Below are 72,089 nucleotides of genomic sequence, written 5' to 3'. Positions count from 1 at the left end.
TGGTGGCAATTTATCTATAAAGGGGCAGGTGTAATTCTCTTGGGATGCGCATCACGTGCCGGCAACACCCAAAGTGTTCAAGGATTTCGAAGGGTTATCGAGGCTAAGAGCCAATTGTATCAACAGTTCACATCGTCTCGGTATTTTTCGCGCGTCAGGCAAGGACATTACTTTTTGGATGGTTGACTTTTCTGATTCTGGAATAACAATATTTGAAAACAACGAAATATTTTTACTATCGCCTAACATTTGAAGTAGTACTTTCCCACGGGCAGCAATTTCGTGATTATCATCTTTGAAAGGAAATCGAACTAGCATTCTAGGAATAAATTATACTAATGTACAAATAAGATTAACTGAAGAAGTGTGATTTGCCAACGTTGTTTACTCGTTATAAAGACCGAGGTTTGAGTACAATATTCAGGGGTGCATTATATAAGACCTTTTTGCCAAATTTGTTGAAATTAAACTTGTTCGAAGTGCAGGAACTCCTAAATTTTACAGTTTTACTTCAACTGTCTTTAAATCACATTATTTGCTAAATCCGGAAAGCTCAATGATTTGAACACTAGATTGTTATACTGAAGGTCACGGTTCAAATCTCACTGGTGTGATTTGTACCATTACTGGACGTCGGATACCAGTCGACTCTGCAGTGAATGAATACCTGAGACAAATCAGGGTAATAATCACCGCCGAAGGCCATATTACCTGCTACAGGGTACTGATGTCCTAAATTGTACGGTTATGGCCTTGAATAAAGTGATTTAACACACTTTAAGGTCTGATCCAATTGGATTGTCGCGCCAACGATTATTATTTTTATGATCCTTTGAATCCCGCTTGAGGGCATTAATAGCAGTGATGATTTCCCTTCTGTTTGGAGCTCAAATAATATGCTACCAATGACGAGGCAGTGTAAACTGCAAGAATCCATCAACTTTCTACCATTATCATTACGGTCCAAGAAATCGTACTTCTCCATGATTTGTCCGAGCAAATCACAATGCCACCTTTGGAAAGCCATCTTGTAATACATTCAATTGTTCACAGAAAGTCTTTTTCTCTTCTGAATCAGAAGTCTCCGATTGCCCGTAACACAGTAGTATTGAAATTTTCCTAATTCTGGACGTGTGCTTTGCACTTAGTATTCCCCTCTACGTAAGAAGGTTGTGCCGCGCGGTTGTCGTAAGGGAAAAGTTCTCTTCATCTTCTCAAGCGCAATACACAGTACTGAGCAATTAGTGCTCGGAGCCAACCTAGTTCTGGCACCTGCAAGCAACAAACAGTACCTTAAACAAGGACTTTCTTAAAAAAAACTCCATGCTGCAAAGCGAAAAAAGTGTGATCGACAGATTATCTCCAGGTTGAAGTCAGACGAACGTGAAGACTAATGGTAACCAGGATTAAAGGACACATAATGAAAGCAAGGATAGTATTGAAACATGCTAGGAAACCGGAAGTTGATCGCTTTGGTCATGAAAGGTTTTATGCATTTGTCCCACTTGCACCTAGTTGGTAAAGTATACGTATATATTAAATCAGACCCAGTGGCGTGGTATGGACTGAAAGTAAACAAAAGTAGTGCTTCAATTTATAGAGTTGAGCTCCCGTGTTTTCATACCAAAGAAATAAAAAATATATCTTACATGCAAATAAATATTCATATATACATTCATAATTTGAAAAATAAATAACTTCTTGAATAAATAAGCCAAATAGTTTTAGTTCTTCTAACATTTTGGAAAAACTAACAACACAGCTAATCACATGAAATGCATGAACACTTTATAACAAAACCAACAAAAAATTTATTTAGAGAATGATGATCCAATTGTGTATTTTTAAATTATAGGCCACAAGTAATATGTCCATCGATTAGCAACTCCCCAGAAGTAAAACAAGTCGGAGTACCGTAAGCTGGCGCTTCATGTATAAAGCTTTTGTGTTCATCGTATGTGAGAAAGTTCCTGCGCACATTTTTCTATTCGTATATCAATATTTTGGATTTTTACCCAAAATTTTTTCAAACTACAAGAAATATGTACATATTACAGCCATGGTAAATATACATAAACATACATACATACATCTGTCTGGAGTAATTGATATGAATATATAAATGATTAAAAAGCTAAAACGAAATGTTTCTCTGCAACCTCTCATTCACGTGAACTCACTTTGTTGTAGTTTTGAAGATTTGATATGTTATGATGACGTCATACACGTTTTAGAATGCACGAAATTCACACAAACTGTGAAAGTTCCACTTTCTATAACTTTGTTAATAATAATTCGATTTTCTTCAAAAGTTATGCCCTATGCTATCCCTTATGCAGGTGCCAAACTTTGTAGTTCTAGCATGAGCTTAAGGGGGTTTCCGGCTAAATTTCCAAAATATGCTGATATACTATCATTAACTTTATTTGTGCAGATATGGGAACGGTATGTATTTTGGCGCCTAGATTACGGTTATATACACCACTGTGAATTTTTTTAGATTTTTCTGTTGGATAAGTTCTGAGAACGAGACCTGCTACACTTTTTGGGGGTCATATTTTGAGCCATCACTCTTCTACTTTTCACCCGGTATCAAATATTGGACTAATTTCGAAAAGTTCTAATTTTATTTCATTTGTTATTCCACATGGCCACATTGTGTGAAAAAAAAATGGCACCTTCCATTTACATTTATGGGGAACAGACTACATCCTCTCACCAATATTTTCCTGGTAGCCAGTTCGGCCGTTTCCGCATAAATCGGGTGTGACAAACAAACAGACAAACGGACAGACAGACATCGAATCGATTCTAATAAGGTTTCGTTTCACACAAAACTTTAAAAAGAACTTATGGTTGACATTTTTTTTAAAAATGGTGTCTGCAGGGTCGTACAAACAAAGCAAGATTTTGGATTACCATCTAGGCGCATAATAAAAGTTTTTCATGAGCTATATATAAGTACAGCTAATTTAAATACTTTTAGAACTTTCGTTTGCAGAATGTTGGGGCTTAGAAAAAAAATTGTTTTTTCGACAAAAAAACGAAACGAGTGAAATGAAAAATGAAATTATTAAAACAAATGTTCTTCATCAATTGCTAAAATCGTACGCACTTCACTAGATAATCAAATGAAGGAGTTAAAATTAAATTTTTAAGTCCATCGGATGAAAATTCTTCGAGTTCTACTGCTGGCCCATGTCGAGAACGTGGTTTCCAGAAAAATGCGTCCCAAATTAAAAATGCTATAACTTTTTTTTAAAATTCATTTTGCTATTCCATAATAATATGATTGCTCTTCCAAAACCATATTTTGCTCTTATAGTACGCGCAAGTTTTACCAACAAGTCAGCAAGATACACCTCGATGCTCATCCTGTCTAGACAAAAAGGGAAATTAGATTTCCAACTGAATGGGCATATTGGAGCGATAGGTTGGGTATTTTGATAAACTGCTCAACATCCAAAATATCGGCGCGTTGGAGGTCCCGTCAACTGAAGACGACGGACAAATGCTGCCACCACCAAGCATAGAAGAAACAGTTCGTGCAATCCACCGGCTTAAAAGCCACAAGTCGCCAGGAGCCAATAGAATTACATCCAAACTGTCTAAATATGGGGGCGACCAACTACACCAAGAGGTTCATCAACTAATACTCATGGTGTGGGACAGCAAATCAATGCCTGACGGCTGGCAAAGAGGCATTATCTGTTCCATACATAAAAAGGGGGATATTACGCAGTGCAGCAATTATAGAGGGATCACGTTGCTGAGTACCATCTATAAGTTATTCTCCGCTATCTTACCAGGTCGGATAGCCCCATGAGCCCAGAACATCATTGGCCTATACTAAAGAGGCTTCACCCCAGGCAAATCATCAACAGATCAGATTTTCTATATGCGACAAGCGATAGAAAAACTGTTGGAATATGGACATCAGTTTTACAGCTCAGCCAGGGTAAAACTGTTCGAAGTTAATAAGATTGCGGGGACAGATAAAAGCAGCAGGATTCCTCTTGAGACCATTGAACATCAACAACGGTCTAAGACAAATGGTTGCCCTATCATAAGTCCTCTTCAACCTGGCCCTGGAGAAAGTGATTCGCGATGCAGACGTAAATGCGAAGGGCACCATCCTCTTCAAGTCCACCCAACTACTGACCTACGTTGACGATATTGACATTATGGGAAGAACAACCCGAGATGTATATTCTACCTTCATACGGATCGAACAGGCGGTGTGAGATCTCGGGCTACACATAAATAAAGGCAAGACGAAGTACATGATGGCAACGTCGGCGGCAAAACCGAAAGGATGGCCGTTTTTTAAGTCAATAAAAAAAGGTGAAGAGAAAAACCCTCCAAGCAGTGACGCGATGGTTCTAAGCTGCAGTGATATATAGTTGTTAAACCGAAGACAAAGCGAATCTGGAGTGAAACCAACTAGCCCAGACTGCTACCGGACAGGACTTTTCAGACTATTTTACAGGTTGTAAAGATGACCTCATTTTGCATCTCCATGTGTAGTCCAGCCCTATGATCGAGCATTTTAGGCGCTTTATGTAAATTTTGTGGGGCTAATCCTGTCGCTGAAAGTTGGACAGGGGCTGCTTCGATCTTTTGTAATGTCCAAGTCTGCTTCATATGGTCCGTAAAGAGGCGTAGTTCGGGCGTTTTTAAGGTTTTGTTTGCAAAACAAAGGTGCAACTGGAATACTCCACCCATAAGGCAGTCCATGAAGCCAGTAGTCAGTACAAGCTTAGCAGCTGGGAATGTCCACCCAATTGATAACGAGGCTTTGACCGCATTCCAGATCGCATTCACAGAATATGCTGAGATTCTCACAGACCCAAGGCCAAAAATCCTAAAACTAAAGTTTACTTCGGAAATTACTAACATAATTGCAGCGGTTGACAGAACTTTGACTCATCGTTTGACTAGAGGGAGTACTGCGATAGAGGTTCATAGCTCGGTCTACGTTGCGGCTGCCACGATTATTCGTCTCGACAATCAACATTTTGGAACAAGTAATAGAAACAGAGGTTCATAGCCCGCTCTACGTTGCGGCTGCCATGGTTATTCTCCATACTCTTCATTTTGAAAGAAATAACAGAGACATGTAGAGGAGAAATTTATGGTTCTGGGTGTTTCGACTCAAGAAAAGAGTTGAAAAGTTGGGAAACAAGATTCCGGTGTCCCGCAAGCACTTCTCAGAAATCCATGATCATCAGTGCACAGATATCATTGGATCATCGCAGAAACTTGCGGTATGCTCCATTCGCATCCGTAAGTATTAAAACAGTAAAGGACAGACAGCACTATGTTCTTCCAGAACCAAAGGGAATTTTATAAAATTGTCAACAACTCAGGTCGGGAAAGTTACCTCGATTTGGAACAGGCAGAAGACTTCTGAAGAAGTGTTTGGAGTGAACCTAGTCGCTTTAACTTTGCAGCGAAGTGGCCCCCACATTTAATGCGCTCCTGATATAACTACTCTCTTAGATCGAAGCAATCTTGCGTTGAAGTATAACTTAGTGGCAACTTACCATCGTAAGGATGGTATAAGTATATTCTGTAGAGATTCTTGGAAAGTGATCGAGACAAATTACTATGCTATTGCCACCGACCATATTGTTAATCACAATAGACCCGATCTAGTTCGATTTCTGAAGGAAGAACGAACTTGCTTCATAAGCGTTGCAGCCGCACCGCTAGATGCGCCCACTGTTGACAAACAGCAACCGCACAATTTGCGTTGAAACCCATGCTACTACGCCTGGCAGGAATTTTGCGGGTGTTACCGAAGAGAAAGTTCGACGAGTCATAAACAGCTCGAAGAACTGGAGGCGCCTTGGTCTGGATCGAGTGCAGAACTTGTGATACAAAAAGTTCACCAGTATACATGGTCGGTTGGCACACAGCATAAATCAAGTCATTAGCCGGCCAGAGGAATTTCCACCCTTCCTCATACCTACCTTATACCTAAAATGGACACGGTGCAGGACCCCGCGGACATAAGACCGATTACCAACCCTCTACAAATTCATAATTTCAATCACTTGTGGAAGGCTCAATGCGCACCTCAAGACCAACAACATTCTGTTCGAGGAGCAGAAGGGCTGCAAGTTGGGTGAAGGGGTTGCAAAGAGCAACTCATTATCGACTCGGTAGTTGTAAGGCAAACAACTAGAGGCCAAAAACATCTTTTTAGTCAATATTGTTGTCCTACATATGTGTAGCATTGATCCGATAATAAAATTTTTGCCGACAGTCATGGAAAGGTGGCATACCATCTCATCAGTGCGTACATCTGAACCAATACCTCAGAGCCCATCCATATACGGAAGGGCATCTCCTAGGGGGATTCTTTGAGTTGCCTTGGGTTTTGCATGGCACTGAACCCCCTTTCATTGATGCTAAAGGGCATGGTTTTACAATAAAATATGGTCTTCGTGCTAAGTGCGAACTGACACACTTGATGTACTTCGATGAGATCAAGCTGTTTCTTGGTATTCCCGGCTACTTTAGAAGTCTGTTCCGAATAGTAAACATGTTCAGCCGTAATATTCGGATGGAGTTTGGATTAGAAAAGTGTCGAATCAGATTCAACGGACACCCCAAATTCAAAATTCACGACCATGTCGTTCTCCCGTCGCCCACTATGGTTTTAAACTTTCACCGAATTTTAAAGTAATAATTGGTACCTCGCGGTAATGGGCACAATGTGTTGCATTCGACACGCCACGGTTACATCAGAAATAAGGATATTCACCATTGATATGAGATTACATCAATCATAGAAGATGAGATTACATAATTCATCTAAGCGCTTTCGATAGTGTGGTTATGTAATGCGCGCTGATGGGAACTCTACTACTAATAGACAAGAAGTAGCTTTCCCTTAAACCTATGTATATATATAGCTAAAAAAGCCCACAGACCCTCTTCCCGATGGGCTGAAGGCAACATCCAAAGGCTCGCATCACAGCGATGATGCGTTTTAACGCAAAGTGTGTGCGACCATGCGAAAATGTATTACTACATCCCGATTGTCGCAAACACTTCAGCCAATGACGCGAAGGTCCTACACTACAGAGACATGGATCTTATATTGAAGACAGTGCGGATCCAGACTGAAACCCATTAGGTCAGATTGTTACCGGACAGGACTCTTCGGACTATAGCACAGGCTGCAAGGATAACCGCTTTTTGCATCTCCATGTATAGTCCAGCCCTAAGACCGAGCGTTTTCAGCGCTTTATGTAAGTTTTGCGGGACTAATCCCGTCGCTAAAATTATCACTGGGACTACTTCGATCTTTTGTAGTCTCCAAGTCTGCTTCATATCGTCTGCCAAGGGGCCGTAGTTCCGGATTTTTTCGTGCTGTTTTTCAACAGTGTTCCGGTCCAACGGTACGGCTACATCGATTATAAAGCACGCTCGTTCTTCCTTCAGAAGCAGAACTAGATCGGGTCTGTTATGATTAACACTGTGGTCGGTGGCAATAGTGTGATCCCACAGTAGTTTGACCCGATCATTCTCCAAGATTCTCTGCGGAGTATACTTATAGTAAGAATGGTAGGTTGCCACTAAGTTATACTTCAACGCAAGGTTTTGATGGAGAATCTTGCAGACGGAGTTGTGACGATTGGTGTACTCGGTACTGCTCAACATCCTGCACGCAGATGTTATGTGCTGGATAGTCTCCTCTTCGCAGTTGCATAATCTACTACTGGAGTTGGTGATTGAGGAGTCGTGAAGAATGTACCGTTTATAATTTTTTGTTGGAAGCGAAGCATCCTGAATTGAAGTTAGGAATATTTCGGTCTCATAGAAAAGTACACCATTTGTCAACCATTTGTTGGAGGCTTTGATGTCAATGCCTGACAACAACAAATTTTTGATATGACCTCCGTGAATGGGTTTCTCTTTCCACATGTCGATCTTCTGTTGGACTGAAGTAACATTCGACATGGGATCCCATTCTCTGCTTCTCAAGTTCAAAGGAGATAATTTATTATCTGCCATGACGGTAGCCTGACGTATCTGGCTAGAGGATTGTTTCTCATAGAAAAACTCACGAAGAGAATGCACTTGATTGTAGTGCAACGTTTTTAAATCAAGTACCCCCCTTCCTCCCTGATGACGTGGGATAGTGATCCTCAATTTTTCAGCAGCTCTATTGTGCATGTTGTCGTTTGCAAGAACTACCCCTACCCGTCTATTGACTGATTCTAAATCCGTATTACTTCACTGTATCACACCGAAAGTGTATAGAAGGACGGGAATGGCAAAGGTGTTGATTGCCATGATTTTGTTTTTCCCGTACAGCTCAGTTTTAAGGACAAGATCCAGATGCCGTTCAAATTCCCCCAGCAACTTAGATTTGATTATTGCCACAGCAGGTGTTGTTGCTTGCAATATGCCGAGGTATTTGTAGACGTCGTCCGAATCCATACCCTCAATTCGGATGTTATTTTGGCGGTATCCTTCACTGTCGGTGTGTTTTTTGCCCGAACAATTGTTTTTATGCGACATTTTTCCAAACCCAGCTGCATGCCGATATCCCTGCTGAACTGGATGATGATGTCCAGCAAGGAGCGAAGTTGGTTCTCGTCTTTGGCATACAATTTGATGTCGTCAATGTACATTAAATGACTTAATGTACATTTCGACAATATGCCATGCTTGACTTGGAACTGCTTTCATGCAAAAGATGGGATAGCGAATTCAAAGCCAAACAAAACTACAGTGGACTTAGAGAGTCGCCTTGGAAAATGCCACGCCTGATTGGTATCTCTCCTGATGTTTGTGAGGATACCGATAGCTTCGTGCTCCAATTCTACATTACTGTTCTCAGAAGAAGAACGACATTCGGGTTGATTTTATACAAGCGTAACACTTGTAGTAACGACGAATGTGATATGGAGTCAAAGGCTGATTTATAATCGATGTAGGCTGTTGAGATATTTCGTTTCTGATGGACAGCCTGCTTTACAGCTACCGTATCGATTATAAGCTGCTCTTTGCAGCCTCGGGAGCCTTTTGCACATCCTTTTTGCTCCTCAGCTATCAATTTATGAACATCAAGATGTTCGCGCACAGAACTGAAGTGAAGACCTTGTAGATGGTAGGAAGACAAGTAATTGGTTGACATTTTGAAGAGCAAGAGACACCCTGTTCCTTGGGGATGAGGAAAGTTATCCCCTTGGTGAAAAATGTTGGAACTAAATCAGGATCGGGAATTATTTGATTAAATTGATTTGCCAATATCCTGTGAGTGCTCTTGAACCGCTTCAGCCAGAAGCTGTGAATCTTGTCAACTCATGGCGCCTTCCAGTTACCTGCCTTGTCAAAGGCTGCTTCAACGTCGACTTGAGTTACGTCTGGCATGGTCATTTCGGGGAGGGCCTCGCATGAACGCATAAGGTGTGGGAGCCACGCTGTTTCTAAATTGCAACGGCTGGATTCGCTCCAAACACTTCTCCAGAAGTCTTCTGCCTGATCCAGATCGAGGTTACTTTCCCTATCCGAGTTTGTGACATTTTTGTAGAATCCCCGTTGATTCTGCAAGAACAAGCTGTTGTCTGTCCTTCGCTGAAAGCTTTTCTGATATCTACGGATGCGATTGGAGCAAACCGCAAGTTTCTGCTTCAGCACCTCGAGGATTTTTTCGATTGGCATATCATTGAACAGATGGTAGTTTCCAATGATGTTCGCAACACATCTGTGCATTCTTGGTGATGGATTTCCAAGGAGTGTTTGCGTGACACGACCAATCTCCTTTCTCAACTTTTCGACTCTTCTGTTGAGTCAGAACGGTAAAATCCTTCTGCGTATACCACTGTTATTCGCTCTAAGATTTTGATTATGGAGACGAATAACCGTGGCAGCTGCAACGTAGATCAGGCTGTGAACCTCTGTAGCAGTAATCACGCTAGTCAAACGATCAGCCAAAATTCTGTCAACGGCAGCAATGATATTAGTAGTTGCCGAAGTAAACTTCAGTTTTTGGATCTTTCATCTAGCGTCTGGGAGAATCTCAGCATGCTCGGTGAATGCGACCTGCAATGCGGTCAAAGCCTCATTATAAATTGGGTCGACATTCCCAATTACTAAGCTTCTCCTGACTACTGGATTCATGGAGTGCCTTACAGGTCGAGTACTTGTGTTACTCCTTTGATTAGTCCGGTAATTTGATGACTCCAGCCCGAGCTCAAGTGAAACCTCTTGGAAGATTTGTTGCCTAGTTGGTAAGGCAACTCGGTTGTTATTCACTATTACTCGGTACTGGTTGACGACGTTCTGTTCCGGAACATGACTTAGCTCCGGAAATCGGGTTATGAACGCGTCATGTAGTCGATGTCTGTACCCCGACGGATTCCGTTCAAAATCCGTGACACGGTAATAGGCGCGGACGATAAATTCGTTAAGTTGGTTCGTCCAAACCATACGACGCCTAGGTCTCCCGTCCCTGGTGGTTGACGACATAACCGCCAAAACATCCAAGGGCGAAGAGCCGCTCTGATGTTGTTGAACGACCCTTAACCGTGTTGGGTACTGTCTTCGTGTCCCTGGGGTCCCATTAAAAGAATTTGAAATATTTTCCCCAATTCTGTTCCCACGAGTGTTGGGGAGGCAGTCAACCCTGCAAAAGAGCCCCAATGTTGCAATGTCCCATGGTTACCTCCAAAGGTAGGGAAGGTATTTGGAAGGGAGCCGCTGAAATACAGTGTAACGTTACTGCAATTCATCCGATAGACGCGTCGATCCCTTCACCCCGGATTACGGATTTGTTAAGGAGGTTTACTCCGCCGAATTGTGGTTTTGTTTGGCTTTGAATCCGCTATCCCATCTTTTGCATGAAAGCAGTTCCAAGTCAAGCATGGCATATTGTCGAAATGTACATTAAGCCATTTAATGTACATTGACGACATCAAATTGTATGCCAAAGACGAGAACCAACTTCGCTCCTTGCTGGACATCATCATCCAGTTCAGCAGGGATATCGGCATGCAGCTGGGTTTGGAAAAATGTCGCATAAAAACAATTGTTCGGGCAAAAAACACACCGACAGTGAAGGATACAGCCAAAATAACATCCGAATTGAGGGTATGGATTCGGACGACGTCTACAAATACCTCGGCATATTGCAAGCAACAACACCTGCTGTGGCAATAATCAAATCTAAGTTGCTGGGGGAATTTGAACGGCATCTGGATCTTGTCCTTAAAACTGAGCTGTACGGGAAAAACAAAATCATGGCAATCAACACCTTTGCCATTCCCGTCCTTCTATACACTTTCGGTGTGATACAGTGAAGTAATACGGATTTAGAATCAGTCAATAGACGGGTAAGGGTAGTTCTTGCAAACGACAACATGCACAATAGAGCTGCTGAAAAATTGAGGATCACTATCCCACGTCATCAGGGAGGAAGGGGGGTACTTGATTTAAAAACGTTGCACTACAATCAAGTGCATTCTCTTCGTGAGTTTTTCTATGAGAAACAATCCTCTAGCCAGATACGTCAGGCTACCGTCATGGCAGATAATAAATTATCTCCTTTGAACTTGAGAAGCAGAGAATGGGATCCCATGTCGAATGTTACTTCAGTCCAACAGAAGATCGACATGTGGAAAGAGAAACCCATTCACGGAGGTCATATCAAAAATTTGTTGTTGTCAGGCATTGACATCGAAGCCTCCAACAAATGGTTGACAAATGGTGTACTTTTCTATGAGACCGAAATATTCCTAACTTCAATTCAGGATGCTTCGCTCCCAACAAAAAATTATAAACGGTACATTCTTCACGACTCCTCAATCACCAACTCCAGTAGTAGATTATGCAACTGCGAAGAGGAGACCATCCAGCACATAACATTTGCGTGCAGGATGTTGAGCAATACCGAGTATACCAATCCTGTGCAACCTATGCTATAGTACGAAGGGTCCTGTCCGGTAGCAATCTCACTTAGTGAATTTCAGTCTTGATCCGCACTGTCTTCGATTCAAAATCCATGTCTCTGTAGTTTAGAACCACCGCGTCATTGGCTGAAGTGTTTGCGACAATCGGGATGTAGCAATACATTTTCGCATGGTCACACACACTTTGCGTTAAAACGCATCATCATTGTGATGCGGGCCTTTGGATGTTCCCTTCAGCCCATCCTTAGGTTGGTTGCCCCTCGGCCCGGTTGGGCGGGAAGTGGGTCTGTGGGCTTTTCTAACTATATATATATATATACATACACATATTTAATGAGCAGCATAAACCCTTCTTTAGTATAAAGCTACTAGGTAGATAGTTGTACTGTTTGTTCTGTATACGTTCAAAACACAAAAATTGTAGTTTAAGGAAAGCTACTACTTGTCTATCAATTTATTAATTTTAGGCTGGACTACAAGTAGCGGACGAAAATCTTATCACTTTCTAAGTTTAGTAGTGTGCATGGGATTTCATAGTTCGAAAAATTTCGACAATAAATAAATGTTGATAATGTTTTGATTCGCACCCTTAATAATACTTCATTGAAGAATTTGCCAAAGCTCGATAGGAAGAAGGTGATAGCTCTGTGGGTTGACGGGTTACCAAAAGACCGGCCGGAATGAACAAGATCAGTCGGAAGAGCTTAACCATCCCAAAACCTGAAGATAATGGCGAAATTCGCCTTTCAGTTCCACCCTCGCACTTTATATTGTTGTTTGAGTATGCCGGAACTCCATGGAGTCATAGGAGTGAAGCCAGACAATTGTTTGGTTCCGATTAATTACATCAGAGTCTCATCTTTGTTCCAGGCTAGGCGTTTTATCAACTTTTGGTTGCATAGAAAGCAAATGTTCCTGAACCTCATTCCCATCCCATCTTATACATTTTCCTATCCTTACCTTAGGAGTCTTTCACTTTTTATATTCGTCTTAGGACTTCAGTTCGTACGTAATTAGTTTACCGTGATTACGTTACCGTGATTGCCTCCTCTACAGGCCTTTGAGGCTATATGCTGAAAGGTATTGTCATCTGAACTTTTAGGGAATTCATTTCATTTCATTTCATTTATTTACTCATAGTGACTTACAACTAGACAATGATTACTTAATGCTAGCTTAATAGCGGCTAATAGATCTTAACGCTATCAAACGGGTGACTATTACATAGTTTGGCCAACCCGACCTTCTCTGTAATCTACTTTACTGTGTATATTTTTATTTATACATCGATCTTGACAATTTATAATAGTACTTGGTATTTTCAAACTGCGCCCGCACTAAAGGCGCGAGAAGGTGAAATTTTACTTACTTAACCTAGTTACATATAACTTATCCTAACTTATTTTAACTTAACCTAATTTAATCTATGATAACTTAATCTAACATAATTAATCCTTAACTAATATTTACAATAAGCACATTACTATTTTCTGTGCTTATCCTCTATCCACCCCTACCAGGCAAGGAGTTTCAAAAAGGGTTAGGATTTTGGGTCTTAGAGATGAACTCACGATTTGGGAGGGCCTTAAGAATGTGGCCAATGGGGAGGTTTTACCCTGTTGGTAGAGTTGCCGAATTAATGGGTTGGGGTGGTCCTCCGTTCTTTCGAAGAACCTTTCCATTATTGTGAGAACGTGTTCTCGAAGTGGTTTGACTTTGGCTCGCCTATACACTTCGGCGTTTTTGCCGATCTTTTTTGTTTTCCAGTTGTAAGACAAGCCTGTGCAATGTCTAAGGATTCGGCGTTCGAATGACTCGCATTTTGCCATTGCTTGGTTGGAGCAAGAGATCCAAGTTGGTGCTCCGTAACAGATAACGGGTCTTATAAGGGCCTTATACAGGGTCAGTTTGGTTTTGGTGCTGAGACCTACTGTCTTGCGAAGAAGATAGTAGATGCTACTGACTGCACCGCGTGCCTTGCTGATAGCGAGCTGGAGGTGGGGTTTGAACTTGAGGAGTTCATGCAGGGTTACTCCCAAGTATTTGATCGAAGTAAATCTGCTCACTGTGGTGTTCCCGATTCTCATTTTCAAGCGTTTAGCTTTCCTATGGATGCCTCTAGAACCTAAGTATCTAGATTTTCTCCTAAAGGTGCAGATTTGCGTTTTTCCCTCATTAATCTTGATTCCCCAACTACGGTAGTACCTGCAGAGATTTACAATGTATTTCTCAACCGCTTTGGCTGCCCTGTTGGGGTGGAGGTTCGAAGCGAAGATAAGCGTGTCATCGGCGAATTGGATGAGTTCAACGCCGTCATCGGGGATCGGAACGTTAGCCGTGAAGATGTTGTAGAAAGTTGGCCCAGAAATGGATCCTTGCGGTACACCCGACGTTACCGGCAAGAGATCGGAGAATTCATTCCCCACGCTGACATAAAAGTGCCTATCTTCGAAGAAACTTAACGCTAGTCTTATTATCGGGACAGGGAAGTCATTATCTATCAATTTGTATATAAGTCCGTTTACCCACACGGAGTCGAAGGCCTTTTCCAAATCTAACGCACATGCTACTGTGGGTTTATTGTTGACGTTAAGTCTTGAGACGACAGTGTCGTGTAGGTAGCTCAGCGCGTGCTGGGTTCCGTGTTTAGAGCGGAATCCGAACTGGTGGTCAGGGATAACTTTGTTGAGATTACAATGCTGGACTAGCCCAATTGTCCATGCTTTCTCAAACAGTTTGCCAAGGTTGGATAATAGGAAAATGGGCCTGAAATTGCTTGGCTCGTTGGAGGTTCCTTTCTTTCGGATCGCAATAATTTTTGCAACTTTCCATGTGGATGGAAAGTAGCCGTTATTAATACAGTTGTTGAAAACTGCTAATAAAAACTTCAGTAAGGCTCTGGGGAGGTTCCTTATGACGAAGTTCGGAATTTCATCAGGCCCGGCTGACCTTTTACCGTTGAGGTTCCTGGTTAAGTCGGTGAGTTGAGGTAAACTTAGAAAATGTTGCGATTCCGATGGCTTGACTGAGGTGTTGGTTGTAGTGAATTTTGTTAGCTTCTTGGAGCTCTCAGAGAAGAAGGCCTTGATTGTTGAATCAACAATCGACGATATACCCGGGTTGTTTTGAGGCGGAGGGGAATTGAGCTGAGTCTCAAAAGATTCCGCGAGAACTTGCGCTTTCCTAGCGTCACTGCAGATGTGCTCCCCGTTCTTGGAAAGAGCGATATTGCGGGACTTATGTTTGCCGGTTAGCCTGTTGATATGCTGAAACATATCTGGGCCGGGCTTAATATCTGCTAGTTTCCTTGTCAGTTCTTTGTTGCGGAAATTCGCCACTCTTTGCCGAATTATTGTACTCAGACAATTAATCCGGGAAAGCAATGCTTTATACTCAGCATTAACTTTATTTCCGAGTTTGTGGAAAATCCGTTTGAGTTTCCTACGCCATATTTGCCTGACTTTCATATGGAGCATGATATCGTGAGGGACTGAGTTATATTGTAACTCGTCGACTTTAATAAGCCTTGTGTTTCTGCGTGTAGCAGTATTAATGGCATCTGTGGCCAAGGTGATGGCTTCGTCGATCTCCATGTCTGATAGATTGCGGTAAGTTGCGAGTTTTTTCAAGTTCAGCCTTGGTGCAAGGTCTGCCTTGAATTTGTCCCAATCAGTGTGGGCGAAGGACCTTACGGTGGTCATTACTCGCTTTCGCAGTTGGCAGGACGAGGACAGTTTAAGTTGTACTGCGAAATGGTCAGACATGCCTGGTAGAGTAGTGCACGATATCACTTGAAAGTTCAGGGAAGTTTCCTCGGATAGGAGGAAGTAGTCAATGGTTGATTGGCTACTGGGTCTTGTTGGAGTATCTGGCAAGACCAAATCGACATAGGCTGGCGAGTAAGGGTCTTGGATCCATTTAAGCAGGGTTTCCCCATTTCTATTGACTGCCTTATCGCCCCAGGAGGTGTGCCTAGAATTGAAGTCGCCACCGAAAATGAGGTACTTGTACTTTAACTGGAGATTGCCCAAGATCTTAAGATCTTGTCCCAGTTGCTCAGTTAGACAGTTGCATTTGATGTAGACGGAAACTACTAAAATCCGTCTACCATCAGTGGTTTTTACTATTGCCGCCGCAGCGGAAGAGGTAAGCAGGTTTCGTATAACGACTTCCTCAAATTCGTAGTCTTTTCTGACTAAAAGGGCAGCGCCAGTGTTGTTGTCGTTCCGGATAATATTATACGCGGTGAATTGCACGTTATGCTTGCTATTGAGATGAGTTTCTGAAACGCAGTATAAGTCTGCTTTCAGACTGTCGATCAACACTTGGGCAGTGGCACGTTGGGCGTGTGAGATCAGGGACGCGGAGTTAAAGGTAACGATATTTAACTCCATAGATTCATCAAAAGTTTTATTGCAGCGAATTGCCGCTGCTCGTTGGTGGAGGTCGTCGCGAGAGATTGCACCAATTCGCGGAAGGCGTTTGGTGCGGGGGTGGGAGCAGGTTGTGCTGCCACTCTTGGTAAAGAGTTCCTGGCAGCTTGCGCGTACAATACGCTGGGTCTGGCCAAGCTTTGTGACAGTTGTGTCACTGCATGCTTGGCTTGGGAGCTTTCATTCGCTCTTCTTTGCTTGGCAGCTTCCTTCCTGGCTACCATTTCTTTATAAGCTGGGCACCCACGATAACTCGCTGGGTGGTCTGCTTGACCGTAGTTACAACAGGGCACTCCCTCTGTTGCTGTCCTCGTGCATTCCCCACGAGGGTGTGTTTTCGTGCACCTGACACATCTGTGTACAATAGTACAGTTTTGCGCAATGTGTCCAAAGTTTTGGCAGTTGTAACACTGCACTTCTTCAAAGCTCATGACTTTCTGCCAGGAGATCTTTTGATGAAGGATGTATTTAACCTTCATCACTTCTGTGAGCTCTTGAGAGGGCTCGAACGTGGCGATAAATAGTCCCGATTGAGATTTAATCGGGAGGGTAGGGACTTCTCTATGCAGAGCTTTGTCTCTGCGGGTAACTAAGTTCGCCACTGTGTTGAGTTCGAACTCGGGGTGGTCGACCTGTAGTTCCTGCAGGATGTCCGTGGGGTCCGTTTCCCTGTGGAGCCCTCGGATAATTAGGGACTTATTTCGCAAAGAAGGGGGGGTCTTAGTTGTGGCGTTAAGCCCTTGCTCTTTCATGAGCGCGAAGACCTGGGCGTGTTCTTCCGCCGTCTCGGTAAAGATGAGGGTTCTATCCGCCCTCGTGTTTTTTAGGGATGCTTTCAATCCCTTGGCTTTGATTAATCGGAGGAAATGGGGCACGTTCAAATTGTAGCCGGTAATGGCCGGAATTTTAACCTTTTTGGTTTTCAAGGACGGGGAAGGGTTTGTGGATGGCTGTGGTGGTTGTGGTGGGGCGGTCACAATTTTTGCACTAACCTTACTTTTCTTATAATTTTTCCGGCTCCGGGCAAAGTTGAAGGGGTCTCCTTCGTCAATGATGACTTCTGGGTAGGCTGCAGGGGATCCCACGCTGTCCATTTCAATATTTTCCTGGTGCTCCTGCTGTTGTTGTTGATGTGGTTGCTGGTGATTTTGTTGATGTTGTTGCTGCTGTCGATGTTGCGGTTCCTGTTGTTGCTGCACTGCTGCAGGCCCAGAGCGGACCATCTCTTTCAATGATGCCAACTGCTGTTGCAGTTGCTTGATGAGCGGCTGCTGGCACTCTAGCTGCTGTGCCATGGCCGCTCTTTCGCTCTTCAGGTCTGCAATCTCCTTTTGCAGACCCAAAATTCCCTCGTTGTCTTCGGGGCCCGTGCTCCCCTCCTCCTCGGATGACATCTCCCCTGGGAGTATTATCTTACTCCTCTTGGCGGACATTCTGTCCCCAAGCCCGTCCTACGTGGCTGATGGTCGTCTTCTGGTAATGTCTGAAATAACAAAATTTTTATAGTTTTCTTTACAATTTACTATACAGTGTCTCAATAATTTTGAGACGCACTGTATATTATTCACTGGACGATACTTCCTTTAGGGTATCTTATTCCACTCTGGGTATTCCACTTTCACTTTCTTCTTTTCTACCACTCGGAACTAGTGATTTTAACAAATCACCACGCACTGTAATTTGCAATCCTCTGCGTCACATCTGTTCGCTTCCAAGTCTCGGAGCGAACTCGACTTTTAGGGAATGACTATCCCCATCTTTATATGAAACTAGCTGAACCCAGCAGACGCTGTTCTGCCTGTGTATATTTGCAAAACTGCGGATTTTCTTCAGAAACTGGAAGGAGTGAACCAGTCCTGTGGTACACTCGTCCTTGTATTTTAAGGGTGTTACATTTTACAATATACCTTTCCCTGGCGGTTTATTAACGGTCGGACATTGACTTTGCCACTGTCACATAACATACCAGATATTTATTTCCGAAATGCGACAATGTCAGCATAATATAGCCATTCGACCAATGAAAACATCTGGATGCACCTTTTAATCGTAGTTTGCTTTATTGAGATCAATTTTCATTCTTGTGTACGGTGAGCGTTGAATTTCCCGTCGTGTGTCAGCTCTCAAAGCAGCGCATCATGTCATTGTGAAATTCTAACAAACCCTGAAGTAGAAGTTCGCACTTGCAAATCATCCGTCTCGCCCTTTTGTTTCTTGAAACATAAGCTATGATCCGGTCATATTCCCGCTGTTAGTCTCGCACTCCTGATGTTTCAGCAATTCTTAGCGTGGAGCTCGAATTCGTTCTATTTCTTGTCGCGAGCCTAACTCTACAGATATTCCAGCAGCATTTTAAACAAGTCGGGAGACCGGAAGCTGGGCGCTTCAGGTATGAAAGGTTTTGTTTGCTTCTTGTGTGAGTATATTTGAGTGTAGAACTATCCCATTGGTACGTAGCCCTTTAAGAATATGCATTTAGCATGTCAGATTTAGTACTTCGGGTTGTAAATTTACACGGTAAAGACAATTTTGGGCTGCTGTAAATTTGTTACTACTAGCATGATTTTTATCAAACTTGGAGATAATATGCTTCATATTATATTTTATACTACCAGCTTTTATAACTCAGAGGTAAACTTGGGGGGACTTTTACTCAATTTTCCCAAAAATATGGTAATATACTATTATTAACTTAATTTGAATAGATAGCGATATAGAGAGTATTTTGAGGCCTGGGCACCATATAGAGGCAGCTTCATGATTTTTTGAGATTTTTCGGTTGGCTGGTTTCTGAGAATGGGTCCGTTAAAGAAATCATCACTTTCCACCCCTCCCACTCCCCGCCTTTATAACAAATCTCAAAACTAAGACCGGCTTCGTAAAGTACTAATTAAGACCTTTGATTTGATACTCCCTTTTACATGTATAGGGACCCCCCTTAAATCTCAACGTAGAAGTATATCACTCACTGGATGTCTGGGGTCTATAAGTCCCACCTTCACCCGCCCCACCCACCATCAAATTTCGTGTCAATTGGTGTAGCTGTTTCTGAGAAAAGTGCTTGTGGCAGACAGACAGACAGACAGTGAGACACGCTGCCTGTACGAGACAAGGAAAATGAATCCCCGTGAAAAGGATGCACAATACCGAAAGGCGGCAAGGCGAGAGTCGCTGGAGTAGTGGCAGAAACGGTGGGTCGACTCGCAGAGGGGTCGCTGGACCCACATTTTGATTCCCCGTATTGAGGAGTGGATCCAGCGACGACACGGTGAGATTAACTACCATCTGGCGCAATTTCTGTCAGGGCATGGTGGTTACAGGAAGTATCTGCACTAATTCAGGCTGGATGATTCTTCCTTGTGTCCTGAATGTGGTTGCACACCTGTGGACCCGGAACATGTTGTGTTCCACTATCCACGATTTTTCTCAGAAAGGAGAAGTCTGGAAGACTCCCTGAAAACCAACCTAAGCCCGCAGAACATCGTCGGGGAAATGTCGTCAGAGGGAAACGGGTGTGTGATGAACTCTGCAATCAAAAGAATACAAAAGGAACTTGGAAGAGCGGAGCGCGCAAGGACGACTCGAAGAACGGAAGGCTTGGTCGCGTAAAGCGCAGTACACCCCGGGAAGTAATGCTTGCGGCGGTCCCGGGGAAAGGAAAAAGGAGAAAGTAAGGGTGCTTTTAGTGGGTGAGAACCCCACACGCTGCTGCAATCTGGCGCGCAGTGTCTTTGTACGATTTCTACCTCCATCCATAAAAAAATAGACAGACAGACAGACAGACATTGAACCGATTTTAATAAGGTTTTGATTTGCAAACAAAACCTAAAAAATTGTCAGAATTTAAGGTCTGGAAACAGTTTAATTTATCTATATTTATATTTATACAACGGAAATAGACAAACTTGGAAAAGAAATGATATTATGTCTAAAACTTTAAGTGATTGCCAATAAAACCAATAAATAGCCCCAATCGCAGTCATTAGTTATCGTGACGACCGGTCAAAATGCGAATCGATTGCAGTGCCAGCTATTGTCTAGCTAAGTGTGTGGATAAGAGCAAAATATTGTACACGAAAAAATATACATAAAATATATACACTAATTTTCATTTCCATCGTTTAAACGGTTTCTGAGGCTATAAATATCAGGCATCCCCCAAGGCTCAGTTCTGTCAGCAACCCTCTTCTCCCTATACACCGCCGATATCCCACTCCAGCACCCTACCAACTCCCCCCAAGCAGTCAAAACCATCCAATACGCTGACGACTTGATCCTCTACACCTCTTCCCGGAGAATAAAATCCGCCCAAAACCGCATCAATACTTCAATCCAAATCCTCAACAAATTCCTCCAATCCTGGAAACTCCTACTCAACCCCTGCAAATGCGAAGCCATCGTCTTCCGCGGTAGAGCCACCTTTACCCGCAAGATGCTGGCCGACACCCGCAACCTCACTATCAAGATCGGATCTTCTACCATTCCCTCCGTCAAATCCACTAAATACCTGGGAATAACCCTCAATACCCGCCTATCACCCATACCCCAGGTAAATTCCATCATTTCAAAGACCCTAACAGGACTAAAAACCCTATGGCCCATCCTTAAGAAAGACTCCGCCATCCTCCCTAAAGTGAAACTCTACTGCTATAAGCAGCTAATCCGTCCCTTAATTACATATGGATTCGTCGCATGGTGTGACGTCTCCTCAGCTCAAATGGAGCGCCTTCGGGTACGCGAAAGGAGGTTCTTCCGCCTCTCCCTTTCCCAGTCCAATATCCACTCCAACCAAGCTGTCTACGACGAGGTAAAGTGCTCCCGCATAGACCAGATCCTCCTTACCTCACTAACCAAATTCCTCATCAAATGTCAAGCCCATGAAAACAACCTCATCCAGTTTTACTCCCACATACGAAACCATAACACTAACCCCACATACCGCCACCATCCCCTCCCTTCAGACCTCCTAACCCTTTCCTCCCAAAACAGCAGTTATCGCGGCGGGAAGATGATCATATTCAACCGCCCATACGATCGACATCGCCCTGGCCTCGTCTACTCCACCGCCCAATAACACCACCTTCCCCTATATGTATCCTTCCTCCATCCATTCATGCAACACAATTATCCAACGAACAAACAACAACATAAGAGGGGTTTTTCCTGACTTTCCCCTCTATAACATTAGCCATAGGATAAATTAATACCACCATAAATTAAGTCTAGTATTAAGCAAAATGTTAATTTCTAGGTAAAGTTAAGCTGTTAGAGATAAGTCTAGTATTAATTTTAGTCATAAACTACCTGTAACAAAATCAAACAAAATAAATTGAATGTGTTAAGAAAAAAAAAGGCTATAAATATCAAACGGATATACAGTGCCCGACAAAAAAATGTTCGCACTGCGAGCGTGAAAGAAAATTCAAGTTCGAAAGGGATTTTTCGGGTTTATCATGACGCTGGAGAATAAAGTTGTGCTCATGTGATTGCATGTGAAGTTCTTAGCATTTACACCAGCAGAAGTTCTATTCAAAGAATATGGTGAGAAGGAAAGTTGTTTTAAGGGAAAGGTACGTCCGTGGAAGATTTGTGTGTTAATAGTAAGAGTACGAAAAACGTCGAAAGTTAACATATACACAAACAATTGAATAAACGAATTTTTCTAATGAAAGTGGATAAATGAAGGTATCTATAAATGTTAAATTAGAAGAAATTACTTTTCGCTTTTCTTTTGTTTTCGATCTTTAATATTTCATCCTAATCACCTCTGCAACTCGTGCGGGCATCGATTGGTATAAAGTTTCAATAAAATCGTCCGGGATTTCATTAAGCCATATCTTTTCTCAGGTTTTTTTTCTAGATTTGCTTTGTTCCCTATCGATCTTTGTTGCAGTCACCATTTCATGAACGCCTATAAGTTCTCCATGGGATTCAAATCTGGACGGTTTCTTGGCCTTGGTAGCGACTGTATGTCAAACTCCGCTTTCCAAGATGCTACCTGTGAATAACAATCGTATTGAAGAAAAACAGATAAAACAATTGACAAGGGAAAATTTCGTTTACTTATTGTAACGAGCTCTATGACACGGAGCCGAATCATCCTGAAACGTTACTTCATGAAGGTGCTCATACAGTGCTTCTACCGTCTGAACAAGCAATCTTCGATAACTTTTTTGTACTTTTCTGCGTTGACAGCACCGCTTAAAAACAAAAAACTGGCAATTCCTTTGGATGTTATGCATCCCCACATTATTACTTCGGGAGAATGGCGTGCAGTTCGTACAACACACTGGAGGTCAAATCTCTCTCCTTTTCTTTTTCGCACTGGGGACGGACTGTCAGATCCGAGCGAATTGAATTTCGACTCATCAGAGAACACAACTCACCTTCAATCGTCGACAGTCCAGTCACGTCGTTTCAATGCCCAATTCAGCCTTTTTTCGAGCATAGCCTTCGGTAAAATCGACTTTTTTTTCGTAGTCTTCGAGCTCTCAGCAATTCAGTACATAATTGAGGACCAGTTGCAAATCTACCTCGCAAGGATCCTCGCTCTAATGCCCGCCTGGCCCGGGGAGTAATCACCTGCTCCCTTGCTTTCGTTCCAGACTGCCGTCTCTGACATAATAATAATCGTTGGCGTAACAATCCATGTTGGATCATGGCCTTGAAGTGTGCTAGAGCACTTCATTTAAGACCGTAACGGTACACTAGGAGGCAATGTGGTCAACATTGCGCTCGCCCGAGATTATTACCCTGATTTGACTCAGGTACTCATTCACAGCTGAGTCGATTGGTATCCGATGTTAAATCCCGATACAAATTCCACTGCCACCAGTGAGATTTGAACCGCGACCTTCCGTACGACAGCCTTGCGCTCTAACCACTCAGTTATCCTGACATACTTTTAAAAAAAAAATTTAATACTTGCCTCAGAACAACTGATGTTTTTCCCTATTTCTCTATTACTATCACCTCGTTCCCGCAAAACCAGAATACGGGCCTTTTTCTCAACACTTAACTTTTTCTTTCGTGACATTTTTTCACACAAAATTAGGGGTCTCACTCTCTCTCCTTCCAAGCGAACTGTTACTGAACTAAATCTGAATATAACAATCCTTTTATAACATCATTATTTAACTTTAAATCCCAAAACAGACATCATTAGGCGAGACATGTTGTCTAGATGCAATTAAAAGGTTGGAATCATAAAAGTGTTTAGTGCCAAAATTTTTTTGTCGGGCCCTGTATATCCATTTTTACATAATGCCAGCTGAACCCGATAGACATTGTTCTGCCTGTGTAAATTTGAAAAACTCCAAATTTTGTTCAGGTACTTTAAAAGGTGAACCAATATGAAGATACCCTTTTTAAGGTTCTGTGTGAAACAAAACCTTATTAGAATCGATTCGATGTCTGTCTGTCTGTCTGTCTGTCACACCCGATTTATTCGGAAACGGCTACACCAATTGTCACGAAAATTGGTAGGAGTATGTGATCTGCCGTTCCCTTTACATGCAGCAACTGACGTCATTTTGTGTTAAGTTTAAGGGGGGGCACCCCATACATGTGAAAGGAGGGTGCGATTTTTTTTTTCACAGAATGTAGCTATGTGGGATATCAAATGAAAGGTCTCAATTAGTACTTTTCGAAACTGGTTCAATATTTGATATTGGGTGAAACATAGGGGAGTGAGGGCTCAAAATATAATAATGATAATAATAATCGTTGGCACAACAATCTATATTGGATCAGGGCCTTGAAGTGTGTTAGAGCACTTTATTCAAGACCGTAACGGTACACTACAGAGCACTGTAGGAGGCAATGTGGTCAGCATTACGCTCGCCCGAGATTATTACCCTGATTTGACTCAGGTACTCATTCACAGCTGAATCGACTGGTATCCGACGTCAAATCACGATACAAATCCCACTGCCGCCAGTGAGATTTGAACCACGACCTTCCGTACGACAGGCTCAAAATATGACCATCAAAAAGTGTAACAGGTCTCGTTAACAGAACCTATTCAACCGAAAAATCTGAAAAAAAACGCAGTAGTGCATCTCTACGAAATCTAGGCCTCAAAATATATGCGGTTCCGATATCTGCACAAATAAAGTTAATAATAGTATATTGCCACATTTTAGAAATTTACCCGGCACCCCCCTTATGTTCATGCGTATAAAGAAGAACATAATGCATAATTTGGGGAAGTTTGAAGAAAATCAAACTATTACTAACAAAGTTATAGGGGGTAAAACTTTACAATTTCTTGTGAATTTCGTGCACTCTACAACCTGCATGACGTCATCATCACATGTCAATTCGTCAATACCACAACGAAATGAGTTCTTATGAATGGGGTCGCAAAGAATTATTTTGTTTTAGCTTTTTAGTCATTTGTATATGAATATCAATTACTCCAACCAGACATGTGTGTACGTAGGTAGATAGTATATGCGTGCTAATGAACTGTGGGTGTAGTGTCTAATTGTGATAGATATAAGGAGTAAATCGGAAATATGGGTACGATCAATCTATATACGTGCCTATATGTGTACAGTATTCGAAAATAGGCAGTTTGTTTGTTTAAGGTGAACGTAACATCTACGGCTGTAATATGTACGTATGTCTCGTTGTTTTATAGCTGTATACGGATAGAAAAATGTTAGCTGAAATTTCTTAGATACGACGAACACAAAACCTTTATACCCGTAGCGCGAGCTTCCGGTATTCCGACTTGTTTTTTTTACCTTGAATGCGAGTGTGGAATTATCATATTATACAATATTCGTCGCTCCAAATAATGGTATTTGAAAGCATGCACTATGTTTCCGAACATGCTGTGGAAAGTGTTTGGATTGTGGAGCTGATCCAGCAGTATGAGGTAAAAATGGCTCACTCAGTCAGTAGTGGCAAATTGACCTTGACAGTGGAACAACATATCCCAAAAATTTGCTACTGAAAGGAAAATCAGTCTTCATTATGACCGAACCCTGTTTAATTGGGATCGATTCTCAATCTTGATCGAGCCTGTCGTGAGTTTGTAATTCGCACATCTTGTTATTGAGATATTTCCACAGCTCTTCAGATGAAAGGTCAAACTCGCGGGATATCAAATCGTGCACGTCGCTTCTCTGGTATTTCAGCCGCTCTTGAGGCAGATGCTGTGAGCCGGCCGTATTTTTCGCATAGGTCACATTTTTCTTATGTAGCTCTTGTAATAGGGGATCTGATTTCGATATTTCAACAGCTCTACTGGCTGACGGTTGCCTCGTATGCCTCGTTGATCTTCATATTGTCAATTTTTTTGGGTGACATTTTCAATATTTTTCAGAATTTAATGTCTCACTAACGACAGTCATAATTTGCCATGACGACTGGTTGAAAAATGAATAAGTTGCTCCATTGTAGCGTCGCCTATGGATTACAACAACGTGGATAGGTTCAAAATATTTAAGAATTAAAATTTAACACAGGCGCTAGGAGAAATATCGATATTTGCTGAATAAACAATTCTGACTGGAAATACCACGAAGACATATTGATTCCAAATATTTTCCAATCAATATCGCCAATGTATGCCAATTTTCTTGAAACCAATACATCTAAATGACGAGCGTACATTTTTTTCACTCAATATAGCCATGTGGTATATCAAATGAAAAGTCTTGAAAAGTACTTTCCAAAGCAGATATTAGTTTCGTCATTGGTTGCAAAGAGGATGAGGGGGTCTGGAAGTTATGGTGGTTCATATACATAATATCTCGCCATTACGATATCTATTCAAATAAAGTTAATAATAGTATATTATTATATTTGGAAAATTTACTTCCTTAAGTTCGTCCCAGGTCCGTTTAGGTTTTAATATGAAGAATCATAGTGGGAAGTTTGGAGGAAATCCTAGTATTATTAACAAAGTTAATCGTTGGCGCAACAATCCATATTGGATCAGAGCCTTGAAGTGTGTTAAAGCACTTCATTCAAGACAGTAACGGTACACTGCAGGATTGCAGTGCCCTGAAGGAGGCAATATGGTCAGCATTGGGCTCGACCGAGATTATTACCCTGATTTGACTCAGGTACTCATTCCCAGCTGAGTCGACTGGTATTCGACGTCAAATGACGATACAAACCCCACTGCCACCAGTGAGATTTGAACCGCGGCTTTCAGTACGACAGCCTTGTGCTCTAACCACTCAGCTATCCTAAAACACAAAGTTATAGCAGGTCGAAATTGCTTCTTTTGCGCGAAATAACTAGTCTACAAGCGATAAAATGTTAGTACCATATCGACTTGAATATGGAGAATATTCATCGTATATACACTACGAACTATATATAAATGGAACCATCGTGTACCCAAATATCCTTGCAAAACAATTCAACAAAACCTTCTATTCCTGAAGCGCCAGACTCCCGGTTTCCGACTTGTTATGTATTAGATTAGATAACAATCTCTATGCTTGATTGAAAACTGTAACATTCTTTCTCCTGCGTCGGGATCAGGTGGCAAGTGAAATCGAGCTTTGATGGAACACGGAGTCAGTTGGTCTGCGCCTTTAGGTTGCATTTGCGATACACATAATGATATACCCACCCAGTGTAATAACTGAAAAAAACTTGAATTTGTGTCAGCGAAGCAATATTTCGATTGGAGTTTGCCGCACCCGATAGCCACCTTCTTGAATATTTAACTTATATTTTGTAATGACCGGAAATGGGGTCACCACACTAGCGCGAGGAATATGCGGAGACGTGACGTAATATTTTATCTATATCCTTTCCGATCGTCGCAACAGAATATCGTGTATCTTTGCAGTTGTCCAAAGAAAACAAGACCAAACTGGAAACCTTTGAATTCCAGTGCATGGTAGATCAAATAAGCAGTGTCCACACTTAATGGACCGGACTTGCGACTATTTTTGGAAAGTTTATCCATACACATCATAGGCACTTTCCAATACATTCGCAAGTTCGAGGCATTTAGCATGCGTTCCTGCTCATTAGATACACTATGGGCCAGGTGATGCTATTCCGTATACGCACGCATCCATATATATCCATGCTTATTGCCACCTTGCGGTTGGTTCCTAAAATCGTGTCATGTAAGAGCAAAGTGTCACTTAGTATAAAAACAAGTCCGAATAACGGAAGCTGGCGTTTTGGATATAAAGGTTTTGTGTTCATCTTATGTGAGAAACTTTCTACGCATATTCTTCCATTCGTATGTGGCTAAAAACAAAAATAAAAAAATATTTTTCATATTTTTTCCAAACTACAAGAAATACGTTCATATTACTGACGCGGATATTATGTTCACGCTAAACAAACAACCATTGCCTATTACCGGATATTGTATTCTATATGCATGTATATAAATTGATCGTACACCTGCTTTCGATGCATTTCGTCCATAAAAGTATACATATGTACACATAAAGTAGTATTTGAATACGACTTGTTCAATGTACAAATATATCTACCAAAGCTTCATTTACATATACAGGGTGCGGCAGCATAAGATCCTTTTTTCAAAACTCAATAAAAACAATTGTATGCATCGGAAAATATTTATTTATTTTTTATAATGTAGGTACATGTCTAAAGTTTTTATTTACATTGTTTTGAAGATCAAATCTGCTAGGTGACGTCCCCCATTCTCCATACATTGCGTAAACCGATTTCTGGCGTTTGTCATGACTCTTGTTAGCATAGCAGGTGTTATGTTGGCAATTTCTTCTTGGATGTTGGTCTTCAAATCTTGTAGGCTTCATAAACACGGGATTTCAAAAAATCCCATAGAAAAAATCACAAGGGGACAGATCAGGAGAGCGTGCCGGCCAAATCGCCTCTAATTGAGATAAGGCGGTCTGGAAAGTGTTCCCTCAAAACAACCATCGATGCTCTTGAAGTGTGTGCTGTTGCACCGTCTTGTTGGAACCAAGTGTCCCCCAAATCCAAATTTTCTAGCCGTGGGAAAAAAAATTTTGTAGCATGTTTACATTCCGGTCCGAATTCACTGTCACTGTAACCTCATTTTCCTTAAAAAACCAGGGACCAATAATTCCAGCTGAGGAAATTGCACACCACACTGTGACTTTGGGTGAATGCAAAGCCTTTTGATGCAATTCCCGAGGGTTGGTGTCAGTCCAGTAGCGCATGTTTTGTTTGTTAACCGACCCACACAAATGAAAATGGGCTTCATCGCTAAAAAAAACAATAGCACCCTCGTGAACGACATCAAGAAGAAGCTCACACGCGTTCATCCGAGAATTGAAGTCACGTTCTGAAAGTTCCTGCACTATCGCCATCTTATAGAGATGAAAATGAAGATCATCACGAAGAATTCTTCTCACAGAACGAACGGATAGTCCAAGGGCAGATGCGTGTTTGCGCGCAGAACGCCGTGGCGATCGCAACATTGACGCTCTCACTGCTTCAATGTTCTCAGGTGATCTAACGGGCCGAGGGACTCCAGTTCTTCCTTTTGTCGCACTTGCAGTTTGTCTGAATGTAGTGACCCATGTAATAATTGATTTGCAGTCTGGGACGGGAGCCAACGGGGCTAAATTAAAGCGATTCCGAAATGCAGGCTGTGTTGCAATAACCCAACATCCGCTTGAAAAGTAAACCTCAACGGCAAAGGAACGCTCCTCACTATTCCAACGCATGATGGTGATTGTTATCGTGACGTCATTCACGTTTCAGAATGTACATAATTCACTCAAAATGAAAAAGTTTCCGCTCTATAACTTTGTTAATAATAATTGCATTTCCTTCAAACTTCCTAAAGTTATGCCTTTTACAAGTGTCATTCACTTTGTACTTCTAGCATGAACGTAAGGTCGGTTTCCGTCTAAATTTCTAAAATATGGTAATATACTATTATTAACTTTATTTATGTAAATATCGGAACGGGATAAATTTTGAGACCTAGATTTCGTGATTTTTTTCAGATTTTCAGGGTGGATAGGTTCTGAGAACGAGACCTGTTACACTTTTTGTGGGTCATATTTTGTGCCCTCACTCCCCTACATTCCAATATTGGCGGACCCAAATACGACAATACAGTGTTGCTATCTCGAATCATCAGTTCAGTTTTGCTCTATGCCACTCCTGTATGGGCTGAAGCATTAACCACCAAAAGAAATCAGGAGAATCCTAATGCGCTCGTAAAGATTATGTTCCCTGAGTGTGATTTGTGGTTTTCGAATGATATCAGATAACGCGGTGTTAGGTATAGTCGGTTGCCGATAGGCATCTCGCTGAAAAGATCCCACGACCCAGTAGAACGACAAGGCGCTATACAATTTGATCAAGAGCAAGGAAAGGAAAGGACATCATCAATGGTCGAATCACGAACCCGATTGGATAGCTCAACGAAAAGCGCATGGACGCAAAAGTTGTTTCCGATCGTCCGTATCTGGGTCAATCGCCACCACCGAGCCTATAGTTGCCAGCTAACACAGATTCTGTTTGTTCAGTGTGGATACTGTAAATATCCAAATAGGTTCGGACATGACGGCTAGCCAGCATGCCTAACTTCCCAGACCAGGAAGAAGGCGCAGACAATGCAATATTCTATTGTAGCCGCTTCATGGGATGGAGGAGCAATATTCCGAGCCTCGGAAAGCAAATGGTACTAAAATGCCTGACGATTGGAGGTTTTAAGGGGGAATAGGGGAATAGAAATTTTAATGAAAAAAATTAATAATAAGTGGGCCCACATGATTTTTCCCCCAGAAGCATACAATTTTTACCCCAGGCACGCCCTTCGGTTTCTGAATAATTTTCACCCCGGGCCCGATTTTTTTCACTACGGCCCTGGGTAAGAATCTATGACATTCGTAACTAATGTGCAAAAATAGCTCCGTATAGCGGAAAGCGAACGGCGAGCGACAGCCATACATGATAGCATGATAGCATAATTGCTAACCGGCCCCGTGAAGTAATATTTAACGACAGTTTCGCGGAGTGAGCGGTTGAAGGATGCACGGGTGTGTTTTAGTACGTAGGCATAAATTTACGTCCACGAATCGTGCACTTCAGCGGTTCCTGCTGGTGGTTTTGTAAAATTCCACAACGTGGCTTAACCGAAATGAAACCCTTTGATTTGTGCTAAAAAAACCGACACTGCTTCGAATCAGTGCAAGCGCTAACTACCAAGCAAAACACCCACACGTTTGCATTATGACGGGTTTTACAAGTTTGGCAAGGGTGTGGATGGCCAAGACCGCCTACAAGCGCTAGCAACCTTTACTAGAGGCTTGACAAATATGTGGACTCGGCTTGAAGGTTTAGCGTTCGCGGCAAGTCTCTGGATCCATGAATCAGATAACTATACTTCTGTATATTTGTTTCAAAGTCAATTAAACATGGGTTAATCAGCGCAATTGCATTGCGTGTTATATGTACATATATGGAGCTCCATTCATAAGAAAACCACACAAGATCAGTTCGCTCCGAGACGTCGAAGCGAACAGACGTGTCACGGAGATTGTAGAGAAAGTGTACAGTGCGAGGTGATCTTTTTAAATCACCAGCTGAACGTAGTGATCAAATTGAACCCATAGTGAACTGGAAAAGGTATTTACGGACAAAGGATAATTACAAAGTGAATACCAAATTAGACAATACAGTGCGAAAAATAATTAGACAATACAGTGCGAAAAATAAAAAAAAAAACCAGAGAGACATATAGTGAAAGTGAAAAATGAGTGGGCCGGAAACTCACGGGTTCACCAAGGTGACCGGGAAGAAGCGGCGCAAGGCGACAGACAGCCCGACGGGCGAACCGAAGACGGGAAACTCAGACGACGGAATGGAGACCGCGTCTGAGGTAACGCTCTCCAGCGACTGCGAGCCCGACTCCCAGACGAGCTCGGATGGGACGGTCAAGAGCTCAGTATCCGTCGGCGCGATCCGCGATTCCGTTGCTCTGCGCAAGCAGAACAAGCGGCTCTTCAGAGAACTCCGCGAAGCACGCACGAATAACCGACATCTCCTGTCCGTCATCAAGTCGCCCGAAGCGGGACGTCAACCCCTCCTCCAGCACCAACCACAGCAACGACAACAGCCGAGATGATGGTCACCACTGCCCACACCAAGCAAACATCGCCGGCGCCACTCCCCCTACCATCCGGGACGCAACCTGAGGCCTTCCCTTCCCTCAACGAAGCGAGAAAACGCCAGCCCGCTGGTGCAGCTAAACAGCCAACACTGAGACAACAGCAGCCGAGACCATCTGCTGCAGTGCCGTCCAAAAAGAAGGTAAGTCGAAAGATTCCTCCACTAGTAGTTGTTGAGCCATTAACCACCTTCAAAACCATAAAAGATTCCATTGCGCGTGCCCTACCCAACAGTTACCTGATTAAAAAATCAGATCAGATTACTCTGTAGCAAAAAAAATCCTGGTGGAGAACAAGAACAAGATCTTCACCTACACCCTTCCCCCAGAGAAAACCACAAGCCTCACGCTCAGAGGCCTGGACGCTTCTTTCTCGCCTGCCGAGATTTTAGAAGAGCTGAAGGCGCAAGGAGCCTCCAGCGCGATGAGTGTCAAGCCTTTCGTCACAACTTGGGCGAAAACCATGAATGTACAGCTAGATCTGTGGCTGGTCACCTTCGACTCCTCGTTCTCAGAGCAACAGATCTCTAGCATAAGGGCGATCCAACATACCCTGGTGCCCTTCGAGCAGATCAACAACAAGCAGGTCTTGCAAGGCAAGAACTGCCAACGAGTGGGTCACGCAGCAACAAACTGCCATCTCACGTACCGCTGCGTGAAGTGTGACACAGTTCATGGTCCGGGCGAGTGCTCAAAAACACCTGAGCAGGCGCCAAAGTGTGTGAACTGCGGGGACAATGACCACCCCGCAAACTACAGAAACTGCCAATGTTCGTCCGAGTTGTGGCGAGGAGGAATGCTCAAAAACGAGCACCACACACCCGTCCTATTCTTACTCCTAGGAAAATTGGAAACCCAGCTTTCACGCGGCCATCTGTGTCCTTCGCAGACACCGTGCGGAGCAGAAACCCGTCCACCCCAGCATCCCAACACCCAAAGCTCTCGAACATCTCCAACCCCGATTTCCTCGAGTTCGCCAGGAAATCGCAGGAATTCCTGCAGATGTTCAACGCGATGGTCGGTATTTTAACGTCCAATAATGGATGTTAAGATCATCGAGTTGAACATTAACTCGATCATCGGCCGTGCCCGCAGGCACGAACTCGAGCTATTTCTTGGCGAGCATAAACCCCACATAGTGCTCCTGTGTGAAACCAGGCTGCACTATAGGCATAGACCCATTTTCCAAATTTCAACCTGTTCAGAACCGACCGTCCTCAATCCAATCCACTAGGCCGAGACACCTGTGGTGGAACGGCCATCCTTATTTCCGACAAATTCCTTACCAAACAACTGTTCCTGCCGCCCAATAGCTTCAAATCGATTAAGGTTACCCTTATTTCCTTCGAAACCCAATCCTCCCTGGTCTTCGTAGCTGCTGTCTACTGTCCCAACCAATCCTTTGATACCCATGACATCCGTTCCATCCTATCCTACTGTGCCGCTCAACCGAGAACAAACAAGTCGTGGTTCATAATAATAGGGGGAGACCTCAACGCCAGGCACCCGTCATGGTTCGATGTACGGTCGAACCAGAACGGGGAAACTCTCCATCGTTTCCTAACCACCTCTAATCCCAATATTAACCTCTGCCACTTCAGCCCTGCCCTCCCTTCATTTAATAAAGGGTAGTACCATTCCTACCTTGACCACTTCCTAATCAGCAACAACCTCACCATCAAACCCAATCCGAATACTTATTCCTTCCTAGAAACAGCCCCCGGTATCAGTGACCATGATGCCGTGGTCTTAAAGGTTTCACTCCCCGACAGAGCCACCAGGCCCTCACCCACTTTAGTCCCTGACTTCCAGAAGGCGAACTGGAAACTCATCAACCGCATCCTTAAATCCAGATTTGAACCTCTCCTCCTCCCTACCAACGAAACAGTTTCCAACGACACTATAGATTGGACAGTTCGTCAGTACACCGAAGCAATTCAGCAAGTATGTGACGAACTGATACCTTCTCGGTCCCTTAACTATCGCAACCTTATTTCTCTCCCAGACGATATCCTCGTGGATATCAAATACAAGCGTACCCTAAGGCGGAGGCTATTTAGGAATAGATACTCTCCGCAATCCTCTCCTTTCCATAACGAAATCCTTTCCCTTGACAGGTCAATCCGTAATAGAATTTTAACACTCATACCAACCACCTCCACAAACGCCTCTCCAACATCGAGCTGAACCCTGATACCTTGAGGGAGCTCAGAAAAACTTGTTCCCGTCTAGGCAAGTCCTCCCAGAAAACCGCCATCCTTCCACAGAATATCTGAACTCCCGAAAAGGTGAACATCCTAGCCGACCACTTCCTTCAAGCCTACCATTGCAGCCTCCACATTCGCGATCAACACTTCGAAAGTATTGTGAGCGAATCCATAGAAAAACTTCAATCCACACCAACTTTTTACCAACCCAGTCCCAACCTAAACCTATTCACTCAACCCCTTATCCATCCCGATGAACATGATAATGTTTCTCCCATCCACTTTGTCAGTCCAAGTTCAGTGGAAGCTGCAATTGCAGCCTCCAAGAACAAAAAATCAGTGGGCCTCGACAAAATCCCTTCCATAGTTTTAAAAAAGTGCGCCCCAAATGCTCGCAAAGTTCCCGTCCCAAAAAAGAACCTTAATCCACTCAATCCCGATAGCTACAGGCCTATCTCTATCCTTTCTTCCTCAACCAAAATCTTCGAGCGGATTATCAAACCCCTCATAGACGAACATTGCACTTCCTACAACACACTACCAGAGTTCCAATTCGCCAACCGAACTAAACACTCGGTTGAGCACGCGCTACTTGTCCTCAAGACTGATATCCTCCTGGGTATCAATCTGAGGACACCCACCATAGCCTGTCTCCTTGACCTAAAGACAGCTTTCGACTCCGTATGGCAATACGGACTCACGTACAAGCTTTCCGAAATCCTCAATTTCCATCCGCACCTCTGTAAGCTAATACTTAGCTTTCTAGATGGGCGGAAATCTTTAGTGAGCATCCAGCAGCACCCTTCCTCGTCCTATACTTGCCCAGCCGGCATTCCCCAGGGTTCAGTCCTGTCTGCAACCCTTTTCTCGCTGTTCACCGCAGACATCCCCAAACCACCTCCACATCCGTGTCCCATCCAGATCCTCCAATACGCGGATGACCTAATCACCTACGCGGCCACCAAAGACATCTCCCGTGGTGAAGCGCGTCTGAATGCTTATTTGGACGAACTTTACCACTATTTCACCCGTTGGAAACTTTCCCTACATCCCGACAAGTGTAAGACCATCGTCTTCCATGGAGGTATGAGAATGACACCGAAGATGTGGAGTGACACCAGATCATTGTCACTCACAATCCACGACGAGCCCATTCCCACTGTTAAAGAAGTCACCTACCACGGGGTGGCAATGAACTCCCGCCTCTCCCACGTACCTCACATAACGAAGGCACTAGGCCGTGCAACTGGTGCCTTCCGGTCCCTGTATCCTATCCTTAAATACAACATCCCGACTCCAAAAAAGGTTAAGCTGTTTTGCTATAAACAGCTTATCCGTCCACTCCTCATCTTCGGCTTCATTTTCTGGTCCGATTGCTCCCCATCCCAAATGGAGCGACTCCGCCTCAGAGAGCGCAGGATCTTTCGCCACTGCGCCAACATCTTTAAGAACGAGGACCGCTCCAAGTACATTTCCAACCAGATCCTCTATGAACCCTGCCAAACCCCACGCATCGACGCCTTCCTTGCTCGTCTTGCCCTCAACTTCCTGACCAAGTGCCAAGCCCATCCCAATCCTCTTGGCGCCAACGTCATGCAGATCGAGACCGTTGAAGATAACCTTCTCCGGACTCATCTGTTCCCCCAAATCCTTTTATCCCTCCAGTCCCAGAACCGTCTGTTCGATTCCTTAGGTAGAGTAGTCTTCTACTTCTACTTCCAGACCTACTGGCTGTCACCATGCAATCCCAACATATGACACATTTAAAAGTAACCAAGTAACTGCTTTTATCTAATTTTTCTAATTACTGAGCGTATAGGTCTATACATTCACGTATCCACACATGATATATATATGTTTGTATTTGATCGCCTCTAGGTTAGGGAAGTTCAACATCTAGTGCCAACAAGCTACACACTTATGCGATTCAATCTTTTTCGTCTCCAGAAATCACTCATGAATTTCATAAATTTTTCAATATAAATGGAAATTCAATAACTCGAAACTAAAGCTGGTTCCTCTACTTCTTACGAGAGAAAATGCGCGTGTAGTCGGAAAGATAACGCTTTTCTCGCTAAGATATTGAAGGGCGGACTCACTGCGATAAATTATTATTTAACGATGAACTATTTATATGGACTTAGAGGTACACCCGTTGATGTATCATATATCATAAAATCGCATTTATTCAACGGAAGGGATAGGAAGAAAAATTGCTTGCTCTCTCGTGAAGTTTATTGAAAACGACATGGAGTTGATGTAGGGTACAACCATTTGAATTATTTACTAACTTTCATTTCAAAGGAGCAATTATTTAATAAATATTTATCGATATTATGCGGGTATACTTCTCTGTACGAGCTCGATTTCGAAGCAGCTTCAAGGCTGTGTTCTATGAGGCCACACTGAAAAGACTTCGATTAAAATCCACTCCTTGTACAGTAGTGCACAATTACTAACATGGAATTCACAGGATTTTTCTGGTAGTCTTCATAAAGCTGGAACAAGTTATTATTATTATAAGTTAAATGAGAAAATGGTCAAAGTTTATTGTTTCCTTAGAAAGGCCTTTCCCCGCGTTATCAAATTGTAACTTTCGGATTAACGAAATTTATAACATTCATGCTTTATCTAATAAATGTCTAGTTCATAGCAAATTATCAACAGACAATAAATCATTGCATTGATCTCGAAATCGTCCGTTGGATGAGTTAATTTATAATATTTCAGCCTAGGGTTCGAATCCCGGCTATGGATGTTTCCACTTGCATGGCCACTATACTAAACTAAGAAATATGGATAGCAAAGAAGAGGCTACGAGAATGCTCTACGTTCCAGTAAGGAAAAGAGATAAGGAAAGTAAAAGGTAAAAATTGAAAAACAAAACTGAAAAAAATAAAACAAATCGGAATACTTGAAAAAGTTCTTATATTTCCAGACTCCAAGATACACATCTGTATGTTAGACGTACAGAAGTATGTATGTTATGCTTATCCTAAACAAACATACTTTGCCTTTTACCAAATACTGTATAAGTTAATAAATCGAAAAGTCAAACGATTAAAAAAATACAATTTTTATTACAATCTGCCTTCGTAATTGATACAAAACTGAACTACATTCCTATTGCAATCACTGTTTAAATATATTTTAAATTGCCTAATATGCATTTAGTATTTCACCTATTCGATAGTATGCAATTGTGCATTTTAATGTTAATTGATGGCGATGACCCAGATACCTGCTGACACAGGTGCGGTTGCGCGTGTAGCTTATTCCGGCTGATGTTTGACCTGAGGTCAATAACTTCGATCGCTCGTGTATGAAATGATATCGTGTGCGTGTAAGAAATGATATCGTATGCGATAACTCCTCCCTCCTTAGACGCTGACGTCCTCGTCAGTTAAAAATGGTTGTTGTAGGGATGTTGGACCATTGGAGGTTGGTTTTGCAGGTATTGAAGTATACTTGGAAATGAGATGTTGATCATATCTGGAGATGGTAAGTTTATCTGTGGTTGTTGTTCCTTTGGTTGAATTTCGATTTTTAAATGTGCTTTATCTCTGATTACTGTTTTGGAATAGATTTTAAGAGATATTATGATAAATATAAAAAAAATTGTGGCCATGAGTCCGTAATTAGTCCATTTGTCACGTTTGTTTTCAGCTTCTAATAGTCTTATTTCATCTGTATTCTGAATACTCAGCTCCTTCATTATTTTGAGAGATAGTATTTCCCGATATTGCTGTTCTCGTGGCGTTGGTTGTAAGATGGCCGGGAGAGCTTCAATGCTTGTTACTTCTTGAGATGAAAAGGGTCGATTATTAATTGTTATAGTAACGTTGCTAAATTTTATAACAAATGTCCCATTAAGTTCCCGGTTGGTTTGATCAATATTTAAGGTTCGTTTGAAATCATTTACCAAAATCATATCTGGTGCGATTTGCTCGATGGTCGGTATGTGCTGATTACTAATCTTGTTACAATGTGAATTTAAACTTTGCAAAATTTTAGAGATGCAAGATGAATTACTTATGTCATTTACATATATTTGATTGCAAATTGCCAAATTATTAAAAGTTTTACATTTTTCTGAAATGCTATAAATTTGGTTTTGATTCTTTAATACAAAATCTTGCGGTAAAAAATGGTTAAAAATGTAATTGTTGAGATTACATTTTTATTCTTGACAGGCTTTATTCTAATTTTTTCATATGTTTGTTCCGTCGTTATTGGAATGTTAACAATATACAAAAGTGAGGAGTGATTAGTTATAATTTTAACATTTGAAAATTCTAATGCTTCTTCTGGTGAAGCATATGGAAGTTTTTCTTTATCCAGGATTTGAGTAGCTAGTTTAATTTCTTTTTGCGAAAGCATTAACGTATTTATAGTTCCAATTTTTGCAAAACTAATGGCGTATTTAATATTTATAAGTTCTTCTTGATTAGCTTCAATTTATATTGTAAACTACTCAAGTGTTTATTTCTAAAGTTTTCGTTTGTTTGTAAAAATTTTTCTATCTTGTTTGATATTAAACTAAGGTTGTTCAATCGATCAGTTAAAGATTTATTTATGATTACCTGCTGGTGGTTGTTTTTTAAGACACTGTTCATTTGAATAGTTAGGAAGTCTTCGTGGTCGGGGTTACCAGCTACCCATTTCCAAGCCGTACCAATAAAATTTAAGGATCTTTTTTCTATTTTCGGTTTTAAATTGCTTAAAAGTTCCTGAGTTTGGTGTAGTTCATGGGAAAGGTAAGGATATAATGGATCGTTCTTAAATGCGTCAGTATTGAGAGTAGTTGCTATGTCCGAAGTCCCTTTTCATACTGGTCCAAGTCGACGTCATGAATGATTTTAAAATTTCCTGTTGTTATTTTTGCTAGTCCTTCCTTTATTGCTATTATTTGTGAGTTCGTATAGTCTAGTATTTGTACTTTGCCAAAAGCTAAGCCAAAGGTCAGTCTGGAAAGAGAATTAATTTTTTATATGACTTTTGTGAACAACCTTGCCAGATTCTGTTAATACAATTGTGTGTCTATCTTCTTTCACTATCTCTTGTCGACATCGAGGAGTTAGCTTGGAACCTAATCATTTGTTCCTCTTAACATAAATACTTTCCCCAATTTCATAAGTTTTCATTGGTAGCCTCTTCTTATTATGTTGTTCTATGTCTTTTTCCTGTTTATTTTTCAATTTCTCTATATTATTGGTACGAATTTTTTCTAAATCTTCAGGATTGGCTCGATTTATTTTGCCAAGAAATAACTGCGGGCTTCTTCCCCGTTGTGGAATGTATGGTCAGATTGGATTCATACACTGCTTTTTCTAAAAGTTCTTGAAAGGATCGTGTAGGCTGCTCTTCTCTTAAGCATCTCATGATTTCATTTAAGGTGGAATGTGGACGTTCAATTTGTCCATTAACTTCGCTTTTATATGGAGGTGTTTTATAAACGTTTATTTGTAACTCATCTTCCATCATGGTTGTTAAGGAAATAGATCTCAATGCGCCTTCGTTGTCAATGACAACATTTTCAGGAATACAAAATGAAAATAGAATGTCTCGAAGAGGTTGCCTGATTTCCTCCGCTGATCTCGATTGTAAGATTTGAGTTTTAAACTTTGTAAATTTATCTATAGCCGCTAAAACCAAGTGTTTTTCGGTAGAGAAAATGTGGACGGTATGTCCGGGATAGTTCGGAATGGGAGTTGCATTTATGTATGGTTTGTTAGGATGCCGATCATATTTATTTGCCTTGCATATCGAGCATTGACTTACCAGTCTTTTGATTTTTGCGGACATTCTAGGGAAGGCGGTTCTCCTCAGCATTCCGGTGAGCTCTTCGATGAGTGAGAATAATCTTTTCTTCTTGCTCAACCTCATTTGGAATGTCTTCAACAAATTTTTGTGTGTACCTAATTTTATAGCTATTAAAATGGTGCGGGTATATTTCTTGTATACGTCCCATAGTCCGTTCGTTACAGAGAAGTCCGTTAATGGTATTTGGATTGAGATATCTTTTAAAAATATTTATCAAATCCTGTTCAGTGTAATGTTGTTGTATAAATGTATGTCTTGTATAATTGTCAAACGGGTTATTAATTTGATAGCTCTGTTCATCACCAATTTTCAGGATAAGCTGCTAGCATTTCTTTCTCATTAGTAGCGTAGCTTTCCTCAGTCTTATTAAGAGTTCTGGATAAAAATGAAACAGGTTTGCCGTTTTGCGAGAGGACAGCTCCAATCGCGTAGTCAGATGCATCCGTTGTGAGTTCGAACCCTTTTTCGAAGTTCGGATGCGAGAGAATAACATCTTCTGATATAAGAGAGTTTTTAAGTTTATTAAAGGCTTCCATTGCGTTTCTATTAAGGGAAATTAATGTTTTTCTTCAAGAATTCTTAGATACGCGTCCATCCTCCCCTCTTAAGAGTGACGTTAGAGGTTTTGCCAACTTCGCATAATCTCTTATAAACGGTCGATAATATCCTGACATTCCCAGGAATGAACGGAGGTCTTTAAGAGTTTTGGGTGGTGAGAAATTTGCAATGGCTTCAACCTTCTTAGGATTGATTTTAATACCCTCGGCGTTTACTACAAACCCTAAAAGCTCAACTCCAGTTTTAAGGAACTCGCATTTATCAAGTTGCATTTTTACATTTGCCTTTTCAATTGTCTCGAATACCAATTGGAGATTCTTGAAATGTTCCTCTTCAGTTCTGCCGAAAATTATAATATCGTCTAGGTAAATAAGACAACGTACGCCGATTTGTTCCCTGAGTATGTCATCTAAGGCTCTCTGAAAGTTTTTTACTCCCATAGGAAGTCGGAGAAATTCATATTTCCCACTTGTTAACCGAAAATGCGGTTTTTTCTATGTCTTGTCCTCTTAACAGTATTTGAAAAAAACCACTATTTAAATCACGTACAGTAAAGAAGTTATTTTCACCTAAGTTTGCAAGAACCTCATTGGTTTCTGGTAAGGAGTACGTGTCTGGTATTGTGATTGCGTTCAATTTCTTGTAATCAATTACTATACGACGACGACCTTGACCCAATCGACGCCGCCAACGAGCTGTTGGAGAAAATGACGATCGACGGTCCGACGGGGGCTGACAAACCCCCCACGCAAGCAGATCATGCTGAGGGTAACGCAGATAAATCTGCAGCACTCGAAGTGCGCCTCGGCTAATCTGCTCGTCTTCCTCTTAGAGGAAGACATCGACATCGCATTAATACAGGAGCCCTGGGTCGGAAGCGACCGAACCATGAAAGGGCTCCAAAGCAAATATTTTAATTTATTCCACAGCACAGGAGACGCTGATCAGGCTAAACCTTGAGCATGTATTCTTGCGAGGAAGAGTCTGCACGCTTTCCTGTGCCCGGACCTGAGTTCCATTGGCCTAGTTGTGGTCAAGCTGGAGCAGGTGGGGGCAGAGAACGTGTATATTTCCTCGCCGTACATGGCTCACGACCGATCAGCTCCGCCAGAAGAACTACAACATCTGACGAACACCATAACAGCAAAGAAAGCCAATCTGCTGATAGGCTGCGACGCAAATGCAAGGCATACGCTTTTGGGCACCTCCGAAATCAACGAAAGAGGAGAGCCATTCTTTGATTTTATTATTACCTCAAATCTATCGCTGTGTAACAGGGGCTCGGACAACTGTGACGGTTGGGAGGAGGTCCTTGATATCACCCTAATAACCGACAACGGTATTCTTGGGGTGGAGGACTGGAGAGTGTCTGACCAGAGATCCTTCTCTGACCACAGTTGGATACTCTGCAGTTTAGATCTCGCCGCAGAGGTCTCCAAGCCCTTTAGAGACGCCAGGAGGATCGACTGGAGAAAGTTTGGTCAGATAATTAAGAACAAACTCTCCGGTGCGCAAATTGGTAGGATTGGCACGACAGACGAACTGGAGTCAAAGGTCGGGGCTCTGGAGAAGGTATTTGATACCGCCTTCAAAGTCTCGTGCCCTGCTAAGTACAGCAAAAAGACCCTGCCACCGTGGTGGAACGAAGATCTCTCTAGTCTCAGGAAGCTGACCAGAGAAATCTTCAACATATGCTACAGACAAAAATACTGGCAGCCATACAAGGACTGCCTAAAGAAGTACAAGTCGGCCATCAGGACCGCCAAGAGGCGGTACTGGCTAGACTATTGTCAGGACATTGAAAGCACTAGTGAATCCGCGAGGCTCAGTAAGATTCTGTCCAATGCCAGTCATGCCACAGAAGCAGCAAGAAAGGGTTGTGCCGTGGCTTGTTGAGATTTACCGGAGCTGCATCACTTTAAGATACGTACTGCAGTCCTGGAGGCGCGCACGGGTGGTTTTCATACCGAAAGCGGGCAGGCGCGTTCATGAGTCCGCGAAGGACTTTCGGCCAATCAGCCTGATCTCTTTCGTGCTGAATACCCTAGAACGCGTCCTGGACATTCACTTAAGGACGATTATGGAGAGAACGCATTTCTCTAAGTCTCAGCATGCCTACCTCAAAGGAAAATCCACAGAAACCGCCCTCCACGAGGTAATTGGCACGGTTGAGCGGTCGCTGCAGTACAAGCAGTATACCCTTGCTGCCTTCTTGGATATAGAAGAAGCTTTCAACAACGTCAGTACCAACGCCATCAAGGAAGCCTTGACCGGTATTGGATTGGAGGGGTATCTCACGCATTGGATTATATCCATGCTGAGTACCAGGATAATCCAGTCCGATCTGGGAGGCAACCACTTGACCAAAGCTGCGAACAGAGGCACGCCCCAGGGTGGTGCCATCTCACCGGTGCTCTGGTTAATAGTAATGGACAAAATTTTACGTACATTAGACAGCAGCGGGGTGAAGGTGGTGGCGTATGCCGACGACTTGGTGATATTAGTATCAGGGACGTTTCTGTCCATTATGAGCGACATCATGGAAGGAGCGTTGCGAAAGTTGTGCCTGTGGGCCGCAAGATGCGGACTCAGCATAAACCCAACCAAAATGCAACTGATGCTATTCACCACCAAGACAAGGATACCTGAGTTCCATCTACCACGGCTGAATGAACAAATATTGGTTCTTTCCTCTAATGTAAAGTATCTGGGTGTCATCCTGGATCCTAAGCTAAATTGGAGGTTGAACATAGAACTGAGGGTTAAGAAGGCCTGTATAGTCTTCTATGCCTGTAAGAGAACCTTCGCAAAGAAATGGGATCTCCGGCCGAGGATGGTTCTCTGGATGTACACCGCTGTAGTGCGTCCGATCCTGACGTACGGCTGTATTGTATGGTGGTTGGCTTTGAAGAAGAAATACAATAGAACGAAGCATAATAGGATTCAAAGAACCGCGTGTGCAGGTGCTACGGGGGCTCTGCAGTCCTGCCCGGCAGATACTCTCAATGTACTCCTGCATCTCCTCCCCCTAGACCTCCACATCAAATATGTTGCAGCGTGCAGTGCCGTCAGACTACGTGAGTCCGGATGCTGGGCAGCGAAGTCCTACGGCCACAGCAACATCCTAGATGAAATACCTCGAGAAATCTGGGCATCCCCCACGGACTATGTCACACGCAAGCTGAACTTCACGAGAAACTTTGCTGTGGACCTTCCAACCAGGGCAAAGTGGAAGACCGGCGGCGTGTTGCAAGACTATGACACGGTATTCTTTACGGATGGATCAAAGATGGCCTATGGAGTCGGCGCGGATGTTTTCTCGAATACAGTATCCAAGTCGTATGGTCTCCCAGGTTTCACCAGTGTATTCCAGGCGGAAATACTGGCGATATTGGAAGTCTGTCGATGGCTGGAGCGTGATTCGAGCCCCAAGCGTAACATACTCATTCTGACCGACAGCCAAGCGGCCATCAAGGCCTTGTACTCAACGACGACATCTTCCCGATTGGTGGGGCAGTGCAGAGTCCAGTGCGCTCAACCATCTGGGCGGCACGTTCAAGATCACTCTCCTCTGGGTTCCCGGGATTAGGAATATACAGGGAAATGAGCGGGCTGACGGATTGGCCAGGCAAGGCTCTGCTCTTGGCAGTCCCTCGGGGAATACAGTCGGTGTTCCGCTGGCGGCTTTCGGGGGCCGAGTCTACTCGCACTACCTAGCAGCCGCGGGTCTGAGATGGCGAAGGCTTACAAGCTGTGCCAAATCAAGGAGAATTTGGCCCACTTATAACATAGCCCGATCACGAGAGCTCCTGTGCCATACGCGTGCAAATGCATTCAATATTACGGCGGTCTGCACGGGGCACTGGCCCATAGGGGACCATGCCGCTAGGTTCGGCTTACCCTACAACTCGCATTGCCGAAGCTGCGGAGAAGGAAGGGAAACCCTCATGTACTTTCTCTGCGATTGCCCGGCTCTGGCTCGAGTCAGGCTGCGGACACTGGGTAAACCATTCTTTGGGGACCTCAGTGCGATTTCTAGCTGCAGGGTCGGAGAGCTGCTTTCCTTCGTGAATGCTACGGGCTGACTCTGAAGATCCGAGCCAGCTGGACTCCGCTTCCCTGATCCTATAACAACAGTCACGGTCTTAGGAGTTTGTGGCATCAAAACGGCGCACCAAAGCGCTAATTGCGCTCCTCGGAGCGGCCACTGATACCTACCTACCTACCATACGAAATTTCCTTTTACCAGATGCGTCTGCTTTTTTTGGAACAATCCACACTGGTGAATTGTACGGCGATTTTGATGATCTAATAATTCCATCGACTAGAAGTTTATTTATCTCTTTTTCAACTTCCTTTTTTAGGGCCTTGGGGTAAGGAAATTGTTTACTGTAGACAGGGTCGTTCGAGGTATTGCGGATTTCTCCCTTAACACCTGTTACGAATGTCAATTTATCATCTGGTCCTGAAAGGAGACCGTGATGTTTTCTCAAAATAGATTCTAGTCTAGTTTTCTGTCTTTCATTCAGATGGGATGTTCTTATGTTATTCACTGATTCGGATACATATTGTTGAAGAGGAATTTTTACATTATTTTTTATGGTCATATACTTCTCATTCGTGTGAATGACTGCTCCTAATGATTTTAGGCAGTCGTTTCCTATTATTCCTGCAAAGGTTTCAAGTGTAGGTAAAATAAAGAATTTTAACTTTTCCATGTCATGACCAAATATATCGATAAATGCATGGTGTGCAATTCTCACTTTTCCTCCTATAGAGTTAGCAATGAACGCAATTTTGTTTTTAATGGGAGCTCTAATAAATTGAGGGTGAATGTAGTTCTTATTAGATCCCGTATCAACAAGAAATTTAAGTTTTTCCCCGCTCTTCGTCACATGTTCAATGTATGGGAGCGAAGAGTTGCTTAATTTAAAAGAAGATGTTGTACTATTTCTCTTTCCTCTAATTCGTCTTCATGGGGAACTTCAAGGGGTGCCGTGCCTTGGAAAGCTTCTGGAGGCGGGAAGGGTACGGTTTCTTCTAATGAGAGGTATTCGCGTAAAGCCTCATCTGAGCTCACACTATTATGGCACATGGTCTCCTCGAGCACTTCGGGCATTATATTAAAAGCTTGTGTATGATAGTTTCTTTGCTGTTTGTTCTTGAAATCTGGCTGCTGGCCTGATTCCCGTTTAACTGGAAATTGGCGACCAACGTTTGGTCTGTTCTGATAGTTTACAGCTCGACTTCTTATGGACTGGTCTACGTCCATAGGCTCATATCTACGTGGCTTTGGTGGTAGTTGCCAATAGTTCGGATATTGTGGTACATTTGGTCTTACTACCTGAGGACCTTGAGGCTGCTGTCGTGCAGTAAATTGGGGTATCTGGGAGGGTTGAGGGTCATGTAGGCAGGGTAGAATTCCCGTTTGGGATATCTATTGACCTGATGCTGGGGTAATGGATGATTATTTCTCTTAGGAGGAAGAGGTGGAGTTTGGAAGAAGTTTTTACGCATGGTACTTTGTGATCCATGAGCGTGTTGGGTACGATAGTTAACATTCTGCAACTTCTGGCAGAGCTGCAAGTCCTGTGGGAGGTCGGTTGGTCCGCTAATACTCAGAAGTGTTGGTAAATCACCATTCAATCCCCTTACAAATGTATCTAACGCCTTACTGCGATAAGATTGCGTCATATTTTGCAAAGATTCTGGACCCATATCCATGCAGGATAATTTATTTAAAATAAGGGATAGGTGATGATAAACATTTTGGTAAAATTCGTGAATAGAGCTGTTCCCCTGGACAGGAGTTGTCATTTGGTACTCCAGCGTGCCTACGTCTCGTCTATCAGCATAGTGTAACGTCAAACACTTTGCAATTTTATCCCAGTTGAGGGGGTGTTGTATGATTCAAGGGCTGTATCTGCCTCTCCTACAATTTTATTCCTTATTACCGAAAGGATCCCGTAATACTTAGGGGTACCCTTCAGATGTTCATAAATTGCCAGAATACGTTCTACGCTCTTCTTCCAGGAACTGAATTCCCCTGGTTTCCCGGAGAAATCCCTCAGGCTTTTAACTATATCTGGGACCTTATCCATATCGGATAAATTGCCTTCATTATTTACGTTCACTGGTATGTCCACATCATTATTTATATCCCCAACAGGATTAATTTTCATTTATTATTTCATTTATTATATTTCTTCCCTCTGTTCGTAATGTCTCAATAACTAGCCTAGATACAAGGAGAGCTAAGTTGTTAAGGGGTATATTTGCATTGGGTTGGGGGGGATTTGGGTTAGGTGGATTCGGTGGTGGGTGAGGAGGAACCATTTCTGCATTCTCATTCCCTTGTAATCGCGGAGGATGAATTAAATTGTTTCGATTTGCCATATTTTCGCGATTCCGGCGATTTCTAAAATTTCTTAGTGAGATCAGTTTAAAATTTTTCGGAAAAACAAAGAATAGCTGATATTCCCGATCACAAAGTTAACACCGACTTTAAAATAGGAATCTGATAACTTTCACTTTGATAAAAATTGATCTGATAAATTTCACTTTCTTGCTTTAAACTTTGATACAAGTTAATAACTTTCAATTTCTTATTATTTTCTTTCTTTAGTATGAACTACCTGTTTCATTTTAAAATTTGATTTCCTCTGACAGATCATTTGGAATTATTCAATCTTGTTTTACTTTACCTCTCATAAAATTGAAATATTCACTCTACTTTAGTAATCCTGGACTTACATAAAAAATTTCTAAGAATCATTCCAATAATCGACTTACATTGATATTATGATGGTCTGCATTCTTTTTTTACTCTGCCAAGATCAACTCAATTTGCACTTCACACCGATTAATTATCACTTTTTATTTCCTTGGTTTGGACCGCGATCTTGCGTTAAGGGTGGCTGCCAATATTCCAATTGGCTACGGTTTGCTCTCTTAGCTACTGCGGGGCCTCTTTTCCCTTAAAATACACTCCGAATATTCGATTTGGGTAAACCGCGATAGTTTTTAACGATTGGAAAATGGACCGACTTGTTTATCGTACGAATACCGATTTCTCACTATTAGTAACTGGTTATACTAAACAACTATCAATTTCGGATATGTCGCAACGCGGTCCCTGCTCGGGCGCCAGTTAATAAATCGAAAAATCGAACGATTAAAAATTGCCTTCGCAATTGATACAAAACTGAGCTACATTCCTAATGCAATCACTGTGTAAATATATTTTAAATTGCCTAATATGCAATTAGTATTTCACCTATTCGGTAGTATGCAATTGTGCATTTTAATGTTAATTGATAGCGATGACCCAGATACCTGCTGACACAGGTGCGGTTGCGCGTGTAGCTTATTCCGGCTGATGTTTAACCTGAATTCAATAACTTCGATCGCTCGTGTATGAAATGATATCGTGTGCGTGTAAGAAATAATATCGTATGCGATAACTTATATATGTTACATATATATGTACAAGAAATAATAGGGACAAGTAAAATTTGTTCGTTATTTACCCTTTATTCATTTTGTACCTAAATATTTGAAGGCAAAATTACCGAAATTAATAAGGAAAAATATGCATGTTAGAAAATCTAAATGTACAAAATTCAGGGCGTAGAAGGAAATAGCACAAACTGCTTTCCCTGCATAAATATTATAAATATAAATTATTAGTATTTAGTTGAATCTCCTTTCATTTTAAGCAGTGTTTGACTTAGAAATAAAAGGAATTGCGACATCGAGTTGACAAATTTTAATAGGGGAACAGCATCATGATTCCTGCACTGTCTACCACAATTCACGCTTATTGTTATACCCATGAGTTCTCACTGGATTTTTTGAAGATCATTACAAGTGTTCTATGAGGTTATCGTCTGGCAACTAGGGGACCACTCCATAAGTGAAACTTCAATTGATTGCACCTAAACTTTCTCCACTTTTGCTGGAACTTTGGCTCATTATCGTGCATAAACTCTCACTTTATAGCCACTTTCTCCTCGAAGTAAGGCATAATTTTCATATGCAGCAGTTGAAAAGGAATACCAACACTATGCTTTATGGTCTCATATTTGATAGAACGACATAATAAATTAATATGTTATTAATTTAATTTAAATAAATTAATAAAATTAAATAGAAGGAAAGATAAATTTAAAGCGTTTTATCACGCCTTAGTGTTCAATTAATTCACATTAAATGGAAAATTTCACCTTGTTAAAAAATGTTGAATTTCCTTCAAACTTCCCAGAATTATGCTCCATATTGTCCCTCATACTGGCGCCAATTTTATACTTCTAGCATGAACTTAAGGGGCGGTTTCCGGGGAATTTTCGTAAAGATGGTAATATACCATTATTAACTTTTCGGAGGGAGTATTGTATATGTGTTCTGAAGCATAGATTTCGTATAGATGCTCCATTGTGATTTTTTTCAGATTTGTCATTTGGATAGGCTTTCAGAGTGAGAGCTGTCCCACTTTTTGGGGTTTACATTTTGAGCCGTCACTTCTCACTCACTATGTTTCACCTAGTGACAAAAAGTTTCAAAAAGATGAGTATAACTACGCGGTATTTCTAGCGATTAATTATTTGAAATAATAAAAAAACTTGTTTTTCCTATTCGCTAGCGTTGATTTTTATTTTTCAAATACCGATATACCGATAAACAACAACAAGCTGCATATCGGCTAAGCGCTCTCTGAACATTCATCCATATTCTAACCGATGATGCCAGCGGTCTGTACGAGAATCAGGAAGCGAGTCTAAACAACGCTGGTCCCGCGGGGAGAGTGTGGAGAAAATATGGGATTTGAGACGTTCGTTAATACGTCGATCACAAAGAACAGCAGCTGTCGAACGCCACTTCATCCAGGTTGCGTTAATGCGTGAAACAATTTCATAACACAGTTCTCCAATGGCTTATAGCGTTCACCCAAGGTATTTAAATTGTTCAAAACGGTTTTGATACACCCGCCATACTTCGAAGTTTACTTCTTACTTCACTTCTCGGATCGCGATAGAGCAATTGAACCCAGGGCATGAGTTCTCCCGGCACTAAGTGTTGCCGTAGAGCATACCAGATGAGTTCGTGTGGCTCTAGATCCGTAAATCCGTAAATGCAATGTAAAGAGGGCTATGCTTCCCACCGTATTTCTACATGAATAACCGCGCAGGGTGTACTGCGTCAGTAGTTCCGCAGTTTTTTACAAATCCGGCTTGATTCACGGTTATTTCAACGATTTTACGAATTCGGTGTTCTTCCTTCCAGGATAACCAGATTAAAAAATTCGCTGAGCCACAGTGTTGGTTCCCAGCTCTTCGCTTTCCAGAGCTTAGATGCGATGTCGTCAGGTCCTGTGGTTTTCCCCAATTTCATTTCTTTTTTTACCTCCTCGACTTCAGTTGCGCCGACAGTTACGTGACCGGGCTTAAAGTGAGTACCTGTCTCGTGGATTTAATCCTACGGTCTTCGTAAGACACGGACTAATTTTGCTACCAGAACCAGAGCCCAGCCGCCACAGGCTACCAGAATCTCCACCGAACTAAGGAGTACGGTACCCATGTTGAAACGCAACACCACGCTGAGACCCTAAGGTCTCTGTTCGCTCGAACGTAGTCACAACCTCCATGAAGCTCCCACTACGGGGCCAACCATAACAACCGAGCTGAACGCACATGCAACACGAATTCTCCTGAAGTATGTAAATTTAGAGGCTATCCTGGTTCCTATGGTACCAGTATACCCCTGGTAAGGTTTTGTGACCTATTGCCACTTCAGAGGAGTTCCCGTGCAGACTCGGGTCTGATCGCCCTAATTAGACCTTTGCAGCATTCGCCAAATGCATCACGGCCGGCAAGTCAATGCAATACAGCGTCTCCCGGTGCCACCACTATGGAACTTCTCCTCGGCCACTTGGTTTTGGTTCAGCCGACAGGGTTGCCGTCCCATCTTCCTCTGCGTCACCTCTGAACACCAGTTGTGCTGACAGTTAAGCCCTTGAGTGTTTAACCTAAGTACCTGTCGTCGAGGCTTAATCCTACGGTCCTCTTCAGACACGGATTTATTTTGTGACCACAATCAGAGCCCCGCTGAGACAAGTAACAACGGTACCAGTCTATACCAAGTGCATGGCTTAGCATTCATACTGGTGGATGCAAGAATTACCTAAATCTCTACCGAACTAAGGAGTACGGCACTCATGTTGAAACGCAACACCACGCCGAGGCTCGAAGGTCTCTTCTCGCTTGAGCACAACCACAACCACCATGAAACTCCCACTAGGGGGCCAACCGCAAACAACTGAGCTGTACTCACATACAACGGGAGTTCACCCGAAGTATGAGAATCCAGGAGCTATCCCGATTCCCATGGTACCAGCATACCCCTGGTGAGGTTGCGTGTCCAATTTGCCACTTCAGATGAGTCCCCGTGCAGACTCTGTGTGCGTTTATTACGGCTTTTAGCAAGTCGATACAGATCTCCCTCGCCATCCCGAGTGTCCAGTTTATCGTAAAGATTTTTGAAATGGTTCGCTCGGGTGAAAGCGACTGCTTTCTTTGCTTCCTCATTGGTATTCTTATAAATTTGCCAATTGGCCAGTGTTTTATCGTTGAGAAATTTTGTGGCAGAGGCGTTTCTTTTCACGAACCTTCATTTCAACATCATCATTCCAAAGCCAAGTATCTCAGTTGCAAATGCCGCTTTGTGAATCGTGTCTTTCATTTCGTTCCACGATTCTTTCACATTCGTGAGATTATTTCTTCTTTCTTCCCACTAAATCGCCACCTTTTAATGTGCGGCGGGCGTAATTCTCAGGACGGCAATCAAAGAACGATGTTGAGGTGCGATAGTTTCATACGGAACGGCTTTGCGATCAGTAACAGTGGTAGCGTCTTATGAGAATATAATCGATTTCCGTTTTACTGTTCCCACTATAAAATATAGGAAGATGAGACAATCATTTGATTAATCATGTCTCCATAAGTACAAAACGATGGGTGTCCGCAAAATCGGTTATACGCTCGCCACCCTCATTGCGCGCTCCAAACCTCTTTCCCACATGGCACCTGTTACCGTCTGCCTTTTCACGCACATGGCCATTACGGTCGCCGGCAATGATCATATAATCGTCAGCAAGCACGTGACAATTTTTTTCATTGAGGAGTTACCAGTTGGTGCGTACGCGGTGATGAAGTGAATAGTGCGATCTTCTGATAGAATGGTGAACTTCATCAGCCGATCATCAAATCGTTCGACTTCTTTGATGGCGTCACAGAAACCCTCTGAGATGGCAATGCCAACACCATATTGAGTGTGTGGATTACCAAAATAGAGAAGTTTATAGCCATTTTTACTGCGTTCGCGTTCAATGTCGCAGCTTTTGGCACCAGACCATCGGGTTTCTTGCAGAGCGCTGATATCAATGCGCCTTTCCCGAAGGGCTCTTGCAAGTTCCTCGGTCTTTTCAGTTAGGGTACCAACATTTAGCGTGCAGACACGTATTTGTTTTGTTCGGACTAACTTGCTTACGCCCTAACGCCTTCCATGCGCCAAGAACCCTTGCCCAATTCTCGACAGGACTGGGTCCGTCCTTCAGCGTCGACTGAGGTGGACGCCCTAGGTTTGTGACTCAATCCGATCATCTTGTTTTTAACGACATTGTATGTCCCTGTCGCGGGACCTGTCACCAAGAGAGATCAGGTAGAATTTAGCATAGTGGAATAACTCCCACTATACTCTATTTATCTCTTTCCCTAATCTCAACACTTTATTTTTGTTTTACTGGGGATAGTACAAAGTACGTTGCCTCAAACACTCCTCCTTTACCTGGGTTTAGTACCAGCATACTATCACATACATACTGATATGTTAATAGCATAGTGGAGTTCACAGAGACAGTAAATCGATTTTAATAAAGTGTTATTTTACACAAAACCTTAAAAAGCTAAGGTCATGATCAACGGAGAACATGTGATACAGGCAAATCAGCTAAAAAGAATGGCTGATGGTTCCGTCGAAGCATATTAACCTTGACTAATCTCAGCTAGATCATAAAACCAACAAGTGCTGAACTTGATAGGTGAGTAAAGAAAGCTAAGATATGACTCCAACAAATCACGGCTTAAATTGTAACCTCTATTAGTTTGCCACAGTGATAACTTTTTAAAAAGGGACTGTTAAATCCACTACTGCGGTCAATTCGACTCATCAATTATTGCCTGTCACTAGACAGTCAACTAAAAATATGACTCGCTCTATGTACGAACAATGTGGTGTTAATGGTGGCCAGGGACAGGACCTGGTACCATAAACCTGTACTAGCCAACATTCAGTTTTTCTTAGAAAGACTTCTTCTTTTCTGTATGAGTGGTTTTTGTCAGTGCGTACCGCTTCCATATTCCCTGTATTGTATCTCGCTAGACGGAGGAGGCCAACTCAGAGAAGCGACATGTATGTGTTTGACACGTTGATAATTATCATCTTTCACTTTTCCGTTACATGCCCTCGTCTGTTGAAGGTGTTTCCCGTAGTGTTGACAAAGTTATAGTTTAAGTCATTGCTTAAATTCACAGGACTTTTAGGCAGCATGTGTTAATTGTAAAATTACCTTAAAATGGTCCTACATCAACCGAAGTAAAGCCGGCGATACTGTCGGTTACCTCGCGGAACACTTCCATATAACTTCTGCAGTTTCTGCGGACTTGTTACCTCCACTCATTTGTAAACGCTGGAAACTACATAACTTCTTCCGTGAGAGGGATAAGTTAAGTTATTAGTTAAGGCCATCCTGGAACGCGTGAAGCAATACCTCGAGAACTTGATGGGCAGAGTGTAGGGTGGTTTCCGCCCTAGGTTTTGTCCATTACCAGCGTCAGAACAATTGTGGAACAGCGTTTGGAATTTAAATCATCTCTCCACCTATTATTCGTCGATTTCAAAGAGGCACGCACGGGGATCATTACAAAGATATTCACGTATTGCACCGACGTAAAATCTCAGAAGAATTCATAGTCCGAAGAGAAGTCCGTTGCGGTTGCGAACTCTGTTCGATACTTTGTCATCTCGTTGTTGATGACTTTCTTCATGCTGCCTTTGCGAGATTTTGACAAAATAGCACTAGAGTTGGATTGAAAATAAATACTTACAAATCCAAAGTTCGCAGTCAACGCACTTTTCTACCTTGCCTTTATGCGCAGAGCATCTACGCATTGAATAGGGGCCGCAGTTCTAACATATTGCGATTCGATGATAAAGTAAACATATGTACATATGAAGTATGTATATTGAAAATCGCTGGTTCAATGTACAAATGTATCTATCTGAATTAGGCACTACCACAAGGCTTCATTAACGTATATATATAACTGCATACATATATCTGTTTGGAGTAACTGATATTGATATAAAAATGATAAAAAAACTAAAACTAAACGGTTCCCTGCGACCTCAGATTCACGTGAGCTCACTTTGTTTTGGTGTTGACGAATTGATGTTGAAATGATGACGTCATACACTTTTTAGAATGCACGGAATTCATACAAATGTAAAAGTTTCACCATCTATAACATTGTTAATAATAGTTGGATTTTCTTAAAACTTCCCAAAGTAATGCCTTATGTCATCCCTTATGCAAGTGCCATGCATTTTGTAGTTACAGCATGACCCTAAAGGGGGTTTCAGGTTAAATTTCTAAAATATGCTAGCGTATTATTATTAACTTTATTTGTGCAGATATGGGAACCGGATGTATTTTGACGACTAGATTTCATTTAGATACACCCCTGTGATTTCTTTCAGATTTTTCGGATGGATAGGTTCTGAGAACGAGACCGGTTACACCTTGAAAAAAAAGCCCCCTTAACTTAGCCCAAAATGGTGCTACTTGCTGTATGTTAAGGAACAACAGACCACCAGTTCAATTTTCGTGACAATCACCTTTCCAATCTTGTGCAGGTAAGACTGAAAAACTCCGTGCCCACTTAAAAATTGGGTAACGAAATAGTCAGTTTCACCATGCTCCCGATTCAAACACGCACCTAAGTTGCCGATGAGCGGCGCACTCCATCTGCCTCTAGTTTCATTCTGGCAAAAGAGCTGTCATTCCCTTGGCTCATCTCCCTTGACGCCCCTTAGGAAGAAGGGCACCGGGGATCACTCCCGGGATCACCATCACGGGGGGTTCAAAGACAGTGCAGTACGCAGACGCCACCCGCAAAGCCACCCGTCTCTGTACTTGCGTGAGACGTTAACGATATACCTCCTTGCCAAGAGCGTCAGCCCATATCTCTGAACCGTAGATCCGGACAGACTGCGTTGAACTCATCAGGAGACGTCGCCTGCTACACGTAGGACCCCTAATGTTGCCATTAGCCTACTTCACGCCGAAACTCCAGCTGCAGCCCTGTTCACTGCTGCTTTGATTTGCTCAAAAAAGCTCATCTTTGATTCAAGAGTCAATCCGAGGTACTTTGCCGCTGGTCTTGATTCGATTATCGACTCGCAAACGATATGGGACGCATGGTCGGAATTCTCTTTTGTGTCAGAATGACTACTTCGGTTTTTTCCAGTGCGAGGTTGAAACCATGAGTAGTCATCCATTCGCTTACCCGTCACATCAATATGCCGAGTCCGCTTTGCTGGAATACCAGTTTGTATACTTCTGCTGGAATACCATCGGGTTCTGGCACCTTCTTGCTTTTCGTAGAAAGGACTGCCTGTTTTAACTCTTTTATAGAGAAAAGTGGACAGTCCTCTGCGCTCCCCGTGCCGGTGTCATCATCCCATACGGGGTGCGCAGGGAATAGTGCCCTTACAATGGAGTCCATCTGCTCGGCCTTAAGTGAAGAGGGTAGCCCGGATTTTTCGGATTACCAGTTTGTAACCGAGTACCCGTGGGTCCTCATTCACCTGATCGACCAGATCCTACCAGCAGCGGCCTTTGGTTTTGTTTATTGCGCTGCGGAGTCCCTTTTTGGCTAAATTGTACCCCGTCACTATGGTACATGTCTCCTCCCGGTCGCTTAGAGGTTGTGTTAAGCGGCGGAGCTTGTGACTCTCCTTCCGGAGCTCTGCGATTTCCCCTGTCTACCAATACATGGAAGGTTTCCCACGCCTCGATGCCCTCCTCGGCATGGAGGCTCCGCAGGCCGTCGTTATCAGATTCATAACATAACACGTAACATTTGGTTGGGGCGGCCCGGATTCGTATCCTACACACTACCCATCCAATTCTTACTTTCCCGTTGTTTAGAAGCGTCCTCACGTATTGCTCGGCAACTTCCACCACAGCGATTTTTTGCCCCGGAGTTCGCAGAGGTGATACCAATCTGGACGTTGGTTACCTCTGGACATTCGCGTTTGATGGCTTCTTCTACCCCGTTATTTTCTGTGAGGCAGTCGAGGTCTCGGAGCACGTGTGTTTCAGGCTGGAAACCAAAGCTTTTTCTCCCAGAAGCCCCTTGGCTGCTTCACAGAACGTAAATAGTCTTCGAGGCTAGTTCGACTGGGACTCCACCACCCTTCCTTTCACGAATGGAAAAAACTTCTGCACCGTTATCTTTGGGTTTAGTTTAGTTTAGTTTAGCTAAATGGGGGGAGCCGCAGCTCCGAGCACTCAGGCCATTATTAGGCCCATTGTACTATCCCCGTAAGTTGCCTATTCAATGGCTTCCCGCCTACGGTGTTCGCAGGCTTTAGCGAATCTGAGAACATTCTCAAGAGGCAGAGAGTGTGCAGATTCTTCATTGAAGAAAACCTTGCCAAGGTATCTTCTTCTGAGATCTGAGGATGCCGGGCAGCTGCATAAAAAGTGCAAGGCTGTCTCCTCCTCCTCCTCACATTGGCTGCACACAGCCGAAACCACTACCCCAATCTTTTCCATATGGTAGTTTAAGGGGCAGTGTCCCGTCAAAAGCCCTACTAGTGTTTTCATGTCCCACTTTTTAAGGGACAACAAAAATGCCGCTCTAGTGGCCCTAGACTGCATCACAAGGATTTTCGCTTGCCGGCAAGAGTCCAAATTTCTCCACTCGGTTGCGTGAATCCTTGCAATTTCACCCTTCAGAGTAGACTTGACAGTAGATGGTCGGATTCCAAGAGCTGGTTCTGGGCCCACCATTGTGGATCCAGACCCTCGGCGAGCCAGTCTATCAGCCCCCTCATTACCGGCGATGTTAGAGTGCCCCGACACCCACATCAGGAATGTTTCGTTCAGTCGGCCAAGTTTCAGTAGCACCTGATGACAACTCCACACCAACAGGTTTGATATTTTGTTGCCATCTAGTGCCGATAATGCCGCCCGACTGTCGGAACAGATTCGAATGGTGCGACCCCTCCATTTTTATCGCAGACATTCTTCTACTGCCAATGGTCGGGCCAGTTCAATAATCGGATTCTCCAAGAACACGCCTGCACCCGATCCATCCTCCGTGACTGACCCGTCGGTGAAGATTATTAGGTCTGTAATCTGAAAAGACTCATGGCCATTTGTCGACCATTCTTCTCTTTCGGTGATTACGACAGTGTATGTCTTTTCAAAGACGAATCTGGAAACCATATGATCGGTCGGCATCAGGGCTACCGGATGTTTTTCAAGGAATTTCCATATAGACGCATGCCCGTTGGATTGGCTGCCTTTCCACGCCCCAATGGTATCGAGCCTATATGCGTCATTGCCTGCTTTCCGTTTCACCTCCAAGTGGATGGGGGGTAAATTTAGGATGGCTTCAAGTGCCGCAGTCGGCGTAGTACTCATTGCTCCAGTAATACTTAGGCAGCCAAGTCTCTGAATCTGCGTTAGCAGCTTCCTGCTGTTAGCAAAGTTCAGTCTTGGCCACCAGACGATGCATGCATACATCAAAATGGGTTTTATTATGGATGTATACATCCAATATATCCGTTTAGGTGAAAGTCCCCAGGTCTTACCTATCGCATTCCTACAGCACCAAAGCAATCTGCAGGATTTCTGGTATTGTTCCTGGATATAATGCTTCCACGTTAACTTGGAGTCGAAATATACTCCTAAGTACTTGACTGTTTGTGCCAGCTGGATTGACTGCTAAGGTGGGTAGCGTATAGCTGCCCCACCTGACGTTCCTAGTGAACATAGCTAGTCCAGTCTTCCTAGCGTTCACCGTGAGTCCATTGCGGAGGCACCAGCTGTGGATTACATGCAGAGTTGCATTCAAGCGGTCACATACTGTGTCCGCAAACTTGCCGGTAATTATTACGGCTAGGTCGTCCGCAAATGCTTGCGCGAAGACTTTTTTGTCCTCCAGGAGCCACAGCAGGGTATCCATCACCAAGAGCCATAACAGTGGAGAGATATCTTTGGGTTTAATCTTGTAACGGATTTCACTGAGGACCTCCGAAAAAGTCTTGCCTTCCGTCGGCTTAATAAGCAGAGCTGGCAGTCTAGTCTTCCTTCGTCTCCCCATACTTTCTTTTGGTCCTCCGTCCTTCGTATCCGCCTTAATTTTTGGCAGAATTTTTTCTGATGGCGCGGCGCGGCGTATTGTTGTCTCTTGTCCCTCTTCGTCTTCTTCTTTTGAGCTCTGGAGAGTACCTGAGTGAAGTTTCCTTCATATGTCCCTTCTTCCTTTCGATTTTCCCCAGTTCGCTTTTCAATGGGCTGTCTGCGATCCGTTTGGTACTCGTAGTATTCTCGTCGGAAGGCGCGGTTGTTTCTACTTCCTGCGGATTTTCTCTTACTCTCCATGTTCACCTATAATACGGAATCCTGCCCAGGAGCTCCTCCAGTTCCATTAGCCCGTTTTTCATCCTTTTACTGACTTCTTCTGGAGGAACGTCGTAGATTGCATGCGCTTCACAACTGGCGGGCACTTCTTAATAAGCCTTTCCTCTTCAGCTGGCGCCAGTAGTCGAGAGCCCTCCCACTCGACTTATATTGGAAACCATTTGGTTAGTTTCGGCAGTTCCCACTGTGCCTCTTTCCACAATTATGGCACTGTGTAGTATGGTCTGGGTTCCTGCCTTCGCTGCAGGTACCGCATTACTTTGCGAGTCGTTCTCTCCATCTGCGCGTCCCGATGTCTCGTCGGGTATTTCAGCCCTTTGTGCGTCCTTCGCTGGGCGCTGTGGCGGGCGGCGCATTTTCGTGTTGCGAATAAACGCAACCAGCTCACTCTCCAACTCTACTATCTACTCGTTTGACTTGTTTTTATTCTCCATTTAAGTTGTTTACCAGCGAATCATGTGCATGGGAGTGAGCCGCAATAGTCGGGAACGGGTATACCCTCGGGGACGAAGTAGGGGCTTTGGCCAGTTTCCTGAGGTCTAACCTACGATTAGGTGATCCCGGAATTCAGGGACGGATCCGCGCTCGCTCGGGGCAATGCGGTCTACTAATACCAGTTCAATGCACACTACCCGACCAAGGTCCCGAAGGGGCTGGCTCCTGTGACACGCCATAACTACCACCTTGGCAGAGCTAGGCTCAAATCACCCCATCGACGTCGACAAGCTCCTGGGACTCCCAACGTCTCCCGAATTGTATCAGTCATTGGCAGTTCGCTCTTCACCGAGAAACTTTCTCGAGGCTACTACCTAGAACGCAGGTATTATGACAGCTAGGGGATCAGAACTTGCTCGGGCACCTCGGGGACCCCACTTCTTGTATCGTAAGCGACCCGTTAAGGATCGTTGACGACGCTTGAGGGGTAGAAATATCGTTGTCGAGGTATTTGTACATGTTTTTTCAATCCATACCCTCAATTTGGGTGTTATTTTGGTTATATCCTTCCTTCCTTTTCAAAGACTGCTTCAACGTCCGTACTATCAGGAACATTCATTTCTGGGAGAGCCTTATATGAACGCATAAGGTGCGCACGCTGCTTGTAATTTGGAATGGCTGGATTGGCTCCAAACACTTTTCCAGACGCCTTTTGCCCGATCCAGATAGAACTTATTTTTCTGACCTGAGTTATTGAGATTTTTATAAAATCCTCTTTGGTTTTCAAGAACAAAGAATTGTTTGCCTTCGCTGAAAGCTTCTTTGGTACCTGCGGATATGATTGGAACTTACCGGAAGTTTCTGCTTGAGCACCTCCAGGACTTCAATGATTGGCGTGTAATTGGGGAGATTGTAGTTTCCAATGTTGTCAGCAACACATCTGTGCACTTTTAGTGAAGCGTTTCTCAACTTTACGACTCTTTGGAGGAAGCCTGAAGCTGTCAATGGCAGCAATGGTGTTACTAATTGCTGAAGGAGGGGAGGGGAAGGGAGCCAACGAAATATAACGCAACGTCACTGCAATTCATCCGATAGACACGTCTATTCCCCCAGAAAGGAGGAATGGGTTTAAGAAGACGAACACAGATGGGAATATTCTGTTTGTTCGCGACCACTTATTTACAAGATTAGCAAGCTATATTGATAGCTGACCCGGTAGGCCATATCATTATCCGCAACCCATGACACGCGGCTGGTCGCATGCAGCTCCGAGTTCACAATTTAAGTCCGGGTTAGCCTGGCACACATATACGTATAAATATATATTTCATCATATACGAGTAAAGTAGGAACTATATACATTTTTTCAGGTTTTCTACTTGTTAAAACTTTAGGAAATCTAGAACACGTGACAAACAGTTGTACACATCACGCTGGGCATTCCAGGTATGACAGGTTTTATGTACTTGATTTGTAAGTGTATTTAAAATTATAATGTATATGAATTAAATTAGCTACTCTATTTACTTTCATGTTAATATTCTGTTTTGGGGAACACTAAACAACAAGGGCAACTTTGTGCTACTATAACTTCGCCCAAAATTATAGAATTCTCTTAAAACTTTTTAATATCATCCTCATATTTTACAATCCTAGGAAGGGTTTCCAGAGTGAGCTCAAGTATGGAATGAAGTAATATAATATTGTAAACTTTATTTGGGGTCTGTCTGTAAGATGCATTTTCCTTGGAAATGGTTGCAGCGATTGACATTAAATTTGGTGGAAAGGTGGGAACTGTGAACACTGATGCATACAATGAGTTACATCAGTGTACGTCGAATTTAAGGAGGGTGCCCAAACATACAAAGGGGTGGGTGGGTAATTTGCTTTTCATCAAATATAGTCATGTGGAATATCAAATGAAAAACCTCGGTTATAACTTTCCGAAGCTGGTCTTAGTTTTGACATATGTTGCAAAGGTGGGGAGTGCGGGGAGTTGAAAATAATAATTTCTTTATCGGACTCATCCTCAGAAACTACAGAACCGAAAAATCTGAAAAAAATCACGAGGCTGCCACTATATGGCGCCCAGGATCCGAAATACTCTTCATACCGATTCACTTCGCCTCCAATTTCAAATCTAGAGCCTTGTTCGTAAAATATTAATGTTTCCCTTCGGTGCCTCACACGGTGATATTGTGAGAAAAACAATTTTTACCAGCCCCCTCCTTTTTATAAGGATCCCCACAAAAAAATTCATTGCATGTAATTTCATAGACTGCATGTAACATATTCATAGTTTCTTAAAAATAGTTGCACTTATTTTCGAGAAGAGTACACGTATCATATAGTCGGACAGATCGGCAGAGACAATTGGCTGATTTTAATAAAATTTTACTTTCAAACACAAGAACATTTTTTTTCTTCATTGTTCCTTTAGTTACAATTTAAGTATTCATAAGAATACATTTTATGTATATAAAAATGCAAGTGTGCATATTACTGATTAAGATATGAGCATGCACATAGTACGACTTAGATTGTAAAGCAACCATGAAACCATGATTAATGCTTTGGTGATGATTCAAAGTTTCACAGTTTAAATTACACATATAAACTTGTAAACGAAACGCTGGCTCAGGTTTCACAAAGGGTCTTTCAAATAAATTTAACGTTGGCTATTAAATGAAACGCTGCCTCCTGACGGTTGGAATTGGTTCAAGTCGTGCCCGAAAAAATGTGCTCGTTGGGCAGGAATATCGTTTCTGGAGTCAATCAATTGAACCCAACCAGAGATTTATTAGCTTCTGAGATAATTACTCAGTTGGCCTATTTAATGTTTCACTTCATTTACCGAATAACCGAATGAATCTAGAAGGAAAACTTCTTTTATGAGAGAGTTTTGCGAACGACGTAAAAGTAGCACTAGGGCGAATACGTCCATAACTTCCGATGATTATGGGAGTTTAAATACTCCGCAATACTGGAAGAATTAAGATATAATAATCAATCCCACCTAAATTAATTTTAGATCTAGGCCTTAAAACGTGCCAGAGCACTTCATTCAACACCGTAACCGTGCATTAGGGGGGCATGTGGTCAGCATTACATTCGCATTGTCTTATTATTGCCGATTTGGCAGAGAACACTGCTGAGTCGACTGGCTTTCGACATCCAGTTACAATACAAGTCCCTCCGTCACCACCGAGATTTAAGTCCGAACCTCCCTTTGCGACAGCTTAGCGCTCCAAAGTGCGCTCTCTTTAAAGTGCCATGAATTTCCGCCAAAGAGCCAATTGTGACTACTACAAATAAGATTCCCATGATCAGCTTTTAGTGCCGAGTCGCTGGAGGAGTCAGTAGATCGGCACTTTCCCTGTTCCCTTATTATTATATTGTTAGCATTATATCTATTGTGCTAGTAGTTAAGTATCATGCACACACACATGACTCACATACCCTTCAATTGCTCGCAAGTCAGCGATATTAAATTTCCTAATCTTAGACAAGTAAGTTAACGCTGACTTGGTTTTCCATTTATTTACACAAGCCGATGTGGCTTTCCAGTACTTATCATAACAATAACAATCTTATCCTGCAGACCACTTATTGAAAACAAGAGATCTCATTATAATAACATTTTCAGTCTATAAAATATTTCTGTAGCCAACGATTGTTAGTTAGTAAGCTTGAAGTTTTAAAAATAAACGAATCTTTTTCACCCACAGTAATTCATTGTAAGCAAAAAGCCCGGATAATGTAAAATAATTAAAAGCGTATCGACACTTTATTCTTTTCACCTCTGCTCGGACTTGAAACCTCACTGGCGCAGTGAGATAGGAAAAATACCTCAAAAACCTTCTCACAACTACATATCAACCTAAATCTGCGTAGTGAAAACCACGGAAAAAACAATCCACATAATATCTATAAATCAGTATTTGTGTGATAAATAAATCTTATCTAGCAGCAAGTCTTAATGCTGTAACCCTAAAAGAGATCAGTTAGGGGCTAGATAATAATCAGTTTAGTGAAAAGTGGAACGTGCTTTACTTTTTACAATATTAAACCGGTAGATAAAAAAAACAAGAAAATGGCGGTAGCGTTAAATTTTTCAGAAGTAATTAGAGAAGCTAGAGCTGTAAAACCGTACACGGGGGAAGATGGATTCCTGTTACACGATTATATAAATGAAGTAGACAACGTAGTGCGATTAGCAGTTGGAGGGCCGCAAAGAGAACATGTTGCTCAGATCCTGATGTCAAAAATTTAAGGGAAAGCAGCAGCCGTAGTGAGACGGTTAAATGACAGAAACTGGAAAAATATGAAGGTGCTGCTTACAAACACGTTTGGAGTGAAAGAAACATATCTGCAAATCAAGGAGGATGCTGACAGGATTCAATCGAAAAGTGCGAAGAAAATATTCGAACAACTTCAGTTTAATTTAGATAAACTGAATTTGAAATATAAATTAGATAATAATCACCTTTTGAATTTACCCCAACTAACAATGAGAGTAGTAAATTAGAAAAATGTTTAAACAAAATTCATAGAAACGATGCTATGTATCTTAGAACAATACCAGTAACTTCCTTAGAACAGGCATACAGTGAGTTACTATTGACAGGTTACAAATAACGTGTACATAGGACAAAAGCCGTGATAGAAACAAAGATTATAAATATAGGGATCGATGCAATCGGAAAGACGATCAAGATCGAACGAATAGAAGAAATTGTGAAGACAGTGGGAGGTATAATAGTAACAGGTGGAGTCGACGAGATAGGAACCATTCTCATCGATATAGAAACGATAATTATCGACATGTAAGTGGTAGAAATCGACAGCAACCACCGGAACCAATGGAAGTGAATAATATACAAAGTGTACAGAATTTTCGGTCAACAGCCTCGGAAACCTCAATCTTCCAATAATGAAGATACACATAAATAATTATCCGATCAGAGCATTGATCGATTCAGGCTCCATTACATCATTGTTAAATGAAAAGAAATTGGGAAATCACCCAAGAATAAAAGTAGAAGGTGTACAATATAGAACCATATCCCGAATTCAACAGGTCCTGTTTGAGACCATTACTAAAAAACCACCCGAAATTGGAATTGGAAAATTGACAAAGCGGAGACTGGCTGATCATTGGTGCTAATATCTTAAACCCAACAGGAGCTGTAATAGACTACAATTCCAAAACGGTCAAATTTGGCAACAACACCATACCCTTCCTAACCAATGAGGAAGTAGAAATAAAATACGAGGATGTGAATTTAATGGAACCAGCGGAACAGGTGGAAATAAAAAGTGAACATTTGAATTCGGAGGAAAAAGAGAAGTTACCGAAATTAATTCGGAAGAACGAGGATATCTTTTTCAAAGAAGTGGACTCTCTAACTGCACCAGACATGGTGAGACATGAGATAAACACTACCATAGAGGATCCGATATATTCCAAAATGTACCGCAATCCAAGGATACACTTTCAGGAGATCGAAAAACAAATTAAAGAAATACTTCGTCAAGGCATAATACGGAAAAGTAAATCGCCATACAATTCGCCCGGTGTCATGATTAAAAAGAAATTAGACAACTCTGGAATTGTAAAATGGCGTATGGCGATCCACTATCGACGACTGAGTGCTGTCACAGTGGATGATAAACACCCACTACCCAATATAGAAGGAATTCTAGAAAAATTCGGTCGCGCCCAATATTTCACTACTTTGGACTTGGCCAAGGGATTCCATCAGATCATGATGAATCTAGCCGATATAACGAAAACCGAATTTCAACAGCTCAGGAACATTATGAATATTCACGTATGCCATTCGAACTGAAGAATGCGCCTGCCACCTTCCAACGCTTGATGAATCAAGTGTTAAAGGAAGAGATAAATAAAATATGTGTAGTGTATCTCGACGATATTCTGATCTTCGGAACATCGCTTGAAGAACACCTACAAAATATTAAAAATATATTCACCGAATTGCGGAGAGCTCACCTGAAAGTCCAAGTGAATAAGTGTCATTTCTTAGCCAGAGAAACTCAATTTTTAGGACACGCAATTAACCAATATGGGATACAGCCCAATAGCGATAAAATTGAGAAAATTCAGACAATACCTACACCAACAACTGTCAAAGAAATAAAATCATTCCTAGGACTAACGGGATACTATAGAAAGTTCATAAAGAATTATGCTAAGATAGCGCAGCCAATCACTCGATATTTGAAAAATAACTAGAAAATAGATATTCCAAATGCTGAATACTTGAATGCAGTCGAGAAATTAAAAATTATTCTAACTACTTCTCCAGTACTCAGACACCCGGATTTTGAAAAGAAATTCGTAATCACTACAGACGCAAGTAACTATGCGATAGGGCTGTACTTAGCCAAAATAAGCATCCAATATGCTACATCAGTAGAACCCTAAATGAACACGAACTGAAATACGCCACAATAGAGAAGGCAATGCTGGCTATTGTGTGGGCCGTGAATTATTTGAGACCGTATGTATATGGAAGGGAATTTGACCTCCAAACGGATCATCAACCCATCCAATGGCTCTATGAAAAATTCAAAGATAAAGACATAACCCCACGTTTACAACGATGGATTCTCAAACTAGGAGAATACGCCATTAATATGAGTTATATAAAAGGGAAAGAAAATATTCCTGCAGATTTCTTATCTAGATTAAAAGAAGTGGATGAAGTAAACCCGATTACCATTCAAAACATACAGGTGTTACCGAATAAAGTTCAGGGAGCTCCGATGTCACCATTGAGTCAAAATCAAGATTTAATTTTAATACCCCAGTGTAAGGAGGAGAATCTACAAACAATTCATGCACAGGGAGAAAATTTTAATAATCATATACCTATCAGAGAAGATATAGTGAACAAGTACCAACAACAATTGTTCCTAGTAGAAAATGAAGAATCTCGACACCAAATGATCCCTAATAGTAGAAGAAAAACCGTGATAACTTCGAAACAACTAGATACACCAAATAAAGGTATAAACTTTCTAAAAATACGACTACAACCTGGTACCGTAGCTATATATAGTGAAGTCGATGATCATCAGTATAACAAACTGCAACAAATAATCCTTCAAGGATTCGACCATACCGTAACAAAGTTCATTAAAGTTAAACAAAAAGTGAAAGAAATTACTAATGAAGAGGATCTAATCGACCGTATTAAATACTATCATGAAAAAGAAACCGGTCATGCCGGAATTCGCGAAAATTACTCAGGATTGAAAAACCAAATATACTATCCAAATCTTCATAAATTTATTCACCGTTATATAAATGCATGTCAAGTATGTAATGAAAATAAAGTGGATAGGAAACCCATAAAACCTAAATTCCAGATCACAGAGAACCCCAAAAGATATTAGGATGATTGCTCATCTAGATCTATTATTATTCAAAAATCTGAATATCTTGGTCATGTGGTCAGAGTGGTCAAAGGTTAGTATGGGTACCAGGGCGAAACGTGGATTGGCACCCACGATGGAGCATAAAATCTGGGAAATGCCTCCTGAAACAACACCAACAGCTCTAATACCAAACCCTATCTCCACCTCCACGTGGTGACCGCTGGGAGTTCTTTCGTAACGAAAAGCTGCAGACGGAGAAGGATGAAGGCGAGTCTCCCGCGCCTAAAAACGGGACAAACTCTACCAACTGGTCCTCCAGGTTGGGGGTTGGGTAGGGCTGACAACCCTACACGGAAAACCGATGTTACGGAGCCACGAAAGGAACCTCGGACAGGATGGACTTTACAACGACGAACCCGGCAACGACAACGGATTAATTTCCGCATTTTTTCATGGAACGTGCGCTCCCTGTACAGAGATAAAGCTGATGAGCAGCTAGCCGATACCCGGTCCCAATATAGAGCTGATATAACAGCGTTACAAGAGATGCGATCGACAGGGACCGGTTTCCCAGAGAAGAGCCGCTACACCATATATTATAGCGGTCATCCAGTAAACCATGTGCTCGGAGTAGGTTTCTTAGTTAGCCAAAAAATGAAACCTGCTGTTATCGGCTTTGAAAACATAAGCGAACGGCTATGCACTCTGCGCTTGCGAGGCAAGTTTAGAAATATAAGCCTCATTACCGTTCACGCCCCTACAGAGGAGACTGCAGAGTCGGAGGAGGATACCTTCTACGAGACAGTTGAGCGGACTCTCGAAGCCTGTCCCAGATATGATATCAAAATCATACTTGGGGATTTCAACAGTCAAGTAGGGACGGAGCCAGTGTTCAGGCGATACGTTGGCTCCCATAGCTTACATAAAGATACCAATGATAACGGACTGCGCGTTATCCAGTTAGCTGCATCACACGAAATGGTTGTTGGAAGTACCTGGTTTGCGCGGAAAGCGGTTCACAAACATACGTGGGCCTCTCCAGACGGGACCATTTTCAACCAAATTGACCACGTGTTCATCGAACGCCGCCACCCCTCAGCCTTCAAGAATGTCAGAACATATAGAGGGGCCAATATAGACTCGGACCACTATCTCGTTGGCATGGTGCTCCGAGCTCGAATTACGACACCACCTACAATCCCCTCTGACAATCAGTTGAGAGTGAATACTGAAGCCATCCAAAACACAATTCTCCGCGACACCTATAAGAGGGAAATGGAAGCCGCAAAACCGCAGTCAACAGAGGACCTGGAGATGAAGCATCAACAAATGATCTTCACAATCACCTGAAGAACATTATCATGGATACGGCCACAAACATACTTGGCCCCAGCCGCAAAAGGAGTCGGAAGGGTTGGTTTGACGATGAATGTAAGCTAGCAACAGAACGGAAGAATGCCGCACACCGAGTAATGTTGCATTCTTAATGAACGCGGGCACGCGCAGAGACTTATCACGAACTCCGAGGTGCGGGACAGCGAATCAATGCCTGACGATTGGCAACGAGGCATTATCTGTCTCATACATAAAAAGGGAGATATCACACAGTGCAGCAATTATTGAGGTATCACGTTGCTGAGTACCATCTATAAGATATTCTCCGCTATAGTGCTAGGCCGGATAGCCCCATACGCCCAAAACATCATTGGCCCATACCAAAGCGGCAAATCATCAACAGATCAGATTTTCTCTGTGCAGCAAGCGATGGAAAAACTGTTGGAATATGGACAACAGTTCTACATCTATTCATCGACTTTAAAGCCGCCTATGATAGCATAGCCAGGGTAAAACTGTACACGGCGATGAGGGAATTCGGTATCCCCACGAAATTAATAAGACTGACTAGGCTGACCCTGACTAATATGCGAGGCCAGTTAAAAGCAGCAGGATCACTCTCATGACCATTCGACATCAACAATGGTCTACGACAAGGGGATGCCCTATCGTACGTCTTCTTTAACCTGGCCCTCGAGAAAGTGATCCATGATGCCGAGGTAAATGCAAGGGGTACGATCCACTTCAAGTCCAACTACTGGCCTATGCTGACGATATCGACATCATGGGAAGAACCACCCGAGATGGGCTGCACATCAATGAAGGCAAGACAAAAAACGTCAGCACGGAAGACAAATCAACCAACAACATCAAACCGCACTAGTCAAACACGAAGAAGAATAAGCATAGGAGAGTACAACTTTGAGACCGTTGACAATTTCTAGGGTCGAAAATCACAACCGATAACAGCTACGATGATGAAATCCGCGCACGGTTGTTGTCAGCCAACAGAGCCTATTTCAGCTTACAAAGACTGTTCCGCTCGAAACGTCTCACCATAGGGTCAAAGCTCTTACTGTACAAGACAATGATCTTTCCAGTCCTCATGTATTCCTCGGAAACTTGAGTTCTTAGTAAGAAAAATTGTGAACTCTTGGTCGCGTTCGAGAGAAAAATCCTCCGAAGAATTTTTGGCCCCCTACATGAGGATGGACGATTCTGCAGCCTACACAACGACGAAATCTATCAGCGATACCATGGCCGTCCGGTTGTGAATAAAATCCGGCACAATAGGTTACGGTGGACGGGTCACTTAATCCGTATGGATGAGGATGATCCCACCCGGAAAGTCTATGGTAGAAAAAGAAGACGAGGCAGACCCTGCTTAAGATGGAGCGATGGCGTAGGTAAGGACGCCAGACAGCTTTTAGGGATATCGAATTGGTGGACCTCGGCGTGAAACCGGGATGTCTGGAGTTCCTTATTAAGGCAGGCCTAGACCGGATACCGGTTGTTGCGCCGTTGACGATGATCTTGGTCATGATTGACAAATTCTCCAAATTTGCATCTGGAATAGTAATCCCATCTCGACATAAAATTGACATTAGGTCAGGACTGTTAAGTATATTAGCGACACTAGGATGACCTAAACTTTTGATAGAAGATGCCGAATTTGGTAGGATGTTATTGCAAGAAGCTTACCAGGGCAAGAGTATAACTTTCCATACTACTGTGGAGCGGCAGGATTCGCAGCATTCAAAATTTATTTTTATTTCGAAATTTATTTCGAATGTTGCGAATGCGAGCAAATAGATGGCGCGCCGAACTCTCCACTATTTAGAGCTCGCCACGGGTGTGCAGGACTAGCGGTGAGAAGGTGCCGTTAGTTGGGACTGGAAAATACCGCATGGAGATGAGCCACTCTCTCCTGTCTTGACCACCGGCCAGTGCACACAACACGTTTTCCAATCAAACAAAAATTCATCGATTATCCAAATTGAAGTATTCTTTTAATGTATAGTAGTTTTATAAAATCAAATTCAATTGAAATTAGTGACTAGCTAAATTCGGTGTATCGTTTTATTTAGACCGAGAAAATAAACAGACTTAGAACTAAATTGAAATTGTGTAGCAATTGATCCCAACTATAACTAAGCAGACAACGTGAAACTTTGTTCTGCCTAGCATTAACCGTAAAGGTTCAGGAAAGATATTTTGGAAATTACGATCAAAGTGGCGAAATTACCAGCTGCGCTCGATGCGAAAGTAGAGTTGTTACAGTGAGGTGACACAAAGCAACTTGGAATTTGATTTTTGTATGACCTGCCGAGCGGCCAGCGAACGAATACTAATTAGTGATATTCCTTTTGCATAATAACGTTCGAGCTGAACGAGCCTGGCCCCAAAACTAATAGCGCCGCCGACTTAGTTAAAATACTAAACCGAGAGATTTAATGAAACCATCCAAGAAAAGATGAGATTAATACCAGTACGGAAGAATATGACAACTAATGAATGCTTCTACGAAGCTTTAGAATTCTATAATCGTCAAGTCCATTCAACAACTCAGGAAAGACCCATAGATGTAGAACAGAGACGAGTAGACAAACAGAAAGTACATTATAAGATTCTATCTAACAAGGAAAGAATAAAAGCAAAAAATGACTCTAGATCTAGAAAAATATGAGGAACTTCGTAGCCAGGTATTCATAAAAAACCCTAAGGCAGAACGAAACAAATTAGCTCCAAAATTTAAGAAAGCAAAATACAATTCAAATATTGCAAATGCGAATATAAAACGACCTAAAAAGGATATTATATTCCAGGTCAACACAAAAATGGAACTAATGATCCTGCAACTAATAAACCTGCTATTTTGGATGCGAACGGAAGGCGGTCTAATGGTTGAGGAGATTAAAACGGATATAGGATATACTGAAATCAAACTGGATGATATTCAATTAGTACAAACCCAACAAACAATATTGCATCGAATCAATCTAAAATACATACAAGAAACCTTGATAGAAATTAAAAATTCACCTATCACTAACTACACCATAGATCAACGTACTTACCTATCTCAAGAGATACAAAATCTAGAACAGCAATACCTTACACTACTGCCAGGCCAGTATATACATCAACATATTTATTAACAGCAAAACTATTGACACGTAGACGTAGAGGACTAATTAATCCAATGGGCAACATTTATAATTGGCTCTTCGGATTAATGAGCGACTCTGATACGCAAGACATTGAAGAACATTTAAATACCATTGATTCAAATAATCACGAAAGAATCGATCGAATTAATAAACAAATACAAATTAATAACAAATTAGAACAGAATATTCAGAATATTACTGAATTGATAAAAGCTAATGCTAAAGTATGGGATATAAACATTGCCTATTTGAGTCTTATTTTTAATATACATCTACTACAAGATCAAATTGAGATAATTCAAGATAATTTGATATCCGCTAGATTAGGAATAATGCATCGTAACATTTTGACAACAGATGAAATTTTGCAAAACAAATATATATTCATCAATTGGAGCACATTGAACTAGCAGTACTTACTAATAGTAGGAATAATCAGGAAATTATATTTGTCATTAGATTACCAAAAGATTTGATCATTACACCAAAACACTATGTAATACCGATACCTGATAAGGATCAATATCAAATAAATTTTGAACCACAAACTATTGAAAGATTAATGGAATAGCATATGACTATTATAATGAAAATCATGTAAAACATTTGAAGGCTAACCAATTATGTATATATGTAAACAGCGTCTGCAATAAAGAGAAAGTAATCAAATAAATAGAAACAGGATTAGTAATCACACAATGCTGGAATAAATTGGAACAGCACCTGTGACCAAAGAAAATACACTACAAGTTTTTGAAACTTTTTATTCAATTTTAATAATTGTACAATCAACATTAATAATCACTCAATAATAAGCAACAAACATTTCAAAGTAAATTTATTATACTTGGAAGCCCTCAGGAAAAACAACAAATTAAGGAATTCAAAGTAGAAAATTATAATGAAATAAAAGAATTAAAGTATATAAAACGAAATCACGAAATATTAGCCATCAGCTCAACTATTGTATTATTGGTTATCTGTTTAGCCATTTTTGTATATTTCTACTTGAAACGGAGAACCATTAAAATAAAAGTTAAAAGGACAATTTGGAACATAAGGAGGGAGGAGTTAAGTATCATGCACACACACATGACTCACATGCCCTTCAATTGTGCTCGTAAGTCAGCGATATTAAATTTCTTAATCTTAAACAAGTAAATTAACGCTGATTTGGTTTTCCATTAAATACACAAGCCAATGTGGCTTTCCAGTACTTATCGTAACAATAACAATCTTATCCTGCAGACCACTTATTGAGAACAAGAGATCTCACAATAATAACATTTTCAGTCTATAAAAGATTTCTGCTATCATCTAGATGGAACACTACCCTCAAAAAATGATTATGGCTGGCGGGTTCCGATCGGAGGGTGGAGGCGATCTCATCAGATGCTGTCTCGCGCCTCCACCTTGAGAAGCAGCGTCACCGAAACCGGCTGCAGGTGGCATTCCGCACGCAGAATAGTTTCAGCTAATGCAAATACTTTTTGTTTAAGGATGCGTGGTCCTGAGCCTGAGTTACTACTCAAATTAGCGCCGCCCACCAGTAGATCGCATATGATGTGAGTTCACTTCATAAAATATAATAACGACGTCACACATATAAAACATTGACCTTTCAATAAGTTTATTAGTGATAGTTTGATTGCATTCAAACTTTTCAGAATTGTGTCTTTTATTATCATTTATCCTGAAATTTCGTACCTTTAGAATGAAACTAAGGGTTTCAGGTAAATTTCCAAATATAGTGATATACTATTATTATCTTTATCTGAGCAGATATAGGACTAGAATGTATTTTCAGGCCTAGATTTTGTGTAGATGCGTCACTGTGACTTTTTTAAGGTTTTGTGTAAAACAAATTCTTATTAAAATCGGTTTACTGTCTGTC

General features: G+C 42.2%; 2 protein-coding genes across 2 annotated transcripts; one reads left to right on the top strand and one right to left on the bottom strand.

The window, feature by feature from the left end:
* The first annotated feature begins 30,838 nt into the window (after nucleotides 1–30,838).
* LOC119649090 lies at nucleotides 30,839–70,593 on the top strand. The gene is made up of 2 exons (XM_038051093.1): nucleotides 30,839–31,633; nucleotides 69,851–70,593. The coding sequence occupies exons 1-2, from the start codon at nucleotides 31,445–31,447 to the stop codon at nucleotides 70,181–70,183; spliced, it is 522 nt and encodes a 173-aa protein (XP_037907021.1). The 5' UTR covers nucleotides 30,839–31,444; the 3' UTR covers nucleotides 70,184–70,593.
* On the bottom strand, nucleotides 36,521–47,036 carry LOC119649089. Its single transcript, XM_038051092.1, has 2 exons — nucleotides 46,871–47,036; nucleotides 36,521–37,797 (listed from the first exon to the last, which is right to left on the bottom strand). Exons 1-2 carry the CDS (start codon nucleotides 46,891–46,893, stop codon nucleotides 37,101–37,103), a joined length of 720 nt encoding a protein of 239 aa, XP_037907020.1. The 5' UTR covers nucleotides 46,894–47,036; the 3' UTR covers nucleotides 36,521–37,100.
* Nucleotides 70,594–72,089: the final 1,496 nt, after the last annotated feature.

This window comes from Hermetia illucens, chromosome 2, assembly GCF_905115235.1.
Source record: "Hermetia illucens chromosome 2, iHerIll2.2.curated.20191125, whole genome shotgun sequence".
NCBI classification, from domain to species: domain Eukaryota; kingdom Metazoa; phylum Arthropoda; class Insecta; order Diptera; family Stratiomyidae; genus Hermetia; species Hermetia illucens.
The sequence above is the reverse complement of the archived record's forward strand: the minus strand, read 5'-3'. Positions and strand labels throughout refer to the sequence as shown.

Bases quoted from the DNA above. Each gene is read 5' to 3' on its own strand.
- LOC119649089 (XM_038051092.1), bottom strand. From the start codon at position 46,893: ATGCAGACCATCATAATATCAAT. The intron at 37,798-46,870 runs GTAAGTCGATTA...CCAAATTTATAG, and splicing joins CAGACCATCATAATATCAAT to CATTTCAGAAAAATGTAAAA.
- LOC119649090 (XM_038051093.1), top strand. From the start codon at position 31,445: ATGATGGTCACCACTGCCCACACCAAGCAAACATCGCCGGCGCCACTC. The intron at 31,634-69,850 runs GTAAGTCGAAAG...ATTATATTCCAG, and splicing joins CAGTGCCGTCCAAAAAGAAG to GTCAACACAAAAATGGAACT.